Genomic DNA, 72,089 nt, shown 5'->3' with positions numbered 1-72,089 from the left:
ACTCGCAAGTATGTGGTGAATCCTTGACAACAAAGCATCGACTCCTATATGTATTGTAACTGTACCCAATCCCGACACCTTATGACCCCAATAGAGTCGGTAAAAGAGTCAAAGCACAGTACTAGCATATAGAGTCTCAATGATGTTTCAAGTAGTAAAGACTAATGGTGTACAACCAAAACCGCGGACTTTATCCACTCGATAAGTGATAACCACTTGGAAAGTCCAGATAGGGTAGTTCGATCATTCATCATATGAATATCCATTTGCATGCTTTGAACATCTCTATGTTTCTTACCAATGAAACGTGGTACTCTGCATCGCAAATGCTAGTCTCAAACTCGAGCGATCCTTATCCTTATTATCGGACGGCTCAATCGACTAGGAACAGTTCAGAATATACAGTGACGATAAGATGTGTTTCATGATAGACATCCCCATGTTCTACCACATCTTATATACACTATAGTATATTCAAGGTCTTTATCAAAACAACAATAGTATATCACAATATAACAATATGAAGAAAGATAAAGTCATTGCCATTAATAAAAGTGTAAATTATATTAAACAAAAGATTGTTTATACAAAGAATCATCAAAGCCCTTAGCCACAAGTTGGCTCACCGGGCACCCACTATTTCAATCTCCTACTTGCCCTAAAGCCAACTAGTCATACTACGTAGACCCATTGCTTCGCGATGTTTGTCAAATAATGGTCCTGGCAAGGGCTTAGTAAGTGGATCAGCGATATTGTCTGCAGAGGCCACTCTTTCGACAGTGATGTCTCCTCTTTCCACAATCTCCCGGATGATGTGGTATTTCCTCAGTACGTGTTTGGATCTTTGATGAGACCTTGGTTCCTTTGCCTGAAAAACGGCACCCATGTTGTCACAGTACACCGGGACTGGACCAACAACTTCCGGAATAACGCCCAACTCTTGGACGAAATTCCTCATCCAAACGGTCTCTTTAGCAGCAGCTGATGCTGCAATGTATTCTGCCTCAGTGGTGGAATCCGCTGTGGTGTCCTGCTTGGAACTCTTCCAAGAGACAGCACCTCCATTGAGCATGAACACAAATCCAGAGGTTGACTTCGAGTCATCCACGTCACTTTGGAAGCTAGAGTCGGTATAGCCTTCCAATTTTAGTTCTCTTCCTCCATATACCATGAACATATTCTTAGTCCTTCGTAAGTACTTAAGAATGTCATTCACGGCTTTCCAATGCATTTGACTGGGATTAGCTTGATATCTGCTCGTGACACTCAGAGCAAATGCTACATCCGGTCTGGTAGATATCATCCCATACATGATACTACCAATGGCTGACGCATATGGTACATGTGTCATTTTCTCTATCTCTTCATCAGTCTTGGGACACATAGACCTGGATAGAGAAAATCCATGACACAAGGGTAGATGTCCTCTCTTGGACCCATCCATTGAAAACCGTTTCAATATGGTGTCGATGTAGGTTGCTTGAGTGAGTCCTATCATTCTCTTAGATCTATCTCTATAGATCTGTATCCCTAGAATATAGGATGCCTCACCCAAATCCTTCATCGAGAATCTACCTGATAACCATATCTTTGTTGACTGCAACATCCCTACGTCATTCCCAATGAGTAGGATGTCATCAACATAAAGTACTAAGAATGTCACAGCATCCTTAACTACTTTCTTGTACACGCATGGTTCCTCCGGGTTCTTGATGAAACCAAAATCCTTTATTGTTTCATCAAATTTCTGGTTCCAACTTCTTGATGCTTGTTTTAGACCATAGATTGATCTCTGAAGCTTGCATACCTTATGCTCGCTTCCCATGGATGTGTATCCCTCAGGCTGCGTCATATAGATCTCTTCCTTAATGTTTCCATTAAGAAATGCAGTCTTCACATCCATTTGCCATATCTCATAGTCATACCAAGCAGCTATGGCAATAAGGATTCTTATGGACTTGAACATTGCAACTGGTGAAAAGGTTTCATCATAGTCAACTCCTTGTCTTTGAGTATAACCTTTCGCCACCAATCACGCCTTGTAGGTCAATATCTTACCATCAGGCCCAAGCTTTCTCTTGTAGATCCATTTACACCCTATTGGAATAATTCCATTGGGAGGATCTACTAAAGACCAAACTTGGTTTGTATGCATCGAATCTATTTCCGACTGCATAGCTTCAAGCCATAAATTCGAATCCGCATCAGAAATTGCTTCCTTAAAGTTTCTTGGATCACATCCAACATCGGGTTCATCTTGATCCCCTTCAAGAAGAAGACCATATCGAATAGGAGGTCTAGAAGTCCTCTCGGATCTTCTAGGTATAGGCGTGTCTATCAATGGTTCCTGAGGTGTAGGATCGTTATTTTGTATTTCGGGTTCTTCTCGAATTTCTTCGAGTTCCATCATCTCGCCTTTCTTATCCAATAAGAACTCCTTCTCCAAGAAGGTGGCATTCCTTGAAACAAACACCTTTGTTTCAGCAGGATGATAGAAATAATATCCGATTGAATTCTTCGGATACCCTACAAAATAACATAAGGTGGATCGACTATCCAACTTATCTCCCACTGTCTGCTTCACGTAAGCAGGACATCCCCAAATCCTCAAGTACGAATACTTAGGAGCTTTGCCATTCCATAACTCATATGGTGTTTTGTCCACTGCTTTGGTGTGGACGTTGTTCAACAACAACACCGCCGTTTCAAGTGCGTAGCCCCAAAACGAAGGTGGAAGCTCAGTGAAGCTCATCATGGATCGAACCATGTCCAACAAAGTTCGATTACGACGCTCCGATACACCATTCAGCTGTGGTGTCATAGGAGGAGTCCACTGAGAGAGAATCCCATTCTCTTTCAGATAGTCCAAAAACTCGGTACTTAAGTATTCTCCACCTCGATCCGATCGAAGTGCTTTAATACTTTTACCTAGCTTGTTTTCTACTTCAGCCTTGAATTCTTTGAACTTTTCAAATGCTTCAGACTTATATTTCATTAAATATAAATACCCATACCTAGAATAATCATCAGTAAAGGTAATGAAGTAGGTGTGGCCATATTGAGTACCAATTCTAAATGGACCACAAACGTCTGTATGGATCAAATCCAACAGATTTTGACTACGCTCAGGTTTTCCCTTAAAAGAAGATTTAGTCATTTTTCCTTTCAGGCAGGATTCACAAGTAGGTAGAGAGTTAATATCAGACATATCAAACATGCCTTCTCCCACTAGCTTGTTCATCCTCTTTGATGAAATATGACCTAGCCTAGCGTGCCAAAGGTCTGCCGGGTTTTGACTATCGATTTTCCTTTTGTTTGTTGTTTCCGGTTTATCAACATAATTTATTGGAACGTCTTTTAATTTTAAGTTATATAGATCGTTTTCAAGTTGTCCATTTCCAATCAAACATTCATTCTTGTAAATATTGCAAATCTTATTCACAAAATTGCAAGAATAACCATCTCTATCTAGCATAGAAACAGAAATAATGTTTTTAATAAAATCAGGAACAAATAAAACATCTCTCAAAAGTAACTTAAAACCGTTCTGCAAATTTAAATAAACATCTCCCACAGCTTTAGCTTCAACTCTGGAACTATTTCCGAGCCTCAGCTGGGTCTCACCCATTCTAAGCTTGCGACTTCTTGTCATCACCTGCAAATCATTGCAAATGTGAGATCCACATCCCGTATCCAATACCCAAGAAGTAGTATTAAGCGAAACATTTATTTCAATATAGAACATACCCTTCGCAGTTCGCAACTGCTATAGATATTCCTTGCAGTTACGCTTCCAATGACCGGGCTTCTTGCAGTAATGGCAAACATCCTTGGACTTTTCCATGTTTGAAGCCTTTGTCTTGTACTTCTTCTCGGGTTCGATTTTCTTGGGTGGGGCAGAACGTTTCTTACCCTTTGTACTTGGCCCCTTCTTAGCAGAAGAAGAGGAGCCCACCAAGAAAGCCGGTTTATCCTTCTTTAAAGTGGATTCATATGTTACAAGCATATTGACCATATCTTCAAGGGAGGCCTCTATCTTGTTCATATTGAAATTCACCACAAATCTGTCAAAAGAAGAAGGAAGAGATAGAAGTAGTAAGTCCACGTTGAGTTCATGCTCCAACACCAAATCAAGCGTTACCAACTTCTGTATGAGCCAAATCACTCGTACCCCATGATCACGGACCGAAGTCCCTTCACGCATGCGACACGTCATTAGCTCTTTTACAGTAGCGAACCTTTCAGCTCTCGATTGAGCCCCAAAAAGTTCCTTGGGTTGTACGTGAATGTCAGCAGCATTCACGGTATCCTCAAATCGCCTCTGGAGTTCATCACACATCGAGGCTTGCATATAGCATTTGGCCTTGATATCATGGTCCCACCATGTATCAAGTTTGGGTAACTCTTCTGGACTTATGTCAGCTGGTGCTTCCTTCGGAGGAGATTTTTCTAACACGTAGAGCATCTTCTCCGAATTCAAGACAATCTTCAACTTACGAAACCATTTCGTATAGTTTGCGCCAGTCAATTTATTTTGTTCGAGGATCGAGAAAAGTGGATTACGCTAATTCATATTTATGAAATACTGAAAAGAAACAGACAAATATCAGTGATTGTTTAATTAATTTACTAAGACATAAAATAGGCGAAATTTATTTTATGAATCTCACTCCCACTATTTTAACGATTTCACTACCCTCTAGTGAAAACGGGAAACTGTTTTCCTTAGTGAGAACATGGAGTCCAATTGACAAACTATGGTCCCGAATAATATCAGCCAACCATAATTTTCAAAAGGTAGAGCCCAATTGCTTTCAAAGCAACCTCCACGTTTTTACCTCATGTCCAATAAGGGCCCAATAATATGACGCCGTTTACTGTGACATGTCAAGATGACCCATCAATATTAAGTTGTGATGGACGATCGCCATGTGGATCCCCCAATAATATGAGCCGATCCCATGGGAGTTCCACCCAACTTACAACATGTGTCGATCCAATGTACAGCTTTCCGACGAACGGGCCCCACAATAATATGAGCCGGACCGTATCCGCGAGTAGCATCTCATACATTGATCGTTGATGGAAGGTAGGAACATTTAAACAATTTTAAATTTCCTTTATTTATCTTGATATCAATTTTAAATCATATTTAAAATGAGGGATTTTAATTTTGAAAATTTGTCTCAACATTTTAAAATTTTGTATGCTTGCCGGATTCACACAATTTAGTCTAAAACATGCATACAACAATAATATCATATATTATATAGGATGATCGATTCCATTTCTAATCGACCCGTGGTTGCCAATCACGAGTCTTAGTCCAATCTTAGGTAATATGCAGTATGCAATGCAATCCTATTACATTGAGCTTCCAATTTACATTTCTTCTGTCTTTATTGTCTGCTGGGCCCACCTCCATCTTCAAATCTTCATCTCCCACTAAGTCTAATGTATTTACAATAAATAACCATGACAAGTAGGGGATACATTTCAAGGGGTGGGAACGGGCCATAAACCAGGCCCACTTTTATTACATATGACAATTCATATTGGGCCATAAACCAGGCCCATTAATAAATCCAACAACAATAAAACAAATGTAAATTCCTAACATACACCTACAAAATTGGTCATGACAATCGATCATCCTTATCCAATAACATTTAATTCAAAATTAATTTATTGGATAACATGCAATGGCAATTTAAATTAAAAGGATAAAATCATATTCCATATATAAAATCTTATTTTACATACAACATCATATTTTATCTTTTTATCAAATAAAATCATATTTTACATATAAAATCCAATTTTATACATAAAATCATATTTTACTCAATATTTCCATAAGATCATATCTTATCATCAATTGTACCAAAAATAATTAATTTCATAAAATCTGATTAAACAGATAAAATATATAAATTTTCCAAAAATTCAAATTTATCCAAAAATCAATTTTAAAATTTTCGGACTCGAACAATTCGATCCGATGCCTCGTGGACCAATCAAAAACAATTTTCGATCGGACCAAAAATAGAATTTTAACATATTAAAATTTTAATTTTAAAAATTAAAAATTAATTTTTCCGCGGGCCGCCCAGGACGTTCCCGGGCTGCCCGCGCCCCAAAAGGGCTCGGGCCGGGCAGCCCGGCTACCCCTAGGGCAGCGCCGTGCGCCGCCCTGCGCAGCGCCCAACGCTGCCCCCCGGGCAGCGATCCAATCGCTGCCCGAGTTTTGCCCGGAAAAAAAAAAAATTATTTTAAAATATTTATTTTGTTTCAAAAACCGAGGCTTAAAAATTTTCGTACAATCGATTAATTTAATCGCTTGATCTGAGCAACCTGGCTCTGATACCACTGTTGGAGAACGACGATCAGATCAATCAGAATTGATACCCGGTGCAGCGGAAGTTTAAAATTTTATATGGAACGATTCCATAATGGGTATCAAAACTTTACGATTAAATTGCGTGTGTAAAAATTAAATAACAATTATAAATTTTTACCTCCAATCTCGAATCGAGATTATGGACACCAACAGATTTCTCTGCTCTTGTTGTATCTCCCTGGAACCGATGGACGAACTGTTCTTCAATCAGGTCCACGAACAGAGATTTAATCCCTCTGATAGATTGCACTAGAAAATCTATCAGAAGTTTCTACGAAGAGAATTAACGAATTTGATCCGTTAAACCAGACTGTAATTCAAAATTCACAGGCTGGATTTTTCCTGGGCAGAGGGGAAGGGGCGGCCACTGTTAGAGAGAAAACTAGGGTTTTTCAAAAATTGTGACCTGTTGTGTGTAATTTCTGTACTGCAATAACTTATTTATAATGTAGGCCGCTAACAGCTTAGGGCCCATTAGTCATAAGTTCAAGCCTAACAAGCAAAGCCCGCATGTTCAGAAATTAATATAAAATTTATCGTGACTCTGATTGATAAACCGATTTTACCAATGTTCACAGAAACCATTTCTGCATCTTCTAAAGTCAAGATAAATTTTCTGAATCCGAATTCAGTGATTTCCAAAAATGCTCATCCCTATGTCATTTTAGGAAATCTTACTCCTCTACTCTTAAATAAGAAGTTCAACTTCTTTGTTCATTAAATTTAACTCTTTAAATTTAACTATCTCAACGGGGATTAAAAATCCATTACTCTGTGTGACCCTCAATGGTTCAGGGATACAGCTAGCCGTGGGCTCACAACTCCTTGTGACTCGGAACAACAATTTCCGACTTGCCCATCGAATCATGGTAAGAGCGCCTAGAAACATCGCCCCATGATTCCCTAGGTATCACTGATAGTGCCTACAAGAACCAATAGATTTTGGTTAGCGTACAGTACGGTCCCTTCATCCATATATCCCGATCGAATCAACAACCATTGGTAAATCGAGAGTCGTTCGAGATTCGATAACTTTGCAATACATCTTGAAGATCAAATAGTGACATCGCATGTGCTACTAAGAAACCATTTCTTAAAACACATCATGTACTCTGGCCAGAGATTCGTCACACTAATATCTCCTCAAATCGCATAGGATATCCACACTCGCAAGTATGTGGTGAATCCTTGACAACAAAGCATCGACTCCTATATGTATTGTAACTGTACCCAATCCCGATACCTTATGACCCCAATAGAGTCGGTAAACGAGTCAAAGCACAGTACTAGCATATAGAGTCTCAATGATGTTTCAAGTAGTAAGGACTAATGGTGTACAGCCAAAACCGCGGACTTTATCCACTCGATAAGTGATAACCACTTGGAAAGTCCGGATAGGGTAGTTCGATCATTCATCATATGAATATCCATTTGCATGCTTCGAACATCTCTATGTTACTTACCAATGAAACGTGGTACTCTGCATCGCAAATGCTAGTCTCAAACTCGAGCGATCCTTATCCTTATTATCGGACGGCTCAATCGACTAGGAACAGTTTAGAATATACAGTGACGATAAGATGTGTTTCATGATAGACATCCCCATGTTCTACCACATCTTATATACACTATAGTATATTCAAGGTCTTTATCAAAACAACAATAGTATATCACAATATAACAATATGAAGAAAGATAAAGTCATTGCCATTAATAAAAGTGTAAATTATATTAAACAAAAGATTGTTTATACAAAGAGTCATCAAAGCCCTTAGCCACAAGTTGGCTCACCGGGCACCCACTCTTTCAAAACGGTCCCATAAACTCTATGCCCCATACTTCAAATACCTCGCACTCCATAATATTGTTTAAAGGCATTTCAGTGCGATTAGAGATGTTATCTGTGCGCTGACACCGATCACATGCAATAACATATGCACGAGCATCCCTAAAAACAGCAGGCCAATAAAAACCAGATTCTAATACCTTTGCCGTTGTTTTTGTCGGTCCAAAGTGACCGCCTACCTCTCGATCGTGGCAGTGGCTCAAGATTGGTTGCATCTCTTCTTCCGGCACACATCACCGTATCATGGAATCTGCACAGATCTTAAATAAAAATGGTTCCTCCCAAAAATAATATTTCACATCAGATAAAAATTACTTTCGTTGGTGAAATGTCAAATTTGGTGGAAGCGTGCCTGTCACAAGATAATTAGCAAAATTCGCATACCATGGGCAATCTTTTACTGAAAACAATTGTTCATCCGGAAACCAATCATCAATATCACCATCTTCTTTTTTCGTGTCCTCACTGACATACTCAAGCCTAGAAAGGTGATCTGCCACTACGTTCTCTACCCCCTTCTTATCTTTTATTTCCAGATCAAATTCTTGCAACAGTAATATCCACCTAATCAATCTAGGCTTAGCATCCTTTTTGGCAATTAAATATTTAAGTGTCGAGTGATCGGTGTACACAACAACTTTAGATAAAACAAGGTATGAGTGAAACTTATCAAACGCGAATACTATAACGAGTAATTCTTTTTCAGTTGTTGCATAATTCAATTGAGCTTCATTTAAAGTCTTACTCGCATAGTATATAGTATGGAATACCTTGTTTTTCCTCTGACCCAAAACAACACCTACAGCTGTGTTACTAGCATCGCACATTACCTCGAATGGAAGATCTCAATCAGGAGCTACCAACACAGGAGCTCTCACCTGTCGCTCCTTCAAAATCTCAAATGCCTGCACACAATTATAATTAAAGTCAAACGGTACATCTTTTATTAGTAAAGAGGATAGGGGCTTAGCAATTTTATAAAAATCTTTAATAAAACGCCGGTAAAGACCAGCATGCCCTAAGAAACTTCTCACTCCCTTAATAAATGTTGGTGGAGGTAGATTTTTTATGACTTCCACTTTTGCTTTATCCACCTCCATTCCTAGTTCAGAAATTTTGTGCCCAAGCACGATGCCTTCCTGTACCATAAAATGACACTTTTCTCAATTCAAAACAAAGTTAGTTTCCTCACATCGTAATAGCACCAAATGCAAAATTTTCAGACAATCATCAAAAGAAGATCCAAAAATAGAAAAGTCATCCATGAATATCTCTAGGAAATTCTCTGTCATGTCATAAAAAATAGTAGTCATACTGTAATGCCCCGATTTTATTATAATTGAGTTTAATCGAGATAATCAGAGTTTTCAGTATTTAAAAATCGTATTGATATTCGCAGGGGATCATTTTGCAAACTTGGATAAATAAAGGACTGAAATGCAAAAAGTGGGATTTTATATATTATCTTTGGCAAGTTGACTTTCAAGTCACTTCAACCCATCACCCTCACTCCCTCCTTCCCTCTCCCTTCACGTACCGAACAGGAAGCCATGGGAGACGCCATTTTGAGCTTCTTCTTCCTTTGATTCGCTCGATCCGACCGTTAGATTTTCATTCCGAGTTGAGATTCACGATCACCGGAATGAGGGCTTCATTTAGACGTAAGTTTTGCTAGTGGAGTTTTCGTACAATAACAGCTTCCAGGCGAGATTTGGAATGACACCTTTTGAAGCTTTGTACGGGAAGAAGTGCAGATCTCCGTTATTTTTGGATGAGATTTCAGAATCACCTGAATTGGGTCCAGATATGATTCGCGATATGGCAGATCAGGTGAAGTTGATCCGAGTCAGAATGAAGACAGCCCAAGATCGACAGGCCAAGTATGCGAATGTCAGACGTAGACCACTGTGTTTTGATCAGGGAGACCGTGTGTTTCTGAAGATTTCTCCATTCAAGGGCACTGTCAGATTCGGAAAGAGAGGAAAGTTGTCGCCGAGGTTCATTGGTCCGTATGAGATTCTGGAGAAGATAGGCGATCTTGCCTATAGGATTGCTCTTCCTCCGTCTCTTTCAGGTATCCACGACGTGTTTCATGTTTCAATGCTTCGTAAATATCATCCGGATCCATCCCACGTTCTTCAGCCGGATGAGGCCGAGTTGGATGAGACTCTGAGTTACTTTGAACAACCGATTCAGATTCTTGACAGAAAAGAGAAGCAGCTCAGAAACAAGTCGATTCCATTGGTGAAGATACAGTGGAGTTGTCACGGAGTTGAAGAAGAGACTTGGGAGACCGAATCTGATTTGAGGCAGCGATTTCCAGATTTATTCGATTGAGGTGAGTTCGTCTTCAGTTTGTTTCGTTCTTGTTCAGTCTGTGATCTGTCAGATTTCGAGGATGAAATCGAATCTTAGAGGGGGAGAATTGTAATGCCCTGATTTTATTATAATTGAGTTTAATCGAGATAATCAGAGTTTTCAGTATTTAAGAATCGTGTTGATATTCGCAGGGGATCATTTTGCAAACTTGGAGAAATAAAGGACTGAAATGCAAAAAGTGGGATTTTATATATTATCTTTGGCAAGTTGACTTTCAAGTCACTTCAACCCATCACCCTCACTCCCTCCTTCCCTCTCCCTTCACGTACCGAACAGGAAGTCATGGGAGATGCCATTTTGAGCTTCTTCTTCCTTCGATTCGCTCGATCCGACCGTTAGATTTTCATTCCATGTTGAGATTCACGATCACCGGAACGAGGGCTTCATTTAGACGTAAGTTTTGCTACGATCTCTTGAACTTCGATTTTGTTGAGTGGTCAGAATTTGATAATATTGGAGTATGTTATTCTTGAGCTAGCATAGATCGTGTATTCGAAGTTGGTTTGGAAAAAAAAACAAAGTTTGGATTTTATATGATTTCAGAGGTGAAATTCGAAATTGGTGATTTTGATTGAGGTTGGATTTGAGTTGTTTTGATGTATTGTGATGATGATTGAGTTATTGTGATTGTTGTTTGATGGTTTGTATTTTCGGATAGTCAGTTTATAGCCGTTATGCCGTCGAAATTGAGTTTGAGTTATCGGTTTTGGTTCGGTTTGAGTTGTATATCGAATTTGATTGATTTTGAATTTCGAGTTGATATTGAGTCCGTATTCGATGTTTTGACAGTTGATTGAGGATTTGGGAGTTGATCAAACTTGGAGACTTGTTTATTGATTGAAGAATTGAAGACGGTATATTATTGATTGTTGTATCGACTTTGAGTTTGTTATCCGAATAGACTATGATATCGAGTTATCTCTTGTTGACAGGAATCACTTGAAGTTTCGAGAAAAGGTAAAAGTTGACAATGAAACGAATGGGAACGAATACTCGAGATTGACTCATTCTCGAGTTCCCAAAAATCACATACTACATGTTTATTTGCTTGAGTGAATTTTATTGTTATTCTATTTTCACTTGCATTCCATATTGAGCCGATTTCTTGATTCGTTTTGAAATTAGACGATTTAGGGAGCTAATTTGAAGTGGCTTTGGATTTCGAGTTTTTCCAATTGTCAGAATACTTCTTATAGTTGCTCTGAAGTCTAGGGGTTGAGTTGAACAACATCCACCCCGAATGGGTGTGTCGGTGAGTTGTTGTGAAGACTTGGCCCCGGGATCCCAACCAAATAACGATGGATATTTCGATTATCTGATTTGATAGTCCAGAGTTTTTTAAGTCAAGCATTCATTCATTCTCATTTTGATTTGTTATTGATTATTACATTTCAATGTGAGGTGTTTATTTGATATTGCATGCCTGTTTCTTTTACTTAGAAATTGTATTTCTAACCGGTTTATCCAGCTGTTTTCTTTGTTTGTATGTGTACTTGGCAACAGGAGGATCAGGAGCTGGACCAAGTCGTTTGGGTTAGCTCGAGGTGTGATGATAGCAGTGAGACACCATGTATCTTAGGGTCGTACTATTTGGATTTGTACTATTTTGTTTAGTCGAACGAATCCCTACCGTCAAACTTGTATTGTTAAACATCGTTTTGTTGGTGTTTCAACTCCTTAGATCTCATGTATTTATGATGTTTGAACCTGGGTTGCTTGGATTTTGGATTCGAGTTCATAAAGATGTATTTTTATGCTTTGGTTTTCTGCAGCCGAGTTGACGGCGCGGGCGCGCCTTTGTTTTGCGAGGTCACGGCGCGGGCGCGCTGTTTCTTGCGAGGTCACGGCATGGGCGCTCTGATTATTGGCGCGGGCGCGCTGTCCTTTGCGAGACTCCGGCGCGGGCGCGCTGTTGTAAAAAAAAAAAAAATTGATTCGTTTTTACGCGGCTCTTTGTGTTTGATTTTGTTTAATTATTCGAGAATAGGAGATTAGAAAGGGGTCTCACACATACATCTTTGAAAAGTGGTGAGTGCATTACATAATCCAAACGACATCCGCCTATACGCAAAGGTACCATAAGGGCAAGTGAAAGTTGTTTTCTCTTGGTCCTCTGGTGCAATCATGATTTGATTATATCCCGAATACCTATCTAGAAAACAATTAAATTCATGACCCGAAAATCTCTCAAGCATTTGATCAATGAAGGGGAGGGGAAAATGGTCCTTATGGGTGGCGTCATTCAACTTCCTATAATCAATGCACACACGCCAACCCGTAACCGTTCTAGTGGGTATCAACTCATTTTTGTCATTTTTTATCACAGTTATACCACCTTTCTTAGGGATACACTGTATAGGACTCACCCATGCGCTGTCAAAAATAGGATAGATGATACCTGCGTACAAGAGTTTAATGGTTTCAGCTTTTACTACCTCTTGCATCTTCAGGTTCAGCCTCCGGTGAGGTTGAACAAAAGAAGTGTAATTATCCTCCATCAAAATTTTGTGCATGCAAATCGATGGATTGATTCCCTTAATGTCAGCCACCTTCTATGCGAACGCTCTCTTATGCTCCTTTAAGATGTGTACCAACTTTTCCTCCATCACACCTGTCAGACAAGAAGAAATAATAACCGGTAAATTATTATCATCACCCAAATAAACATATTTTAGATGTGAAGGTAAAGGTTTGAGTTCTAGAGTAGGTGGTGCATCTATGCTTGGTTGTTGAAGGACCAAATCCTTCCTATCTCCCAATTCTTCGAGTCTGAATCGCACTTGCTTCTTCAATGGAGGATTAGCAGTAAAATATGCCATGATATTTTTCCTCTCTTCATCAAAGTCATCCTCACATCCATCATTTATAAGTGCAGCTTCTCAGGGGTCTTTTAACTCATCCTGCACAAAATCATGAACAAGTGAATCCAATGCATCAATCCTAAAACAATCATGATTGTGCAGTGTGTGCTTTAGTGCATTAAAAACATCAAAAGTGATTTCCTCCTCTCCTACTCTCAATAACAACTTCCCTTTTTGCACGTCAATTAGGGCTTTTCAGGTTTCCAGAGAAGGTCTGCCCAAGATCAATGGCATATCCAGGTCCTCCTCCATGTCAAGCACCACAAAATCTACTGGGAAAATAAATTTGTCCACTTTAACCAGCACATCTTCAATTATTCCACGTGGATACTTTATGGATCTATCTGCCAGTTGCAAAAAAACTCTTGTAGGCTTTGGTTCTCCCATTCCAAGCTTCTTAAACACAGAGAATGGCATCAAGTTAATGCTGACACCCAAATCACAAAGAGCCTTATGAAATACCACATCACCAATCATGCAAGGGATAGAAAAACTCCCTGTATCATTCAATTTCGGAGGAATTTTGTTTTGCACTAATGAAGAACAATTTTCAGTTAAGTTTACCATGGCATGCTCCTCTATTTTCCTCTTGCTTGTTAAGATTTTCTTCAAAAATGTTGCATAACTAGGCATTTGCAATAATGCATCCGCAAAAGGTATAATAATATGTAACTTCTTAAACACTTCAAGAAATTTTGAAAATTGCGAATCAAGTTTCACTTTCTTCAGTGCTGCAGGAAACGGAGGTGGAATAACAATATTAGATTTTAATGTGGGTAATTGTGTAGAGTCAGATGACTTGGCTTTTTCTCACCCTCATTCTTTTTCTCTTCGTGCTCCAACGCCTTGGTTTCCGGTTTCATCCCACTTCGCAACTCTACGGCCTTTACTTGCTCCTTCGGATTATTCTGAGTGTCACTTGGCAAAGTTCCTGGCTCTCGATTTGACATCCTCTTTGCCAGCTGCCCTATTTGATTTTCCAAACCCCTTATAGTTGCGTCTTTGTTCTACATTCGAGTCTCAGTGGATGATATAAAATTTTGCATCATTTGCTCTAAACTGGACTTGTAGTGACCCTTACCTGGATCACCTACTAAACAGAACTTAGGCATGCAATTAACTTAATTAAACGGATATCAGAATAAAACTGCGGAAACCATAAACAATATACAATCCCAAGGCAAGGAATCTGTAAATAACCAAATATTATACAACCAGATCGAACAACTGTATCAATCTAATAACAACAGAAATAAAACCTAGGCGAAGCTCCAGCTGACCAACCATTGCCTAACCCCTCTTGGATCCACCCGCCTCATCCAATCGCAAACCTGCCCCATGGAATAGGGTGTCCAGAAACACAGAGTACGAGACGTGAGCGTAAAACGCTCAGTACGAGAGTATGAGTATACATGCATGCAAATTTAACTCCCTATAAACTCAAGGTCAAGAATCAGATAACAGAGACAGACCGGGCCCTGGTATGTAGCACTCTGTGCCGTCCCATACAATAATACCAGTGGATATGCTGGACCCAAATCGATGGAAGTCCAACCACTAACAGGATAGGGAAAAATCCTACTAACAGACATCTCGAAGGAGATAGCTCAGTATGCAAATGAATGCAGCATAAATCAATGACATATAAACCATGCAGTCACAAAATACATGCATACTCAGTCAGGATATCTCAAACAGTACTTTCGTATCTCAAATCAGTGCAAGCTCTACCAACTCTAGGTCCACGCCTATAGTCTGCTCTACACTGCCAAATGATACTACTATCATTATAGTGCTCTAAAAGCCTTAACTAAGATATTGCATACTCCTAAATATTTATAGGAAGCAAAAGCTATACCTTCGTCTGTCGTTAGCCCTTTGATGTCGATGCCTCCAGAACTTGGGCACAACTCCGCTACGACTATCGAACGCCTCGACGACTCCCGGGTCAAGCCTAGGAAGGCTAGAACAAATCGAATACGACTAGAGTAGAGAGGAAATCCGAAATTGGCAATTGAAAGTGAATTCTCGGCCTTCTATTTATAGACAACGATCCGAGCCTTCGATCCTCAATCGGAACTTCCGAACCTCGATCAGAACGTCCGATCCTGCCATCGGAGCTTCCGAAGATCCTGATCTGCCATGTGTCAAAATATCACTTGTTGACTTCGGATAGGGGTGATCGGAGCTTCCGATTGTGCCTTCGGAGCTTCCGATCCAGTTCGGAGCTTCCAAACTCACCTTCGGAGCTTCCGAACCCTTCCCAAGTAATTATGATTAATTCCTTAATCACTGATTTTGGTTACGGGCTACTACATTCTCCCCCACTTAAGATATTTTGTCCTCGAAATCAGATCTTAAGTACTGAATGTAATACAGAAATCAGAAACATTCTTTATTCGAACCAAACGTTTACAGAGTTTGCAACTGAATACAACTTAAGAATGAAATCAAAACAACTCAGGATGGTCTTCACGCATCCTGTCCGCAAGCTCCCAAGTAGCTTCCTCAGTCCCTCGGTGCTGCCACTGAACTAAAATGAGAGGAATGACTTTGTTCCGCAAAACCTTATCCTTATAATCAAGGATACGAATAGGTTTCTCAACATAGGTCAAATCCTTGCTTACCTGAACCTCAGACCGCTGCAGAATATGAGACTCATCCGCCACATATCGTCGTAACAGAGATACGTGGAACACGTCGTGAATACTGCAAAGATACGGTGGCAAATCTAGTCGATAAGAAAAATCGCCAATGCTCTCCAAGATCTCAAACAGACCGATAAACCTAGGAGACAACTTGCCCTTAAGGCCAAATCTGAGAATTTTGCGAAAAGGTGAAACTCTCATAAACACTTTATCCCCGACATTGAACTGCAAAGGCCTACGCTTGGTGTTAGCATAGCTGGCCTGACGATCCTGTGCAGTCTTAATCCGTTTCTTGATCTGATCAACAATGTCTACCGCCTACTGGATAAACTCTGGTCCCTCAGCCTGTCTCTCCCCCACTTCTTTCCAGAAGAGTGGAGTACGACAACGTCATCCGTACAACGCCTCAAAAGGTGTCATCCCAATACTAGTATGATAGTTGTTGTTGTACGCGAACTCGATCAATGGCAAATGATCCTGCCAGGCTGAACCAAAATTCATGACGCACGCTCTAAGCATATCCTCCAAAGTACGGATAATGCGCTCTTACTGACCATCAATCTCCGGATGATAGGCAGTACTCAAACTGAGAGTAGTACCCATCGCACGCTGAACACTCCCCCAGAATCTAGAAGTAAACCTGGGGTCCCGATCGCTGAAAATGCTCACAGGCACTCCATGAAGTCGAACGATCTCCTGAATGTACAACCGAGCCATACGATCCACATTGTACTCCCGGCTATAGGCAATGAAATGCGCTGACTTGGTGAGTCGGTCCACCACAACCCAGATAGCATCACAGTACCTCGGGGATACCGGCAAATGGGTCACAAAGTCCATTGTGATAAACTCTCATTTCCATTCAGGAATAGGCAGACTGTGAAGCAATCCTCCAGGTCGTCGGTGCTCTGCCTTGACCTGTTGACGCACAAAACATCTCGAAACAAACTGATAAACACTGTGTTTCATTCCCTTCCACCAGAAATAAGTACGTAGATCCTTGTACATCTTGTTGCTCCCAGGATGAATACTCAACTTAGTGTGATGCACCTGAGACAAAATCTCCTCTCGCAACTCTACATCCTGCGGAATCACAAGTCTACCAGACAAGTACAGAAAACCATCTGACTGATAGTGAAATCCAGACGAGCTACCCTCGTTAGCTAGACGAGCTAAACCTAGGGTCTTCGAATCAGACATCTGAGCATCTCGAATCCGTGAATACAAAGCTGGCTCAGATAATATCGCAAATATCTGGATACCCTGCATACCTTTCTTATGCTTGAAAGTATATCCTGAAGTAGAACAGTCACTGATCGCACTAGACATCGAACAAGTCTGAAGTGCGGATAGTCGCACCATGCGACTCAATGCATCAGCAGTGAGATTAGTAGCTCTCGGATGGTACTTAATCTTGCAATCATAGTCCTTAAGCAAGTCCATCCAACGTCTCTGCCTCATGTTCAACTCCGCTTGAGTGAACAAATACTTGAGACTCTTATGGTTGGTGAAGATCTCAAATTTCTCGCCATACAGATAATGACGCTAGATCTTCAAAGCGAACACAATGGCTGCTAACTCCAAATCATGGACTGTATAGTTGTCCTCGTGAAGTTTTAGCTGTCTAGAAGCGTATGCGATCACATTCACTTTCTGAGTCAGGACACAACCTAACCCCTGAAGAGAAGCATCAGTGTATACCACATACCCTCCAGATCCTGACGGTATTGCCAACACTGGCACAGAAGTCAACCACCGTCGAAGCTCACAGAAATTCTCCTCACACTCGGAGGACCACTCGAAATCCACACCCTTGCGGGTAAGCTGCGTAAAAGCTCGAGCTAACTGAGAGAAGTTCAGAATGAAGCGACGATAATATCCTGCTAGACCGAGAAAGCTACGGATCTCAGCAACCGTCGTCGAACGCGACCAATTAAGCACCGCCTCAATCTTGCTTGGATAAACAGAAATCCCCTCCCTGGATATGATATGGCCAAGAAAGACCACTCGATCCATCCAGAACTCACACTTGCTCAACTTGGCGTACAACTGCTCATCCCGAAGAGTCTGCAGTACCAACCGCAAGTGAGAAACATGCTCTTCCATATTACGCGAATACACCAAGATGTCGTCAATGAAGACCACGACAAACTTGTCCAAATACTCCCTGAAGACACGGTTCATCAAATCCATAAATAAAGCCGGCGCATTAGTCAAGCCAAATGGCATCACTAGAAACTCGTAATGCCCATAGCGAGTACGAAATGCAGTCTTGGCTACGTCCTGATCTCGGACTCTCAACTGATGATACCCAGATCTCAAGTCAATCTTGGAGTAAACTGAAGTGCCCTGCAGCTGATCAAACAAGTCATCAATACGAGGCAAAGGATACTTGTTCTTCACAGTGACTCGATTCAGCTGCCGATAGTCAATGCCTAGCCGCATAGACCCATCCTTCTTCTTTACAAAAAGAACAGGAGCTCCCCAAGGAGATACACTAGGACAAATGTACCCCTTGTCCAAATGATCCTGTAGCTGATTCTTCAACTCACGCATCTTTGACGGAGCCAGACGATACGGTGCTCGAGAAATAGGCAAAGTACCCGGCATCAACTCTATGCCAAACTCGACTTCCCTAACAGGAGGAAAACCCGGAATCTCATCAGGAAATACATTTGGAAATTTATCCACGACCGGAATGCTCTCTATCCCAACGCTCTCAGCGGACAAATCAACTGCATAGATAAGGTAGACTTCCTCGCCAGACTCTAGAGCTTGACATGCTCTCAAAGCTGATACGAAAGGCATCGGGGGTCGCGCTCCCTCACCATAGAAAAACCAGCTCTCACTCCCTTCCAGATGAAAGCGTACTAATCTCTGATAGCAGTCCACTGAGGCTCAATAGGTAGTCAACATATCTATTCCCAGAATGCAATCAAAGTCATCCATCACAAGAACCATGAGATTCGCAATCAAAATGTTACCTTCGAACTCTAAAGTGAAACCCATCACTAGGCGTTTGGCCAAAGCAGACTGACCCGTCGGAGTAGAAATAGACATCACTACGTCTAGTGCAATGCATGGTAACTTATGCCTCTTAACAAAACGTGCAGAAATGAAGGAATGAGATGCACCAGTGTCAATAAGTACAAGAGCAGGTATACCATAAAGCAGAAATGTACCTGCAATGACTTTCTCATTCTCCTCCACTGCCTGATCATGCCTCAAGGCAAACACCTGGCCAGAAGCTCGTGGCCACAAATGAGAACTCCCAGCAGGCTGTCCCTGCGACCTCTGCTGAATAGTGGCTTGAGAACCTTATCCTGAACCAGAACCAGAACCGCCTCCCCCAGATAGTCGACAATCCCTCTGGATATGACCAATCTCTCCACAACGATAAAAAGCTCCAGAAGCTCTACGGCACTTGTCGGATGGATGGTTCTTCCCACAGTGATCACACTTGTCCTTCTTTTCAAAACGGACAACACCAGCAGAGCCAAAGGAAGAAGAAGTAGATCCAGACTTCTTGAAAGATTGGGCACGGGGACCCAAAGAACTAGCAGGTCTCGACTGAGAGAAAGACCTGTTCCGTCGAAGACTGTCCTCCGCCTGGTGACAACGGCTCACCAAACCCTCGTAGGACATGTCGTCACCAACTGCCACACAGTCATGGATCTCAGGGTTAAGGCCCTGAAGGAAGAGATTATACTTCATCTCAGAGCTGTCAGCAATCTCGGAGCAATAGGATAGCAGATCAAAGAACTTCTGTTGATACTCATCAATAGACATGGCTCCCTGTCACAGACTCAGTAGTTCACCCGCCTTCGACTGACGGAGTGCAGGAGGAAAATACAGCTTCTGAAAAGCTGTGCGGAACTCGGCCCAGGTGGCCACTCCTCTCGCCGCAACAAAAGGTACAGAAGTAAACCTCCACCACCTGCGCGCACGTCCATCCAGAAGATAACCAAGGGTCTCCATCTTCTGCTCCTTGGTGCATTGGAAAGTCTGAAAAGTCATCTCCATGCGGTCTAACCAGTTCTCCGCATCCTCCGGAGACTCTCCTCCAACCAAGGGCTTAGGCCCCATGTGGAAGAATCGACGTACACTGAAACAGTCCTCATCACGATGACGATGGCGGCGTTCCCGACGAGGCTCCCGGTCGGCATCACCCCAACGCCCACCAATACTGCCATGAGAACTCTGGTCGTCACGATCTGCCATCTACAAAATTAACCTAACGGTTATATTATGTACAATCTAAATCCCAAGAATACTTTGCATGCTCTGATACCATAAATGTACTGACCCTTACCTAGATCACCTACTAAACAGAACTTAGGCATGCAATTAACTTAATTAAATGGATATCAAAATAAAACTGCGGAAACCATAAACAATATACAATCCCAAGGCAAGGAATCTGTAAATAACCAAATATTATACAACCAGATCGAACAACTGTATCAATCCAATAACAACAGAAATAAAACCTAGGCGAAGCTCCAGCTGACCAACCACTGCCTAGCCCCTCTTGGATCCACCCGCCTCATCCAATCGCAAACCTGCCCCATGGAATAGGGTTTTCAGAAACACAGAGTACGAGACATGAGCATAAAATGCTCAGTACGAGAGTATGAGTATACATGCATTCAAAGTTAACTCCCTATAAACTCGAGGTCAAGAATCAGATAACAGAGGCAGACCGGGCCCTGGTATGTAGCACGCTGTGTCATCGCTTCAGGAGGTGGCTCCCATACCATAATACCAGTGGATATGCCGGACCCAAATCGATGGAAGTCCAACCACTAACAGGATAGGGAAAAACCCTACTAACAGACATCTCGAAGGAGATAGCTCAGTATGCAAATGAATGCAGCATCAATCAATGACATATAAACCATGCAGTCACAAAATACATGCATACTCAGTCAGGATATCTCGAACAGTACTTTCGTACCTCAGATCAGTGCAAGCTCTACCAACTATAGGTCCATGCCTATAGTCTGCTCTACACTGCCAAATGATACTACAATCATTATAGTTCTCTAAAAGCCTTAACTAAGCTATTGCATAATCCTAAATATTTATAGGGAGCAAAAGCTATACCTTCGTCCGTCGTTAGCCCTTTGATGTCGATGCCTCCAGAACTTGGGCACAACTCCGCTACGACTATCGAACGCCTCGACGACTCCCGGGTCAAGCCTAGGAAGGCTAGAACAAATTGAATACCACTAGAGTAGAGAGGAAATCCGGAATTGGCAATTGAAAGTGAATTCTCGGCCTTCTATTTATAGACAACGATCGGAGCCTCCGATCCTCGATCGGAACTTCCGAACCACGATCGGAACGTCCGATCCTTCCATCGGAGCTTCCGAAGATCCTGATCTGCCACCTGTCAAAATATCACTTTTTGACTTCGGATAGGGGTGATCAGAGCTTCCGATCCTGATCGGAGCTTCCGATCCAACCACACTTCATGGATGACGTAATAACATCGGTGCCTCCGATCGCTCATCGGAGCTTTCGATCCTGATCGGAGCTTTCGATCGTGCCTTCGGAGCTTCCGATCCTGTTCGAAGCTTCCGAACTCACCTTCGGAGCTTCCGAACCCTTCCCAAGTAATTATGATTAATTCCTTAATCACTGATTTTGGTTACGGGCTACTACAGGACTTCTCCTCTTGAGGTTTCTTCACGTGATTTTGATTCTGATATGGCCTAGACTGATTGTTTTGACCACCCCAAGAAAAATTCGGATGTTTCCTCCACCCCGGATTATATGTATTTGAATACAGGTCAAACCTGGGCGATTTTTGCTTCCCACATGATTCACTGGTGCCTCATCCGGCACATAAAAAGGATTACCAGTTTGACAATCTTTAGTGAAATGCTCACCTTGGAACCTATCGTAGAACACCTCCTGAATGCGCATCGAAGAAGTTCCTAAGCTGAATCCATCAATATTCTTATTCATAGCCTCCAGTTGTGCTGTCATCGAAGTGAATGCATCCAGTTGATGAATTCCGGCTGATTTTCGCATCATGCTCCTCTCAGGTTGAGGTTGATAGCTACTAGAGGCCATTTCCTCAAACAGTTCATAACCATCTTCCGGCGATTTCCGCAAAAGATTCCCACCTGCAGCTGCATCTAACATAGTACGATTTGCAGATAGTAAACCATAATAGAAAGCTTGTACCACAATCCAATCAGGCAACTGATGATGTGGGCATTGCCTTAGCATATCTTTGTAGCGCTCCCATGCCTCATACAACGACTCTTGTTCCCCTTCAGCAAACATAATGATGTCGGTTCTCAGCTTCATGGACTTCGAGGGAGGAAAGTACTTAGTAAGGAACGCTTTAGCCAAATCTTCCCATGTTATGATGGAACCTGCAGGTAAACTATTCAACCATGATTTAGCTTTGTCTCTTAATGAAAAAGGAAATAAATGCAAACTATCCAAGAAGTTTTCAATATGAGCATTAGGATCATCAATGGTAGATCCACCGAATTGGACTGTGTTCTGGATCATCTGGATGATTGCAGGCTTTATCTCATACTGATTTGCTGTCACTGTTGGTCTAACGATACTCGATCGAACATCCTCAATAGTGGGTATGCCACAGTCCATCATGGATCTATACACAGCTGAATTATTAGCTTCGCCATCACTGTTATTGATGCGTGGTGGTTCGTTTTCTACCATCTCAGCTCGTTGTTGTCTTCGTCTCTTTCGAAAGGTTCTCTCGATTTCTGGATCAAAGGGTACAAGTTCTAAGCGCGAGGATGGTAGCATGCACCACTAGAAAATCCTGCAAAGGTAATATGGATAATTCATGAGAATATGAAGTGAAATTAAAGAAGATATCTAAGCAGAAAATTGTAAATCAAAAGTCCCCGGCAACGGTGCCAAAAACTTGATCGAGCTTTTTTTGCACTATGAATCTCAAAAAATAAATGTATCTCGCAAGCTCGAAATAATCGCAAGTGCACGTTGCAAATTATAATATAATATGTGAATATAAGTATTGTCCACAGGGACTAGTGCACAATTTCTACCTAAATACTAATCCTTACTTCACTTTTACGAAAAGTGAAATTTGTTTTTGTTAATTACTTAATGACAAGAGAATAAATAAACTCAAAAATAAATAAAAAAAAAAACAAGGATTGAATCAATCTTAGTAAATTAAATTCAAATGATGAAGAGAATGTTGAGATTATCGGTTCACCTTCCCCTAATCCACTCTGAAAATTTATTCCAACAACCAATTCACGTTTTTGACAAGATTTCCTAATTCATTAACATACTCTTTCAAGTTATGCTAAACTAATTCGATGCTATGAAATAATCAAATGTCTTTAATTATTTATCATAGATGATTGTATTCACGACTCGTGGAATCCCTTAGCTTTCAACCTACTCGACTATCACTATCAACATGTACCCAATCTCATATGTCTATATAAATTGTAGATCCATGAATCATGATATTTGTTCCTATCATGAAATTTTCTTTCGAAATAAAACACGATATAAAAATATTGAGAGAGTTAGCTATGCTCCAACAATGCAAAACAAATCAATAGCATAATTAAGCATTCATTGGAAGTCAAAAACCAATATTCATGAGTCGACAACCGGGGTCGGATCCCCTAAATCTCAACACAAGAGGTTTAGCTACACATAGAACTCATAACTAACATCAAAGTGTTTTCTTCAAAACAAAAATCAAAGAAAAGAATTTTTGAAGAAGAAGAAAAATTGCTTCACGATCGTTCTTTTCTCTTCTGCTCCGTCTCTCTGGTTCGTGATATTCCAGCCGCCAAGAGATGTGCCAAAAGATCCCCCAAAATCTAAAAATAAATCCTTATTTATCTCCAAGAGTCCTTGCTTTGCAACTTTCCTTTTTTTACTCAACGACCTGCACCATGGCCTAAGAGATGGAACGCTATGGCGCGAAAAGTTCTGTCTCGATTCTCAAATTTTTACCAGTTCTCGCTATGGCGCAGGTAACATCACGCCATAGCGTGAAAAGTTCTGTTTTCCCTTCCTCATAATCCTCGATTTACGCCATGGCGTTGGAAATGTGAAGCTATGGCGTGAAAATCTCTGCCTCCATCTTCTGAAATAACTCATTTCACGCCATAGCGTGAAAACTTCTGCCTCAAGCTTTTAACATAGCACTTTTCGAGCTCCGTTTTCCGTATTTTTCCTACAAAACATCTTAAATGCACGAGTACATACTATAAATCTTATAAACTCGAATTTTAGACGGAAACACGGAAAAATCACAAATAACATGCTCAATGGAACCCAAAATAATATAACTTAGCATGCATTTTTGGGTTCTATCACCTGTCACGAATCATATCTGGACCCAACTCAGGTGATTCTGAAATCTCATCCCAAAACAACGGAGATCTGCACTTCTTCCCGTACAATGCTTCAAAAGGTGTCATTCCAATACTCGCTTGGAAGTTGTTATTGTACGAAAACTCCACTAGAGGTAAGGAATCTTGCCAACTTGAGCCAAAATCAAGAACTACGGCTTGAAGCATATCTTCCAAAGTCTGGATCGTACGCTAGGACTGACCGTAGGTCCGTGGGTGATACGCTGTGCTCAAGTGCAAACGAGTACCGATGGCCTCTTGTAAACAGTTCCAAAAGTGAGAAGTGAATCTCGGATCTCTGTCTGATACTATCGACTTCGGCACGCCGTGCAATCTCACAACCTCCCTAACATACAACTTGGCCATCTGCATAAGAATGCATCCAAGACCACGGTGAGAAGCATCACAGTAAACAAAAAAACCTCTTGTACTTGATGGAATAGATAAGATCGGGGCGCTGGTCAACCTCTTCTTCAACTCAATAAAACTGGCTTCGCACTCCTCGGACCAAACAAACGGTGCATTCTTCTGGGTCAACTGGGTAATCGGCTTTGCAATGGAAGAGAAACCCTCGATAAATCGGCGATAATATCCCGCTAAACCCATAGAGCTTCGGATTTCTGGCACTGATATCGGTCTCGGCCAATTCATGTCTGCCTCGATCTTACTGGGGTCCATAGTAATTCCATCTCCCGATATAATGTGGCATAGAAAAAGCACTCGGTCTAACCAGAACTTGCACTTTGATAGCTTAGCATACAACTATTCGGCTCGCAAAATTTGCAATACAATCCTCAAATGCTCTGCATGATCTGAACGGTTCTTCGAATAGATCAGAATATCATCAATGAAGATAATAACAAACTCATCTAAATACCGCTGAAAGATACGATTCATCAGATCCATAAAAACTGCTGGAGCATTGGTCAAATTGAACGACATGACTAGAAACTCAAAATGCCCATATCTGGTTCTGAAGGCTGTCTTAGGCACATCCTCATCGCGAACTCTCAGCTGATGATACCCTGATCTCAGATCTATATTCGAATACACTGAAGAACCTTGCAGTTGATCAAAAAGGTCATCAATTGTAGGTAGAGGATACTTGTTCTTGACTGTCGGTTGATTCAACTAGCGGTAGTCGATGCAGAGTGGCATAGAACCGTCTTTCTTCTTCACAAAAAGCACTGGAGCACCCCAAGGCGATACGCTACGTCGTATGTATCCCTTGGCAATAAAATCTTCTAACCGCTCCTTCAACTCTTTCAATTCTAGCAGAGCCATTTGGTAAGGAGCTTTCGAAATAGGCTGAGTACCTGGTGCAAGTTCAATGCTAAATTCGATTTCTCGAATAGGCGGAAAACCAGGAATCTCGTCGGGAAATACATCAGGAAACTCGCTAACCACTGGTATCTCAGTCAACTCATGACTAGACCTCTGAACATCCACTGCATAAATCAGAAATCCTTCTGCTCCTCTCTGTAGCAAACGATACATGGATAACATAGAAATCAAAGGAATTATGGATCGGGAACCCTTACCGAAAAACTTCCAATCTTCTGCCATCTCAGGTCTGAATAGAACCACTTTCTGAAAGAAATCTACTGTCGCCCTATACTTGGTCAGAGCATCAATCTCGACAATACAGTCAAAATCAGATAGTCCAAGTACAATGCAGTTTATCTCAATCGAATTCCCCTCGGACTCTAACACAATTTCGGACCAATCTCACCGAAATAGTTTCTCCACCCAAAGACGAAGTAATATAAACAACATCCGATAAAGGCTCAGCAAATAAATCATGCATCACGACAAATATTTCAGAAATGAAACAGTGAGAAGCACCCCTATCAATCAAAACATATGCAGGATAACCAAAAATCGAACAGTTACCTGCTATCACATCATTCAAAGCTGCATTGGCCTAATCCTCTGTCAAAGCAAACACCCTTGCCTGCTGTTGAGGAGGTTGGTTCTGATTCTGATTACCTCCCTGACGAGACTACTACTGGGGCTGAAAAGAATGGACTGCAGAAGCGGATCTCTCGGGCTGAGCTGGCGGTCGAGAAGAACTTCCGCTCTGAGCTCTATCGAATCCCCGCTAAGGATAGACTCTAGAAAAGTGACCTTGCTGCTGGCAGATATTGCAACTATCAAACACGCCTCGACACTGATCACTTGGGTGAAGGCCTCAACACTTACTGCACGATGCTCCTGAAAACCTTGAACTCTGCCCAGAACTGAACAGTCTAGAGCCACTGGAACTCAATGAACTGCTCCCAGACTTCTTAAATTGCTTCCCTTTCGGTCTATACTGATCTCGCCTATTTCTAACACTGTTACCTCCCTCAAGCCTCTAAGACTGAATAGACTGCTTAGAAGGTTGGTACTGATACTAGGACTGCTTAGTCTGAAACTGAACATGCTGATTCTGAAAAGATCTCAGCTGCTGCTGAGGAGCTAACAGATTTCCTCGCTGCATCAAAAGTACAGCTTCGGCTCCTTTTGCCTGATCCATAGCATCTGCGAAGTTATTGGGTCTCCCGGTATTGACCAAATTTAAAATCTCAGGATTCAAGCCGTTGATGAAATGATCGGCCTTGGCTTCTTCGTTGTCTGCGATGTGAGGTGCGAACCTTAAGAGACTGTCAAATTTTCTCACATAATCCTCGATGCTCAAGTTCCCTTGCTTCAAATTCGCAAATTTCCTTTCGGTACGAGACAAGAAATAATCGCTTATAGAACTCAGTCTTGAACAAACTCCAAGTGACAACGGTGCCTCGATTCTCATTTGCTTTCTTGGTTGTAGTCCACCAATTCTTAGCAACACCCTGTAGCTGGTGAAAGACTAAACTGATTCTGCGGTAATCGGTATAGTCGAGGAAATCAAAGAGTTGATCAATGTCCTTTAGCCAACTTTCACAGTCAACGAAGTTCTCGGTACCCATCAAGGTAGGCGGTCGGAACGATCGAAATCTCTTCAATAAAGTTTCCATAGGGGTCGCGGTAGCATCAATCTGATCCACTCCAGTACTACCCCGATCATTCGAAGGAGTTACTACTGGCTGCGGATTCTCATTAGAAGAAGGAACCATGTGTGGTTGATTTCTTCAAACAGACCGTCAAGGTTCCATTTGATATCAAAGGGTTAGGACACAATATCTCAATCAATATCTCAATCTCATAACTTCGGTGTCAAAAACTCTGCTCTGAGTACTCATGAATCTCAAGGATATTCAAAAACCGATGATAGCACAAATACAATTATATATCACGTAATTCATGCTTTATAAATCAAATCACAATTCATGCAATTCAATTAATTCAAGAATCAATAAAGCATGCTCGCATGTATTTAAAATAATCATTTAAATAAATCAATCACATGCGAGAATTCAATTCATGCGGACTCGATCTACCCCGCTCACTCTAGCTCAATTCCAAAAATCTTATCTCTCTGATACCACTTAATGTGAGACTCCGTTTCTAATCTTCTATACTCGGGTTTTAAACAATCAAGCAAAAGAAAATCATTCCAAATTTGTTTTTTTTAAAGCTTTGCGCCCGCGCGAGCCATCGTCTCGCGCGCGCGTAGGCATCGCAGCCAGAGGCCTCGCGGGAGGCTCGCGCCCGCGCGAGGTGATGTGCTCGCGTGCGCGCGGGCAAAAAAGACCTGATCCCTCAGGGCTTGCTCGCACACGCGCGAGGTCAAGCCTCGCTCGCCCACAGACCATTCGGACAGAAAGTGCAGGATCTGGAAAAATCATTCCAAAAGCAACTCCAATCAATTAAAATCCATACACACAAACAAACCAACATTCAAACATACAATACTCTATTTTCTGCACGAAATACAACATAAAAAGTTCGACGATACAGTTCGTTCGACTAATCAAAATAATACAGGTTCAAAGGACACAACCCAACGACACGGTGTCTCACTTCTATCATTCTCACCCCGAGCTAACCCAGACGACTCGGTCTGACTTCTGATCCTCCTGTTGTCAAGTACACATACAAACAAAAACAACAGCCGGATAACCCAGTTAGAAATATACTTTATAAGTAAAAGAGATAGGCATACAATATAAATTAAACACCTCATATTGAAATGTATCAATCATCAATAAATCAAAAGAGGGTGGATGTATGCATGACTTCAAAACTCGGGATTATGAAATCAGATAATCGAAATATCAGTCGGTACTCGGTTGGGATCCCGGGGTCAAGTCATTACAAACAACCCACCTACACTCCCATTCGGGGTGGATGTCGAACAACTCAAACCCCTAGACTTCAGAGCAACTATAAAAAGTATTCTAGCACTTGGAAAAACTCGAAATCCAAAGCCACTTCAATATAGCTCCCTAAATCGTCTAATTTCAAAACGAATCGAATATTTGGCTCAATATGAATGCAAGTGTAAACAAAATAATCAATCAAGTTCACACCAACAAATAAACATGCAGTATTTGATTTTCGGTACTCGAGAATCAATCGAACTCGAGTATTCAACCCCATTCAATTCAATGTCGTCTTTTACCTTTTCAAGTTCGTCGGGGATTGAAATCTGAAAATGACAACGAACTTAATCAATATCGAATCAAATCAAAACAAACCATTACAAGAAGTTCAATACTATACCGTCTTCAAATCTCGAATCAGTTCAAACTCCCAAGTTCGTTCCAAAACCAAAACTCTTCAACTCAAATCTGAAAATGTAGAACATACGGATTTGCTATAAATTTATCAACTCAAACAAACCCGGAAATCAAACCGAAATAATAAAACCAATAATTCAAAACTCGATTTTGACGGCATAATGACTATAAACGGTCAAACCAAAAATTTGCAATCAACAATCATCATCCACACAATTCAAACAATATTCTAAACCAACCTAAACGACCAAATCCAACCAACATCAGAAAACCCATTTTGAAAATATGCTCTAAAAATCATATAAAATCCAAACTTCGTTCTTTTTTCCGAACCGACTTCGAATACACGGTCTATGCTAGCTCAAGAACAACAAACTCGAAAATCATCAAATTCTGACAACCCAACAAAAATCAAAGTTCATAGATCGTACCAAAACTTACGGCAAAATGACGCCCTCGCTGCGGTGATCGTGAATCTCAACTCAAAATGAAAAGATGACGGTCGGATCGTGCGAATCAGAGGAAGGAAAAGCTTGGAGAATCGTCCATGGCTTTCTCATTTTATGCGCACGGGAGAGAGGAGGAAGAGAGGATGATGAGTGATGGTGATGTAGAAAATAATAATATAAGTCAAGGCTTTGACTTTGCCCACCCCTCAATTGCAACTCGGTCCCTGAATTTTTAATTTAAATCGATTCAATCCCGACTCAATTAATCTCCATTAATTCAATTCTCATAATTTAATAAATTCCGCTAATCACAAAATAATTAATTTCAGGGCCTTACATTGCTCATGCTCGACTTATCCATGCATATGTTCCATTCATGTTTACTTCATTCTTTTAGAAATCAATTGTTTAAGTTAAGGGCACAAAGTATTTTACTACAAGATATTTTTAATCTATTTGTGCTTGTATTTATGTAGTACTTGTTATCCCCCCCCCCCCCCAATATTCTTGTTGAGTCTTTTAGACTCACTACACTTATTGTTTTCAGTTGAGGAGTATTTCATTGAGATCGAGGGGCAAGACTATCGAGTAGACTACGATGCGGGCACGACACATCCCTTCGACCTAAGCTAGTCTTCCGCAGAAGTTTTAATTTAACACTTTAAAGTCTTATATTTTTTGATTGAATAAATGTTATTATAAGGATTTATAGAATTATTTGTGGGCATGTAAATATGTAATAGCTTAATCTTTTGATGTTCGAAATTCCGAATCTTTTCTCTGGTTCTCGTTCCTTTCTCGTTCTAGTTTATTTAGTGTTGTTGTTTGCATTTTAAATTTATTGTCTGTGACAGGTGGTTTGTTATATAAATAGATAGGTCATGCCGAAAATTTTAAAAAAAATCCGTATTTTTATTTATTTTATTTTAAAGTAGAGTTAAGGTTGTTTCAGTGTGATAGTGGGATTAGCTTTTAGGCTAAATTTTATTCAATTAGGTTGTATATTATTTCTGATTTTTTCACCGATTGTATTCTGTCGAGACGATTAAGTTGTAATATTTAAGTCTGCAATTTATCTCTAATTTATTATTAATTTCATGCTTAATTAAACTTTAAATTTGATTAGTAGTGGATCCGGGTTGGATCACTACAGTCTACGTGAGTCAATTTGAAAGTCTCTAGAAGTTTTAAACTCGTATGTTTGATACACATAAAATCACAAGTCAAAAAACATTTTATTTATTTAAGTAAAAAAAAGAGTTTGAGTGATTATTCTTTGGAGTGATTTGTGAGAATTTGGGTGAGCATATTTTTATTAATATATTTTTTCTTGCAGGTACAATTTTTTAATAAGGATGGGATAATTTGAATCAAGTAATGTTCGAGATTCAATTAATGGAAGAATTGATGGGTTATTTTGCTAGGGTGATGAGGGACGAGTTAGAGCGAGTACATGAGAAGTTGAGTGAGTTGGAAGATGATTATGATGTTGGTAGAGATGATGAAATTTACAATGAGAATTAGAGGATAGAAAGAAGAATTATGAGTATAGAGACATGTTTATGAAATAGTAGGTGCCCGGTGAGCCAACTTGTGGCTAAGGGCTTTTATGACTCTATGTATAAACAATCTTTTGTTTAATATAATTTACACTTTTATAATGACATTTACTTTATCTTTTATCATATTATTATGTTGTGACATACTATAAGATGTTTAGATGAAGACCTTGAATATACTATAGTGTATGTAAGATGTGGTAGCACATGGGGATGACTATCATGAAACACATATTAAATTCACTGTATATTCTAAACAGTTCCTAGTCGATTGAGCCGTCCGTTAATAAGGATAAGGATCGCTCGAGATTGAGACTAGCGTTTGCGATGCTGAGTACCACGTTTCATTGGTATGGAACATAGAGATATTCAAAGCATGCAAATGGATATTCATATGATGAATGATCGAACTACCCTTTCCGGACTTTTCAAGTGGTTATCACTTATCGAGTGGATAAAGTCCGCGGTTTTGGTTGTACACCATTAGTCCTTACTACTTGAAACATCATTGAGACACTATATGCTAGTACTGTATTTTGACTCGTTTACCGACTCTATTGGGGTCATCAGGTGTCGGGATTGGGTACAGTTACGACACATATAGGAGTCGATGCTTTGTTGTCAAGGATTCACCACATACTTGCGAGTGTGGATATCCTATGCAATCTGAGGAGATATTAGTGTGACGAATCTCTGGCTAGAGTACATGATGTGTTTTAGGTTACTTGGTTTCCTAGTAGCACATGCGATGTCACTATTTGATCTTCAAGATGCATTGCATAGTTTGAAAGAGTAGGTGCCCGGTGAGCCAACTTGTGGCTAAGGGCTTTGATGACTCTTTGTATAAACAATCTTTTGTTTAATATAATTTACACTTTTATTTATGGCAATGACTTTATCTTTCTTCATATTGTTATATTGTGATATACTATTGTTGTTTTGATAAAGACCTTGAATATACTATAGTGTATGTAAGATGTGGTAGAACATGGGGATGTCTATCATAAAACACATCTTATAGTCGCTATATATTCTAAACTGCTCCTAGTCGATTGAGCCGTCCGATAATAAGGATAAGGATCGCTCGAGTTTGAGACTAGATTTGCGATGCAGAGTACCACGTTTCATTGGTAAGGAACATAGAGATGTTCGAAGCATGCAAATGGATATTCATATGATGAATGATCGAACTACCCTATCCGGACTTTCCAAGTGGTTATCACTTATCGAGTGGATAAAGTCCGCGGTTTTGGTTGTACACCATTAGTCCTTATTACTTGAAACATCATTGAGACTCTATATGCTAGTACTGTGCTTTGACTCGTTTACCGACTCTATTGGGGTCATCAGGTGTCGGGATTGGGTATAGTTACAACACATATAGGAGTCGATGCTTTGTTGTCAAGGATTCACCACATACTTGCGAGTGAGGATATCCTATGCGATCTGAGGAGATATTAGTGTGACGAATCTCTGGCCAGAGTACATGATGTGTTTTAAGAAATGGTTTCTTAGTAACACATGCGATGTCACTATTTGATCTTCAAGATGTATTGCATAGTTATCGAATCTCGAACGACTCTCGATATACCAATGGTTGTTGATTCGATCGGGATATATGGATGAAGGGACCGTACTGTACGCTAACCAAAATCTATTGGTTCTTGCAGGCACTATCAGTGATACCTAGGGAATCATGGGGCGATGTTGCTAGGCGCTCATACCATGATTCGATGGGCAAGTCGAAAATTTTTGTTCCGAGTCACAAGGAGTTGTGAGCCCACGGCTAGCTGTATCCCTGAACCATTGAGGGTCACACAGAGTAATGGATTTTTAATCCCCGTTGAGATATTTAAATTTAAAGAGTTAAATTTAATGAACAAAGAAGTTGGACTTCTTAATTATGAGTAGAAGAATAAGATTTCCTAAAATGACATAGGGATGGGCATTTTTGGAAATCACTGAATTCGGATTCAGAAAAATTTATCTTGACTTTAAAAGGTGCAAAAATGGTTTCTGTGCACATTGGTGAAATCAGTTTATCAATCGGAGTCATGATGAATTTTATATTAATTTCTGAACATGCGGGCTTTGCTTGTCGGGCTTGAACTTATGACTAATGGGTCCTAAGCTGTTAGTGGCCTACATTATAAATAAGTTATTGCAGTACAGAAATTACACACAACAGGTCACAAAATTTTCGAAAAACCCTAGTCTTTTTCCTCTGAAGTGGCCGCCCCCTTTTCCCCTCTGCTCGGTAAAATCCAGTCTGTGAATTTTGAATTACAGTCTGGTTTAACGGATCAAATTCGTTAATTCTCTTCGTAGAAAATTCTGATAGATTTTCTAGTGCAATCTATCAGAGGGATTAATTATCCGTTCGTGGACCTGATTGAAGAACAGTTCGTCCATCAGTTCCAGGGATATACAACAAGAGCAGAGCAATCTGTTGGTGTCCATAATCTCTCTTCGAGATTGGAGGTAAAAATTTATAATCGTTATTTAATTTTTACACGCACAATTTAATCTTTAAGTTTTGATACCCATTATGGAATCGTTCCATATAAAAATTTTAAACTTCCGCTGCACCGGGTATCAATTCTGATTAATCTGATCGCCGCGTTCTCCAACAGAGTTATCGAATCTCGAACGACTCTCGATTTACCAATGGTTGTTGATTCGATCGGGATATATGGATGAAGGGACCGTACTTTACGCTAACCAAAATCTATTGGTTCTTGCAGGCACTATCAGTGATACCTAGGGAATCATGGGGCGATGTTGCTAGGCGCTCTTACCATGATTCGATGGGCAAGTCGGAAATTGTTGTTCCGAGTCACAAGGAGTTGTGAGACCACGACTAGCTGTATCCCTGAACCATTGAGGGTCACACAAGTAATGGATTTCTAATCCCCATTGAGATAATTAAATTTAAAGAGTTAAATTTATTGAATAAAGAAGTGAGATTTCTTATTTAAAAGTAGAGGGAGTAAGATTTCCTAAAATGACATAGTGATGGACATTTTTGGAAACCACTGAATTCGGATTCAGAAAATTTATCTTGACTTTAAAAGATGCAGAAATGGTTTCTGTGCACATTGGTGAAATTGGTTTATCAATCTGAGTCACGATAAATTTTATATTAATTTCTGAACATGCGGGCTTTGATTGTCAGGCTTGAACTTATGACTAATGGGCCCTAAGCTGTTAGCAGCCCACATTATAAATAAGTTATTGCAGTACAGAAATTACACAACATAGGTCATAATTTCGAAAACCTAGAGAGCCTCCTCTCTTGAAATTAGGCCGACCCCTCCCCCTCTCTCACAGAGTTCGAAAATTCAGTCTGTGAATTTTTGAATTTGCAGACTGATTTAACAGATCATATCTGTTCTATCTCATCGTAGAAACTTCTGATAGACTTTCTAGTGCAGTCTATCAGAGGGATTAAACTTCTATTCGTGGACCTGATTGAAGAATTGTTCGTTCATCAGTTCCTGGGATATACAACAAGAGCAGTTTAATCTGTTGGTGTCCAAAATCTCGCTTCGAGATTTTAAGGTAAAATTTATATTGTTTAAATTTTATATTATCAATTTTAATCGTAGAAATTTGATACCCATATGGAATTTTTCCATATAAAATTTTAAAACTTCCGCTGCACCGGGTATCACTTTCTTTTTCGATCCGGAGAACGACCGTATTCCAACAGTGGTATCAAAGCCAGGATGTTCTCGAATTTTACGATTAAAATTTTATCGATTGTACAAAGCCTCGATTTTTCAGAAAAATAAAACGGAAAAGAAAAAAAAATTTCGGGGCTGCCCGCTGCCCGAAGGCAGCGAGCAGCGCCGCGTGCAGCTTGGAGCAGCCCAGCGGCTGGGCTGGACGAGTTCAGCCCAGCGACGGGCGGGCAGCCCGGGATTGTCCCGGGCTGCCCAAAAATTTTTTATTAAAAAAAAAAAATTAAAATTTTTAGTGAATTATGAATTTTAGCCCAAAATGGTTTTGGGCCCAGTTTTTGGCCCGATTAAAAATTGTTTCAGTTGGTTCACGAGGCAATGTGTCAAAATTGTTTGAGCCCAAAAATTTTTTATACTAAGAAAATTAATTTTTGGATAAATTTTGAATTTTGGAAATTTATAAATTTAATCCAATAAATTAAATCTTTAATTATTAATTTTAGTACAATTGATAATAAAATATGATTTTATGTATAAAATTGGATTTTATATGTAAAATATGATTTTATGGATAAACTAGATAAAATATGATTTTATATATAAAATAAGATTTTATGTATGAAATATGATTTTATCTATTTATATTTATTGTCATTGCATGATGTCCAATAAATTAATTTTTGAATTAAATATTATTGGATAAGGATGATCGATTGCCATGACCAATATTATAGGTGTATGTTAGGTTGTTTACATTTTGCTTTATTATTAATTGTTGGATTTTATTAATGGGCCTAGTTTATGGCCCAAATTTGATTTTATCATTTGTAATAAAAGTGGGTCTGGTTTATGGCCCGTTCCCACCCCTATAATGTATCCCTTTATTTGTCATAGTAATTTATTGTAAATTCACTAGAAATAGTGGGAGATTTTGAAGATGGAGGTGGGACCAGCAAGCAATGATAAAGACCGAAGAAATGTAAATTGGAAGCTTAATGTAATAGGATTGCATTGCATACTTGCATATTACTTAGGATTGGACTTAGACTCGTGATTGGCAACCACGGTTCGATTAGTAATGGAATCGATCATCCTAAAATAATATACGATATTATTGTTGTATGCATGTTTAGACTAAATTGTATGAATCCCGCAAGCATACAAATTTTAAATGATGAGACAAATTTTCAAAATTAAAAATTCCTCATTTTAAATATGATTTAAAATTGATATCAAGATAAATAAAGGAAATTTAAACATTGTTTAAATGTTCCTACCTTCCATCAACGATCAATTTATGAGATGCTACCCGCGGATACGGTCCGGCTCATATTATTGGGGGGCCCGTTCGTCGGAAAGCTGTACATTGGATCGACACATGTTGTAAGTTGGATGGAACTCCCATGGGATTGGCTCATATTATTGGGGATCCACATGGCGACCGTCCATCACAACTTAATATTGATGGGTCATCTTGACGTGTCACAATAAACGACATCATATTATTGGGCCCTTATTGGACATGAGGTAAAAACATGGAGGTTGCTTTGGAAGCAATTGGCCTCTACCATTTGAAAATTATGGTTTGCTGATATTATTCGGGACTATAGTTTGTCAATTGAACTCTATTTTCCCACTAAAGAAAATGTTTCTCGTTTTTCACTAGATGGTAGTGAAATCGTTAAAATAGTGGGAGTGAGATTCATAAAATAAATTTCGCCTTATTTTATGTCTTAGTAAATTAATTAAACAATCACTGATTATTGTATGTTTCTTTTCAGTATTTCATTATGATGAATTCGCGCAATCCACTATTCTATATTCTCGAACAAAACAAACTGACTGGCGCAAACTATACGGAATGGTTCCGTAAGTTGAAGATTGTCTTGACCTCGGAGAAGATGTTCTACGTGTTAGAAAAATCTCCTCCGAAGGAAGCACCAGCTGATATATGTCCGGAAGAGTTGGCCAAACTTGATAAATGGTGGGACCATGATATCAAGGCCAAATGCTATATGCAAGCTTCGATGTCTGATGAACTCCAGAGGCGATTTGAGGATACCGTGAATGCTGCTGACATTCACGTACAACTCAAGGAACTTTTTGGGGCTCAATCGAGAGCTGAAAGGTTCGCTACTGTAAAAGAGTTAATGACGTGTCGCATGCGTGAAGGGACTTCGGTCCGTGATCATGGGGTGCGCGTGATTTGGCTCATTCAGAAGTTGGTAATGCTTGAATTGGTATTGGAGCATGAACTCAATGTGGACCTATTACTTCTCTCTCTTCCTTCATCATTTGATGGTTTTGTGGTGAATTTAAATATGAACAAGATAGAGGCCTCCCTTGAAGAGATGGTCAATATGCTTGTAACTTATGAAGCCACTTTAAAGAAGGATAAACAGGTTCTCTTGGTGGGCTCCTCTTCTTCTGCTAAGAAGGGGCCAAGTACAAAGGGTAAGAAACGTTCTGCCCCATCCAAGAAAACCGGTCCCGAGAAGAAGAACAAGACAAAGGCATCAAACATGGAAAAATCCAAGGATGTTTGCCATCACTGCAAGAAACCCGGTCATTGGAAACGTAACTGCAAGGAATATCTTGAGCAGTTGCGAACTGCGAAGGGTATGTTTTATATTGAAATAAATGTTTCACTTAATACTACTTCTTGGGTATTGGATACCGGATGTGGATCTCACATTTGCAATGATTTGCAGGTGATGACAAGAAGACGCAAGCTTAGGATGGGTGAGACCCAGCTGAGGCTCGAAAATGGTTCTAGAGTTGAAGCCAAAGTTGTGGGAGACATTTATTTAATTTTGCAGAACGATTTTAAGTTACTTTTGAGAGATGTTTTATTTGTTCCAGACTTGATTAAAAACATTATTTCTGTTTCTATGCTTGATAGAGATGGTTTTTCTTGCAATTTTGTGAATGGGATTTGCAATATTTACAAAAATGAATGTTTGATTGGAAATGGACAACTTGAAAACGATCTATATAACTTAAAATTAAAAGACATTCCAATAAATTATGTTGATAAACCGGTAACAACGAACAAAAAAAAAATCGATAGTCAAAACCCGGCAAACCTTTGGCATGCTAGGCTAGGTCATATTTCCTCAAGGAGGATGAACAAGCTAGTGGGAGAGGGCATGTTTGATATGTCTGATATTAACTCTCTACCTACTTGTGAGTCCTGCCTGAAAGGAAAAATGACTAAATCTCCTTTCAAAGGAAAACTTGAGCGTAGTCAAAATCTATTGGATTTGATCAATACAGATGTTTGCGGACCATTTAGTATTGGTACAAAATTTGGTCACACCTACTTCATTACCTTTACTGATAATTATTCTAGGTATGAGTACTTATATTTGATGAAATATAAGTATGAATCATTTGAAAAGTTCAAAGAATTCAAGGCTGAAGTAGAAAACAAACTAGGTAAGAGTATTAAAGCACTTCGATCGGATCGAGGTGGAGAATACTTGATTACCGAGTTTTTGAGCTATCTAAAAGAGAATGGGATTCTCTCTCAGTGGACTCCTCCTATGACACCTCAGCTGAATGGAGTTTCGGAGCGTCGCAATCGAACATTGTTGGATATGGTTCTATCTATGATGAGCTTCACTGAGCTCCCACCTTCGTTTTGGGGCTATGCTCTTGAAACGGCGGTATTGTTGTTGAACAACGTCCACACTAAAGCAGTGAACAAAACACCATACGAGTTATGAAATGGCAAAGCTCCTAAGTATTCGTACTTGAGGATTTGGGGATGTCCTGCTTACGTGAAGCAGACAGTAGGAGATAAGTTGGATAGTCGATCCACCTTATGTTATTTTGTAGGGTATCCGAAGAATTCAATCGGATATTATTTCTATCATCCTACTGAAACAAAAGTGTTTGTTTCAAGGAATGCCACCTTCTTGGAGAAGGAGTTCTTATTGAATAAGAAAGGCAAGATGATGGAACTCGAAGAAATTCGAGAAGAACCCGAGATACAAAATAATGATCCTACGCCTCAGGAACCATTGATTGACACGCCTATTACTAGAAGATCCGAGAGGACTTCTAGGCCTCCTATTAGATATGGTTTTCTTCTTGAAGGGGATCAAAGTGAACCCGACATTGGATGTGATTCAAGAAACTTCAAGGAAGCAATTTCTGATGCGGATTTGAACTTATGGCTTGAAGCTATGCAGTCGGAAATAGATTCGATGCATACAAACCAAGTTTGGACTTTAGTAGATCCTCCCGATGGAATTGTTCCAATAGGGTGTAAATGGATCTATAAGAGAAAACTTGGGCCTGATGGAAAGGTACTGACCTACAAGGCACGATTGGTGGCAAAAGGTTATACTCAAAGACAAGGAGTTGACTATGATGAAACTTTTTCACCAGTCGCAATGTTCAAGTCCATAAGAATCCTTATTGCCATAGCAGCATGGTATGACTATGAGATATGGCAAATGGATGTGAAGACTGCATTTCTTAATGGAAACATTAAGGAAGAAATCTATATGATGCAGCCCGAGGGATTCACATCCATGGGAAGCAAGCATAAGGTATGCAAGCTTCAGAGATCGATATATGGTCTCAAACAAGCATCAAGAAGTTGGAACCAGAAATTTGATGAAACAATAAAGGATTTTGGTTTCATCAAGAACCCGGAGGAACCGTGCGTGTACAAGAAAGTAGTTAAGGATGCTGTGACATTCTTAGTACTTTATGTTGATGACATCTTACTCATTGGGAATGATGTAGGGATGTTGCAGTCAACAAAGATATGGTTATCAGGTAGATTCTCGATGAAGGATTTGGGTGAGGCGTCCTATATTCTAGGGATACAGATCTATAGAGATAGATCTAAGAGAATGATAGGACTTACTCAAGCTACCTACATCGACACTATATTGAAAAGGTTTTCAATGGATGAGTCCAAGAGAGGAAATCTACCTATGTGTCATGGAGTCTCTCTATCCAAGTCTATGTGTCCCAAGACTGACGAAGAGATAGAGAAAATGACACACATACCATATGCATCAGCCATAGGGAGTATCATGTATGGGATGATATCTACCAGACCGGATGTGGCATTTGCTCTGAGTGTCACGAGCAGATATCAAGCCAATCCCGGTCAAATGCATTGGAAAGCCGTGAAGGATATTCTTAAGTATTTGAGAAGAACTAAGAATGTATTCATGGTTTATGGAGGAAGAAAACTGAAATTGGAAGGCTATACCGACTCTAGCTTCCAAAGTGACGTGGATGACTCGAAGTCAACCTCTGGATTTGTGTTCATGCTCAATGGCGGTGCTGTCTCTTGGAAGAGTTCCAAGCAGGGCACCACAGCGGATTCCACCACTGAGGCAGAATACATTGCGGCATTAGCTGCTGCTAAAGAGGCCGTTTGGATGAGGAATTTCGTCCAAGAGTTGGGCGTTATTCCTGAAGCTGTTTGTCCAGTCCCGGTGTACTGTGACAACACGGGGGCTATTGCTCAGGCAAAGGAACCAAGGTCTCATCAAAGATTCAAACACGTACTGAGGAAATACCACATCATCCGGGAGATCGTGGAAAGAGGAGACATCATTGTCGAGAGAGTGGCCTCTGCAGACAATATCGCTGATCCACTTACTAAGCCCTTGCCAGGACCATTATTTGACAAACATCGCGAAGCAATGGGACTACGTAATATGACTAGTTGGCTTTAGGGCAAGTGGGAGATTGAAAGAGTGGGTGCCCGGTGAAGCAACTTGTGGCTAAGGGCTTTTATGACTCTATGTAAAAACAATCTTTTGTTTAATATAATTTACACTTTTATAATGGAATTTACTTTATTTTTTTCATATTATTATGTTGTGACATACTATAAGATGTTTAGATGAAGACCTTGAATATACTATAGTGTATGTAAGATGTGGTAGCACATGGGGATGACTATCATGAAACACATCTTAAAGTCACTGTATATTCTAAACAGTTCCTAGTCGATTGAGCCGTCCGTTAATAAGGATAAGGATCGCTCGAGATTGAGACTAGCGTTTGCGATGCCGAGTACTACGTTTCATTGGTATGGAACATAGAGATGTTCAAAGCATGCAAATGGATATTCATATGATGAATGATCGAACTACCCCATCCGGACTTTCCAAGTGGTTATCACTTATCGAGTGGATAAAGTCCGCGATTTTGGTTGTACACCATTAGTCCTTACTACTTGAAACATCATTGAGACTCTATATGCTAGTACAGTATTTTGACTCATTTACTGACTCTATTGGGGTCATCAGGTGTCAGGATTGGGTACAATTACGACACATATAGGAGTCGATGCTTTGTTGTCAAGGATTCACCACATACTTGCGAGTGTGGATATCCTATGCAATCTGAGGAGATATTAGTGTGACGAATCTATGGCCAGAGTACATGATGTGTTTTAGGTTACTTGGTTTCCTAGTAGCACATGCGATGTCACTATTTGATCTTCAAGATGCATTGCATAGTTATCGAATCTCGAACGACTCTCGATTTACCAATGGTTGTTGATTCGATCGGGATATATGGATGAAGGGACCTTACTGTACGCTAACCAAAATCTATTGGTTCTTGCAGGCACTATCAGTGATACCTAGGGAATCATGGGGCGATGTTTCTAGGCGCTCTTACCATGATTCGATGGGCAAGTCGGAAATTTTTGTTCCGAGTCACAAGGTGTTGTAAGCCCACGACTAGCTGTATCCCTGAACCATTGAGGGTCACACAAGTAATGGATTTCTAATCCCCGTTGAGATAATTAAATTTAAAGAGTTAAATTTAGTGAATAAAGAAGTGGGACTTCTTATTTAAAAGTAGTTTCCTAAAATGACATAGTGATGGACATTTTTGGAAACCACTGAATTCGGATTCAGAAAATTTATCTTAACTTTAAAAGATGCAGAAATCGTTTCCGTGCACATTGGTGAAATTGGTTTATGAATCTGAGTCACGATAAATTTTATATTAATTTCTGAACATGCAGGCTTTGCTTGTCAGGCTTGAACTTATGACTAATGGGCCCTAAGCTGTTACCAGCCCACATTATAAATAAGTTATTGCAGTACAGAAATTACACAACATAGGTCATAATTTCGAAAACCTAGAGAGCCTCCTCTCTTGAAATTCGGCCGACCCCTCCCCCTCTCTAACAGAGTTCGAAAATTCAGTCTGTGAATTTTTGAATTTGCAAACTGATTTAACAGATCATATCTGTTCTATCTCATCTTAGAAACTTCTGATAAACTTTCTAGTGCAGTCTATCAGAGGGATTAAACCTCTGTTCGTGGACCTGATTGAAGAATTGTTCGTTCATCAGTTTCTGGGATATACAACAAGAGCAGTTTAATCTGTTGGTGTCCATAATCTCGCTTCGAGATTTTAAGGTAAAATTTATATTGTTTAAATTTTATATTATCAATTTTAATCGTAGGAATTTGATACCCATATGGAATCGTTCCATATAAAATTTTAAAACTTTCGCTGCACCGGGTATCACTTTCTTTTTCGATCCGGAGAACGACCGTGTTCCAACAGTTTTGTAGAGACCCTTACCCGGATCACCTACTAAACAGAACTTATGCATGCAATTAACTTAATAAAACAGATATCAGAATAAAACTGCGGAATCCAAAAACATTATACAATCCCAAGAAAAGGAATCTGTAATTATCCAAAAATATACAACCAAATCGAATAGCTGTATAAACTCAAACAACAGTAATAAAGCCTAGACGAAGCTCCAACTGGCCAACCACTGACTAGCCCCTCCTGGATCCACCCTCCTCGTCCAATCGCAAACCTGCCCCATGGAATAGCGTGTCCAGAAAATACAGAGTACGAGACGTGAGCATAAAACGCTCAGTGCGAGAGTATGAGTAAACATGCATGCAAAGTGAACTCCCTATAGACGCGAGGTCAAGGATCAGATAACAGAGACAGACCGGGCCCTGGTATGTAGCACGCTGTGCCATCGCTTCAGGAGGTGGCTCCCATACCGAGATAACCGTGGAAACGCCGGACCCAAATCGATGGAAGTCCATCCACTAACAGGATAGGGTACAACCCTACTAACAGACATCTCGAAGGAGATACAGCAAGATGCAAATGAATGCAGCATAATATCATGGCATATAAATCATGCAGTCACATAATACATGCATACTCAGTCAGGATATCTCGAACAGTACTTTCGTACCTCAAATACCAGGTAGGCACTACCAGCTCTAAGTCCAAGCCTAAAGTCCGCCTACACAGCGAAATGATACTACTATCATTACAGTGCTCTAAAAGCCTTAACTAAGCTATTGCATACTCCTAAATATTTATAGGAAGCAAAAGCTATACCTTCGTCCGTCGTTAGCCCTTTGATGTCGATGCCTCCAGAACTTGGGCACAACTCCGCTACGACTATCGAACGCCTCTCCGACCTCCGGACCAAGCCTAAGAAGACTAGAACAGCTCGAATATGACTAGAAAATAGAGAGGAAATCCGGAATTGGCAAGGAGAAATGAAGTCTCGGCCTTCTATTTATAGACAACGATCGGAGCCTCCGATCCTCGATCGGAACGTCCGAACCTGGATCGGAACGTCCGATCCTGCCATCGGAGCTTCCGAAGATCCTGATCTGCCACGTGTCAAAATATCACTTGATGACTCCGGATAGGGGTGATCAGAGCCTCCGGTCCTGATCGGAGCTTCCGATCCAGCCACACGTCATGGATGACGTAATAACATCGGTGCCTCCGATCCCGATCGGAGCTTCCGATCGTCCCTTCGGAGCTTCCGATCCGTCCAATCCCCAATTTATTTAATTAGCATTAATCCTTTAATTACTCAATTAGGGCACGGGCTACTACAAGTTTAGACATGATGATGTTGGTCGTGGGGAAAGATATTGGAGAGATTATGTGGGTAGAATTAAGATGAACAAAATTCCGTCGTTCCATGGTGATTTGGATCCGGAGTTGTATTTCAAGTAGGAGAAAATGGTAGATTATTTATTTGATGGTCGTGATTTGTCTGAAGCTAAGAAGGTTAAGCTTGTCACAAACGAGTTTACCGACTATACTATCAGTTGGTGGAATAAATTGGTGTTGAATAGGAGAATATATGTAATGAGTCTTATAGACACGTGGGATGAGATGAAAAAAATTATGAGGAATTGTTTTTCTCCTAATCACTATGATAGGAGAAGTGATAGAAGTGGCTTGCATAGAGATTCCACATGGAGGTCGATTTTGAAAGAGGAAGTTGTGACTAGGCCGATGAGGAATGCAAGACGTGAAGTTCTCAAGCATGATTATCAAGGTAAATCTAAATTTTTTGATACTCGTACTTGTGATATTGTATGCAAATGGTGTAAAGAAGTTTAGCATGACTTGAAGCCAATGTCCAAGTGAGGTGAGGATAAAAGTAGTGGATTCTCAAGTAGAGGTTGAATCAAATGTTTTAGTGGATGATGATTCAAAAGATGAAGTTGAAAAAGTTGAGAATGATGATACTTCAATGATTAATGATGTGAATGTTGAAAAAGATGTGGTGGAAGATGAATCATTATTTGATGACGAAGCTTCCAATGTACATGTTGTGGAAGATAGTCCTGCTGATATTACTAGTGAGACTAGTAATGATTTATTTGAGGAACCATAAATTTCTCTTTTGCAATTGAGTCCAAAATATGTTCTTGAGGATCAATTGGAATTTGAAAAATTGAGTGATCTGGTTGAAAGAAAGAGTGAACAAAAAAGTGAGATTGAAAAAAGAAAAGGAAAAAGAAAAAATAAAGGCCGAAAAAAAGAGTGTACAAAAGAATGAGATGACCTCGAAGAGGAAAAAAGTAAGGAAAGAAAATGATTGGAAAGAGACCATTAAAAATAATATAATTGTCCAAAATAGTGAGATTGAAAATTTTGAAATTTTGTATAAACCCCTTAAAGTACTTTTGTACAAAGAGGTTTTATCTCATTGTCATGATATAGCCGGTACAATCCCGAGCATTGTTCTTTCTTCTTTGCAGGATATTGGAAATGTGTCGATGAGAAGGCAAAGAAGATCCAATGTTCAAATGATGCACGTGTTGGATCCATGTAAAGTTAAGGACACACAAGGTAAAGTTGATGATTTGGAAGTTGTTCTTTTTGGAAGGTATGATTTAACTTCAAATCTTAGATATTATTCCAATTCTAACTTCCAAAGGTATTATCTTAGTTCTAGGATGCATGGATTTAATACTTTGTTGAAGGATTTGAAAAAGTGTTATCTATGAAATATGCTTTGATTTCAAATCATGATCTTAAGTCTCTTGAATTTGGGCATATTAAAAAATTGGATGAGTTGGTCTATGTTGATGTGTATTTATGGTGCATGAGTTGTATAGGTAAAAGTCATATCTTCTAGAATGGTTAGTAATGATGTTTTGACTAGCTAATGTTCCTAGAACTTTCATGAGATTGTTGAGTCATGTTTTGCATTACATAGAGGTATATTTGTTGTGGTATTCTTTGATTATATCTTAGTATATATAAAAATTTTGGATGAACATGTTGATCTCACATAGAGATGGAACTTTGTATGAAAATTTAAAAGAGAGTGCATTGTGTACAAGACAACTTGTTTTACTTATCATTGGTGTAAGTTCTCAAGGAAGGAGAGTTGAAGATAAAAAGAGGATCAATTACTTACATGGTAAAGAAAACGTGGTAGTTGTTACACTATCATGAAGGTACATGTATCTAGCTATATTGGTCTTAAAGTTTTTGTGGGTTGAGAATGTTAAAGAATTGTATGCATTGGATAGTGGTTTTAAGTATGTGTTTGAGTTTTGTTTGAGTGGTCATAACGATAAATTTTATTTGAGCAATGTGTACTAGTTTAAAGAAAATAAATTTTTCTTTATAAATTCATCATTGGGGTGAGTTGCTTGTTGAGAGAGCATTTGTTTTGAGTTGAGGTGTTATTATGAGAGATCCAAAATAATGAATATGATGGATGAATATTTGTTGTGGTTACATATGAAGAGGTAAGTTGAGTGGAGTTGTGAGAAAGATATTGCATGTAGGCAAACAATGTTTATTTTACTATTTTATGATTTGATAAATTAATTCTTATTCCTAGAGCACAATGGGTATTCATATATATGATTTTTGTGTTGGGGTTAAATAGGTCTGAGAAAAAAAGGAATTTGAATTTTGTCATACAAAATGAAATGTTTATCATATTGTTGCATTCTAAAGATGTTAAGGTATTTATTTTTTGCATAAAGAATTTTGTGAATTTTGACCTTGTTGTGAGTGTGCAAGGCGCACGAGTTGATGAGGAGAATATAGGAGCAATCACTGAGTTTGGTTCATTGAAATTTTTGGATGACTAGGGTGTTGAAGTGTGAGACCTCGTTTCCAATCAACTAATATCAGACAACAAGCGATATGTAAACAAGAAACCAATAATTTTTTTTTTTTAAAAGGAGGCTCGCGCGCCCGCTATGACATCAGCGCGCCCGCGCCTAAGCCCCGCAAAAACCTACGCGCCCGCGCCTAAGGCAGCGCGCCCGTGCTTATGCTGCACAAAAACTAGCGCGCCCGCACTCTAAGTAAGACCGCCCGCGCCCATACCTCGCAAAGAGGCCGCGCGCCCGCACCGTCTCCTCGCCCAAAAAAGTTAAGGCACTGAAATAAACTCAATCAAAACCTAAACACTTGCATTAAAAGTATTAGACAAGCCAATAACAATACCAGAAAGGTTTAGGGAAGAGAAACATTCAATTCGATAGTACCTACATCGTTTCTTGCTTACAAAACAAATACGAGAAGTTCGAATGACTAAACATGTTCGCATAACATAACTAGGTTGACATGCTGATTCGACTTCTAAACGAGTCTCACTTCTATCTCTTGCTCTGGATGCTAACCAGGTCTATGCTGACTTGATCCTGCTCTTCCTGTTGCCAAGTACACATACAAAACAAAGCAACAGCCGGATAACCGGTGAGAATGATAATCCCAGTAAAAGCAACATATCAAGTAATACAACAATAAACATGCTTCCAAGACAACAACACAATCAATAACAACGTAATGAAATGCATGTATTTAAACCGGGATATCAAATCTGATAAACAAAGGATTGCTGCTGTGCTTTTGGGATCCCAAGGATGAGATCACATGACGACTCACCGACTCTCCCAATCAAGGTGGTGCCACGTATTCCACTCCTCTAGACTTTGAGCAACTATAATGATTATGCTAGCACTAGGCGCAACGACTACGTCCTAGGCCACTCGAATATAGCTCCCAAACGTCTAACAAAAGGGCTGTTCTGCCCATCGAAACAATAGTGCTGGCTCAATTTGAATGCATATGGGAACAAAAGGAACCTAGCCATATAATTCATTCAAATAATCAACAAAATACAGGTTCCATAAACTAGAACCAGTATCGATGCAATATGTGATTTTAAGGGAAACTCGAGAACCAACTGTCTCGAGTATGCTATCCCGCTACGATGACTGCTTTTACCTTTCAATGCCGTAGATCCAACTCCGGACAAGCTACAACAAAAGATTGTATCAACAACTATACAACCTAAACAACAACAACGGTTCAAGGTAAAACTCTTTACCGATATTCGTCCAACTCTTGACGATCAAAATGATGTTAACTCTGGCTTGACAAACTCCAAATGAATCTCTCCAGATGAAATACAAGATCAATAACCAAGATCAACTTACAATTCAAGTTCAACAACTTCAAAAACGGTTCAAATCTCTAAAACTCAAACCGACGGCATAACGGCTATAACTGAACAAACCGACAACGCAGACAGCAGTTCAATAGCGATATAACCTCATAATAATGCTAAGACAACCAAAACAAGGAAATCCCAAAAAATCTCAAAATCAATATTTTCGAAAATGGCTTCCAAAAAATCATAACAATTCCGAACGTCGCTCAAATTCAAAACCGACAGATAATAGACGATCAGAACTCTGTAGAGAACAACATACTCAAATCTAGAACGATTCTAACAACATCCAAAAACTAGAATGTATCTGATCGTAGAAAAACTTACGATATAACAGAGCTCTCACTGCAGTGATCGATAATCTGCCTTCAGAAATAATTTCTAACGGACGGATCGTGCTCGGACTGAAATCTAGAAGCTTGAAAAGGTGATGGGGCGCTTCAATGGAGGAGGATCCAGCTAAGGAAGGAGAAGGATTAAAGAGAAAAGTCAAAAGTTGATTAGAATCCACTATTTGCGTTTTAGTCCCTGAAATTTCCAAAATTTGAAAAAAGGACCCCGATCAAAATCAAGTCAGCTCGTAAACTCTGTAATATCCGATTAACTCAAATAAACTCATTTAAGATAAAAACGGGGCGTTACAATTCTCCCCCACTAAGAAGAGATTTCGTCCTCGAAATCAACAAGAACCACAATGTTGGAAAAAACTGGCGGTCAGATCAATCACGATTGATACCCGGTGCAGCGGAAGTTTAAAAATTTTATCATGGAACAATTCCATGGTGTGGGTATCAACCGTTTAACGATTAAATTATTGTGTGTGTAAAATTCAAATAACAATTAATTAAATTTTACCTTCAATCTCGCAACGAGATTACTGGACACCAACAGATTTTATCTGCTCTTGTTGTCTCTCCCTGGAACCGATGAACTCCTTCAATCAGGTCCACGAATGGGGTTTAAATCCCTCTGATAGATTGCACTAGAAAATCTATCAGAAGTTTTCTGCGAAGAGATTAAACGAATCTGATTCGTTATTCCTGACTGCGATTCAAAATCACAGACCGAAATTTCTCGGGCAGAGAAAAAAGGGGGACGGCCAAAAATTCTTTGAGAGAGAAGAGGGTTTCGATTTTCTGTCTCAAAAATTATGAGCTGTTCTGTATAATTTCTGTACTGAAATAACTTATTTATAATGCAGGCCACTAACACCTTAGGGCCCATTAGTCATAAGTTAGGGCCCGACAAGCAAAGCCCGCACGTTCAGAAATTAATATAAAATTCATCGTGACTCCGATTGATGAACCGATTTCACCAATGTGCACAAAAACCATTTCTGCACATTTTAAAGTCAAAATAAATTTTCCTGAATCCGAATTCAGTGGTTTCCAAAAATGTCCATCCCTATGTCATTTTAGGAAATCCTACTCCCTTACTCTTAATTAAGAAGTCCAACTCCTTAGTTCATTAAATTTAACTCTTTAAATTTAACTATCTCAACGGGGATTAAAACTCCATTACACTGTGTGACCCTCAATGGTTCAGGGATACAGCTAGCCGTGGGCTCACAACTCCTTGTGACTCGGAACAACACTTTCCGACTTGCCCAACGAATCATGGTAAAGCGCCTAGCAACATCGCCCCATGATTCCCTAGTATCACTGATAGTGCCTACAAGAACCAGTAGATTTTGGTTAGCGTACAGTACGGTCCCTTCATCCATATATCCCGATCGAATCAACAACCATTGGTATATCGAGAGTCGCTCAAGATTCGATAACTATGCAATACATCTTGAAGATCAAATTAGTGACATCGCATGTGCTACTAAGAAACCATTTCTTAAATCACATCAATTACTCTGGCCAGAGATTTATCACACTAATATCTCCTCAGATCGCATAGGATATCCACACTCGCAAGTATGTGGTGAATCCTTGACAACAATGCATTGACTCCTATATGTGTCGTAACTGTACCCAATCTCGACACCTGATGACCCCCATAGAGTCGGTAAACGAGTCAAAGCACAGCACTAGCATATAGAGTCTCCATGATGTTTCAAGTCGTAAGGACTAATGGTGTACAACCAAAACCGCGGACTTAATCCACTCGATAAGTGATAACCACTTGGAAAGTCCGGATAGGGTAGTTCGATTATTCATCCTATGAATATCCATTTGCATGCTTCGAACATCTCCATGTTCCCTACCAATGAAACGTGGTACTCCGCATCGCAAATGCTAGTCTCAAACTCGAGCGATCCTTATCCTTATTATCGGACGGCTCAATCGACTAGGAACGGTTTTTAGAATATACAGTGACTATAAGATGTATTTCATGATAGACATCTCCATGTTCTACCACATCTTACATACACTATAGTATATTCAAGGTCTTTATCAAAACAACAATAGTATATCACAATATAACAATATGAAGTAATATAAAGTCATTGCCATAAAAGTGTAAATAATATTAAACAAAAGATTGTTTATACAAAGAGTCATCAAAGCCCATAGCCACACATTTGGCTCACTGGGCACCCACTCTTACAATCTCCCACTTGCCCTATAGCCAACTAGTCATACTACGTAGACCCATTGCTTCGCGATGTTTGTCAAACAATGGTCCTGGCAAAGGCTTAGTAAGCGGATCAGCGATATTGTCTGCAGAGGCCACTCGTTCGACAATGATGTCTCCTCTTTCCACAATCTCCCGGATTATGTGGTATTTCCTCAGTACGTGTTTGGATCTTTGATGAGACCTTGGTTCCTTTGCTTGAGCAACGGCACCCGTGTTGTCACAGTACACCGGGACTGGACCAACAAATTCAGGAATGACGCCCAACTCTTGGACGAACTTCCTCATCCAAACGGCCTCTTTAGCAGCAGCTGATGCTGCAATGTATTCAGCCTCAGTGGTGGAATCCGCTGTGGTGTCCTGCTTGGAACTCTTCCAAGAGACAGCACCGCCATTGAGCATGAACACAAATCCAGAGGTTGACTTCGAGTCATCCACATCACTTTGGAAGCTAGAGTCGGTATAGCCTTCCAATTTGAGTTCTCGTCCTCCATAAACCATGAACATATTCTTAGTCCTTCGCAAGTACTTAAGAATGTCCTTCACGGCTTTCCAATGCATTTGACCAGGATTAGACTGATATCTGCTCGTGACACTCAGAGCAAATGCTACATCCGGTCTGGTAGATATCATCCCATACATGATACTACCTATAGCTGACGCATATGGTACATGTGTCATATTCTCTATCTCTTCATCAGTCTTGGGACACATAGACTTGGATAGAGAAACTCCATGACACATGGGTAGATGTCCTCTTTTGGACCCATCCATTGAAAACCGTTTCAATATGGTATCGATGTAGGTTGATTGAGTGAGTCCTATCATTCTCTTAGACCTATCTCTATAGTTCTGTATCCCAAGAATGTAGGATGCCTCTCCCAAATCCTTCATCGAAAATCTACCTGATAACCATATCTTTGTTGACTGCAACATCCCTACATCATTCCCAATGAGTAGGATGTCATCAACATAAAGTACTAAGAATGTCACCGCATCCTTAACTACTTTCTTGTACACGCAAGGTTCCTCCGGGTTCTTGATGAAACCAAAATCTTTTATTGTTTCATCAAATTTCTGGTTCCAACTTCTTGATGCTTGTTTTAGACCATAAATTGATCTCTGAAGCTTGCATACCTTATGCTCGCTTCCCATGGATGTGTACCCCTCAGGCTGCTTCATATAGATTTCCTCCTTAATGTCTCCATTAAGAAAAGCAGTCTTCACATCCATTTGCCATATCTCATACTCATACCATGCAGCTATGGCAATCAGGATTCTTATGGACTTGAACATTGCAACTGGTGAAAAGGTTTCATCATAGTCAACTCCTTGCCTTTGAGTATAACCTTTCGCCACCAATCGCGCCTTGTAGGTCAATACCTTACCATCAGGCCCAAGCTTTCTTTTGTAGATCCATTTACACCCTATCGGAACAATTCCATCGGGAGGATCTACTAAAGACCAAACTTGGTTTGTATGCATCGAATCCAATTCTGACTGCATAGCTTCAAGCCATAAATTCGAATCCGCATCAGAAATTGCTTCCTTGAAGTTTCTTGGATCACATCCAATGTCGGGTTCATCTTGATCCCCTTCAAGAAGAAGACCATATCGAACTGGAGGTCTAGAAGTCCTTTCGGATCTTCTAGGTGCAGGCGTGTCCAGCAATGGTTCCTGAGGTGTAGGATCGTTATTTTGTATTTCGGGTTCTTCTCGAACTTCTTCGAGTTCCATCATCTCGCCTTTCTTATCCAATAAGAATTCCTTCTCCAAGAAGGTGGCATTCCTAGAAACAAACACCTTTGTTTCAGCAGGATAATAGAAATAATATCCGATTGAATTCTTCGGATACCCTACAAAATAACATAAGCTGGATCGACTATCCAACTTATCTCCCACTGTCCGCTTCACGTAAGCAGGACATCCCCAAATCCTCAAGTACGAATACTTAGGAGCTTTGCCATTCCATAACTCGTATGGTGTTTTGTCCACTGCTTTAGTGTGGACGTTGTTCAACAACAATACGCCGTTTCAAGCGCATAGCCCCAAAACGAAGGTGGAAGCTCAGTGAAGCTCATCATAGATCGAACCATGTCCAACAAAGTTCGATTACGACGCTCCGATACACCATTAAGCTGTGGTGTCATAGGAGGAGTCCACTGAGAGAGAATCCCATTCTCTTTCAGATAGTCCAAAAACTCGGTACTCAAGTATTCTCCACCTCGATCCGATCGAAGTGCTTTAATACTTTTACCTAGCTTGTTTTCTACTTCAGCCCTGAATTCTTTGAACTTTTCAAATGCTTCAGACTTATATTTAATTAAATATAAATACCCATACCTTGAATAATCATCAGTAAAGGTAATGAAGTAGGTGTGGCCATGTTGAGTCCCTACTCTAAATGGACCACAAACATCTGTATGGATCAAATCCAACAGATTCTGACTACGCTCAGGTTTCCCCTTAAAAGGAGATTTAGTCATTTTTCCTTTTAGGCAGGATTCACAAGTAGGTAGAGAATTAATATCAGACATATCAAACATGCCCTCTCCCACTAGCTTGTTCATCCTCCTTGAGGAAATATGACCTAGCCTAGCATGCCAAAGGTTTGCCGGGTTTTGACTATCGATTTTCCTTTTGTTTGTTGTCGCCGGTTTATCAACATAATTCACTGGAACGTCTTTTAGTTTTAAGTTGTATAGATCGTTTTCAAGTTGTCCATTTCCAATTAAACATTCATTCTTGTAAATATTGCAAATCCCATTCACAAAATTGCAAGAATAACCATCTCTATCAAGCATAGAAATAGAAATAATGTTTTTAATTAAATCTGGCACAAATAAAACATCTCTTAACAATAATTTAAAACCGTTCTGCAAAGTCAAACAAACATCTCCAATGGCCGTAGCTTCAACTCTGGAACCATTCCCGATCCTCAGCTGGGTCTCACCCATTCTAAGCCTGCGACTTCTTGTCATCACCTGCAAATCATTGCAAATGTGAGATCCACATCCGGTATCCAATACCCAAGAAGTTGTATTAAGTGACATGTTTATTTCAATATAGAACATACCCTTTGCAGTTCCCAACTGCTCAAGATATTCCTTGCAGTTGCGCTTCCAATGACCCGGCTTCTTGCAGTAATGGCAAACATCCTTGGATTTTCCATTGTTTGAAGCCTTTGTCTTTTGCTTCTTCTCGGGCTCAACTTTCTTGGGTGGGGTAGAACGTTTCTTGCCCTTCATACTTGGCCCCTTCTTCGCAGAAGATGAGGAGCCCACCAAGAAAGCTGGCTTATCCTTCTTAAGTGTGGATTCATATGTTACGAGCATATTGACCATCTCTTCAAGGGTGGCCTCTATCTTGTTCATATTAAAATTTATCACAAATCCATCAAATGAAGAAGGAAGAGACAGAAGCAATAAATCCACATTGAGTTCATGCTCCAACACCAAATCTAGGGTCGCCAACTTCTGTATGAGCCAAATCACTCGTACCCCATGATCACGGACCGAAGTCCCTTCACGCATGCGGCACGTCATCAACTCCTTAACAGTAGCGAACCTTTCAGCCCTCGACTGAGCCCCAAAAAGTTCCTTGAGTTGCGCGTGAATGTCAGCAGCATTCACCGTGTCCTCAAATCGCCTCTGGAGTTCATCAGACATCGAGGCTTGCATATAGCATTTGGTCTTGATGTCATGGTCACACCATGCATCAAGTTTGGCCAATTCCTCCGGACTTATGTCAGCTGGTGCTTCCTTCGGAGGTGCTTTCTCTAACACGTAGAGCATTTTCTCCGAAGTTAAGACAATCTTCAACTTCCGGAACCATTCCGTATAGTTGGCGCCAGTCAACTTGTTTTGTTCGAGGATCGAGAATAATGGATTTCGCGAATTCATTGTATGAAATACTGAAAAGAAAAACAGACATATATCAATGATTGTTTAACAATTTACTAAGACATAAAATAGGCGAATTTAATTTTATGAATCTCACTCCCACTATTTTATCGATTTCACCACCCTCTAGTGAAAACGGGAAACTTTTTCCTTAGTGAGAACATGGAGTCCAATTGACAAACTTATGGTCCCGAATAATCAGCCAACCATAATTCTCAAAAGGTAGAGCCCAATTGCTTCCAAAGCAACCCCCATGTATTTACCTCATGTCCAATAAGGGCCCAATAATATGACGCCGTTTAAAGTGACATGTCAAGATGACCCATCAATATTAAGTTGTGATGGACGGTCGCCATGTGGATCCCCCAATAATATGAGCCGATCCCATGGGAGTTCCACCCAACTTACAACATTTGTCGATCCAATGTACAGCTTTCCGACGGACGGGCCCCCCCAATAATATGAGCCGGACCATATCCGCGGGTAGCATCACATACATTGACCGTTGATGGAAGGTGGGAACATTTAAACAAATTTAAATTTCCTTTATTTATCTTGATATAAATTTTAAATCATATTTAAAATGAGGGATTTTATTTATAAAAATATTTGTCTCATCATATTTAATTTATTGCATGCATTGCCGGATTCACGCAATTTATGTCTAAACATGCATACAATCATAATATCACATATTATATAGGATGATCGATTCCATTTCTAATTAACCCGTGGTTGCCAATCACGGGTCTTAGTCCAATCCTAGGTAATATGCAGTATGCAAATGCAATCCTATTACATATGCTTCCAATTTACATTTCTTCAGTCTTCATTGTCTGCTGGGCCCACCATCTTCAAATCTTGATCTCCCACTAAATCTAATGTATTTACAATAAATAACAATGACAAGTAGGGGATACATTTTTAGGGGTTGGGAACGGGCTATAAACCAAGCCCACTTTTATTACATATGACATTCATATCGGGCCATAAACCAGGCCCATTAATAAAACCAACAACAATAAAAACAAAATGTAAATTCCTAACATACACCTACAAAATTGGTCATGGCAATCGATCATCCTTATCCAATAACATTTAATTCAAAATTAATTTATTGGATAACATGCTGTGGCAATTCAAATTTAAACAAGATAAAATCATATTTTATATATAAAATCTCATTTCACATATAAAATCATATTTTATCTCTATATCAAATAAAATCATATTTTATCTATAAAATCCAATTTTACAAATAAAATCATATTTTACTTAATATATCATAAGATCATATCTTATCATCAATTGTACCAAAATAATTGATTTCAAAATTCAATTTACGGATAAAATATTAAAATTTTCCAAAAATTCAAATTTATCCAAAATCAATTTTAAAATTTACGGACTCGAACAATTCGATCCGAAATCTCGTGAACCAATCAAAAACAATTTTTGACCGGACCAAAAATAAAATTTTAAATATTAAAATTAATTTTTAAATAAAAATATAATTTTTCCCGCGGGTGCACATTTTAAAGTCAAAATAAATTTTAAATCCTACTCCCTTACTCTTAATTAAGAAGTCCAACTCCTTAGTTCATTAAATAACTCTTTAAATTTAACTATCTCAACGCTCACAACTCCTTGTGACTAACAACACTTTCCGACTTGCCCAACGAATCATGGTAAAGCGCCTAGCAACATCGCCCCATGATTCCCTAGGTATCACTGATAGTGCCTACAAGAACCAGTAGATTTTGGTTAGCGTACAGTACGGTCCCTTCATCCATATATTGGTATATCGAGAGTCGCTCAAGATTCGATAACTATGCAATACATCTTGAAGATCAAATTAGTGACATCGCATGTGCTACTAAGAAACCATTTCTTAAATCACATCAATTACTCTGGCCAGAGATTTATCACACTAATATCTCCTCAGATCATAGGATATCCACACTCGCAAGTATGTGGTGAATCCTTGACAACAATGCATTGACTCCTATATGTGTCGTAACTGTACCCAATCTCGACACCTGATGACCCCCATAGAGTCGGTAAACGAGTCAAAGCACAACACTAGCATATAGAGTCTCCATGATGTTTCAAGTCGTAAGAACTAATGGTGTACAACCAAAACCGCGGACTTAATCCACTCGATAAGTGATAACCACTTGGAAAGTCCGGATAGGGTAGTTCGATTATTCATCCTATGAATATCCATTTGCATGCTTCGAACATCTCCATGTTCCCTACCAATGAAACGTGGTACTCCGCATCGCAAATGCTAGTCTCAAACTCGAGCGATCCTTATCCTTATTATCGGACGGCTCAATCGACTAGGAACGGTTTTTAGAATATACAGTGACTATAAGATGTATTTCATGATAGACATCTCCATGTTCTACCACATCTTACATACACTATAGTATATTCAAGGTCTTTATCAAAACAACAATAGTATATCACAATATAACAATATGAAGTAATATAAAGTCATTGCCATAAAAGTGTAAATAATATTAAACAAAAGATTGTTTATACAAAGAGTCATCAAAGCCCATAGCCACACAGTTGGCTCACTGGGCACCCACTCTTACACACAACTTATAAGATAGAATAAAGAACTAAAGACAGTAAGAAGAACTCACGTCATCCGAATAACTCCGGAAATCGTTGTCTCATGTCAGATTCTGTCTCCCAAGTCGCTTCCTCGACGCCGTGACGGCTCCACTGCTCTTTCACCAATGGAATCGACTTGGTTCTGAGTTGTTTCTCTTTCCGATCAAGGCTCTGAATCGGTCGCTCAAAGTAGCTCAGAGTCTCGTCTAACTCAGCTTTGTCAGGCTGAAGAACATGAGAAGGATCTGGATGATACTTTCGCAGCATAGAGACGTGAAAAACGTCGTGAATACCAGATAAATATGGAGGAAGTGCAAGTGTGTAGGCAAGATCTCATATCTTCTCGAGAATCTCGTACGGCCCGATGAATCTCGGAGATAACTTCCCTCTCTTACCGAATCTTACAGTGCCTCTGAAAGGTAAAATCTTCAGAAAGACTCGGTCTCTCTGATCAAAACTCAGAGGTCTACGCCTGACATTCGCATACTTCGCCTGTCTATCTTGAGCTGACTTCATTCTGGTCTAAATGATCTTAACCTGCTCTGCCATATCTCTAAGCATCTCCGGTCCCAAATCTGGTGACTCGAACAATTCATCCCAAAAAAACGGAGATCGGCACTTCTTACCATACAAAGCCTCAAAAGGCGCCATACCGATACTCGCTTGGAAGCTGTTGTTGTAAGAAAACTCGACAAGAGGCAAAGAATCCTGCCAACTAGTGCCAAAGTCTAGAACTACCGCTCGCAGCATATCCTCTAACGTCTGGATAGTCCGCTCTGACTGTCCATCGGTCTGAGGATGATAGGTTGTACTCAGATGCAATCAAGTACCAAGTGCCCCCTGAAGACCGTGCCAAAAGTGAGAAGTGAATCTAGGATCTCTGTCTAAAACGATCGACTTCGGCACACCATGCAATCTCACAACATTGCTAACATACAACTCAGCCATCTGATCAAGACGATACGTCATCCTGTACAGAATAAAACACGCAGACTTCGTCAATCGGTCGATCACTACCCAAATAGCATCGCATCCTCGAATGGATCGTGGTAGCTTCGTGACGAAATCCATGGAAATGTGATCCCACTTCCATTCAGGAACAGATAGACTGTGCAACAGACCTCCTGGTCGCTTCCGTTCTGCTTTTACTTGCTGATAGTTCAAACACCGAGATACAAACCTCGCAACATCGCTCTTCATTCTCTTCCACCAGAACTGGTTCTTTAGGTCGTTGTACATCTTACGACCTCCAGGATGAATACTAAACCGACTGCAATGAGCCTCTCGGAGAATACGCTGTCTCAATTCCAAAATATCAGGCACAACAATACGGTTATTCACATACAGTACATCATCTCTAACCTGGAATTCAGACTGATGCCCAGATCTGAATTTCTCTACTGAAACCTGAATGCTTGGCTCAGACTTCTGTGCTTCTCTGATTGTAACAAACAACTCCGGTTCGGCTTGAATAGCAAACACTCTGATAGTCTCTCTATCTGTTTCAAACTCTAAACCAGAAGTGCAACAATCATCGATCAACTGAGAAACACCAATAGTAGAAAGAGATAAAGAACATAGCTTTCGGCTTAAGGCATCTGCAACTGCATTCGACTTTCCCGGATAGTACTTGATTTCGCAGTCGAAATCCTTCAACAAGTCTAACCATCTTCTCTGTCTCATATTCAGCTCTGCCTGTGAAAACAAGTACTTAAGGCTCTTATGATCAGAAAAAATCTCGAAAGACTCACCATAAAGATAGTGACGCCAGATCTTCAGAGCAAAGACGATCGCAGCTAGTTCAAGATCATGAACCGGATAACGAGTCTCGTGCGGTTTCAGCTGCCTCGATGCATACGCTATCACATGCTTATGCTGCATAAGAACACAACCCAAGCCTCGGTTAGAAGCATCACAATAGACTGTGAAACCTCCAGTACCATTCGGAATAGAAATAATTGGAGCACTGTCAGTCTCCTCTTCAGATCAACAAAGTTAGCCTCACAATCTGGAGTCCAAACAAAAGGCGCATTCTTCTGAGTCAGCTGGGTAATTGGCTTGGCAATAGACAAGAAACCCTCGATGAAACGACGGTAATAACCAGCTAAACCCATGAAGCTTCGGATCTCCGGCACTGAAGTAGGTCTAGGCCAATTCATAACCGCTTCAATCTTGCTGGGATCGACAGATCCCATCTTCGGAAATAATATGACCGAGAAAGACAACTCGATCTAACCATAATTCACACTTAGACAGCTTGGCAAACAACTGATCAACTCGCAAAATCTGCAGTACGGTCCTCAAGTGCTCTGCATGGTCAGTACGGTTCTTCGAGTAGATAAGAATATCATCGATAAAGATAATGATGAACTCATCTAAATAACGCTAAAAGATACGGTTCATCAAACCCATAAAAAACGCTGGAGCGTTAGTCAAACCGAACGGCATGACTATAAACTCAAAATGACCATACCTCGTTCTGAATGCGGTTTTAGGAACATCTTCCTCTCACACTCTCAACTGGTGATAACCTGACCTCAGATCAATCTTAGAGTAGACAGAAGAACCCTGCACTTGATCAAAAAGGTCATCTATTTGGGGTAAAGGATACATGTTCTTAACTGTAGCCTGATTCAATTGGCGGTAGTCGATACAGAGCCGCATAGAACCATCCTTCTTTCGAACAAAAAGCACAGGAGCACCCCAAGGCGATACACTAGGTCTGATGTATCCCTTGGCAATCAAATCCTCAAGCTGCTCCTTCAACTCTCTCAATTCAATAAGTGCCATACGATAAGGAGCTTTTGAAATAGGTTGAGTACCTGGCACTAAGTCAATACTGAATTCGATTTCTCGAATAGGTGGAAAACCAGGAACCTCTTCCGGGAACACATCAGCAAATTCTCTAACCACCGGTAAATCTATCAAAGCTGGGCTAGATTTCAGTACATCAACTGCATACACCAAAAATCCTTCTGCACCTTTCTGTAGTAAACGAGTCATAGATAACACTGAAATCAAAGGAATTCTAGATCGAGAACCCTTACCATAGAATTTCCACTCGTCGGCCATTTCAGGTCTGAACCTGACAACTTTCAGAAAGAAATCGACGGTTGCCCTGTACTTGGTTAAAGCATCTATACCGACAATACAATCAAAATCTAAAAATCCAAGTACAATACAGTCGAATTCTAACATATTTCCTTCAAAACACAGTTCACAGTTCCTGACTAATCTGACAGAAACAATTCCTCCACCCAAAGGTGAAGTAACAGCTACTACTGTAGGCAACAACTCAGTAGGCAAAGCATGCAATAACACAAATTTCTCAGAGATAAAGGAATGGGAAGCACCTGTATCTATCAAGACATGAGCAGAATAACCAAAAATCGAACAGTTACCTGCTATAACATCGTCAGGTGCTGCCTGAGCCTGATCCTCTGTCAAAGCAAAGACTCGTGCCTACTGTCTCGGAGGCTGGTTCGCACTAGAGTTACCTCCCTGTCTGTTCTGCTGCTGAGGCTGGAAAGAGTGCACTACAGAAGACTTCCTCTCGAGTTGAGCTGCAGGTCGAGATGAACTTCCGCTCTGAGCTCTATCCCTGTTACGCTGAGGGCACACCTTAGAGAAGTGTCCCGGTTGCTGACAGGTGTTACAATTACCGAAGACTCCCACACACTGATCCGGTGAGTGTCTTCCCCCACACTTGCTGCAGTACATGGCTGAAGATCCAGAACTCTGTCCTGAACCGAATTGCTTCGAACCACTGGAACTAGAAGAACTGTTCCCCTGCCTCTTGAACTGTTTACCTCTTGCTTTGTACTGATCTTTTCTTTTCCCCCCCCATGTTTCCACCTTCATACCTTTGCTGCTGGTTCTGATGCTGCGGTGGCTGATTTTGATACTGAGATGGTGGGTTCTGATACTGCCTCTATTGCTGAGGTGCTACCTGGTTACCTCTTTGCCTCCACAAGCCTGCTTCTGCTCCCTTTGCATGATTCATGGAATCCTCAAAGTTGTTAGGCCTGTTGGTGTTTACCAATGTGAAGACGTCGAGGTTCAAACTATTGATGAACTGATCTGCCTTAGCTTCTTCATCTCCGACAATTAGCGGTGCAAAACGCAACAGACTATCGAACTTAGCCACGTACACTTCAATGTTCAGATTCCCTTGCCTCAGGTTGGCAAACTCTGCTCCCTTATCTTTGCGATACGAGATAGGGAAAAACCGCTTATAAAATTCATATTTAAAAAGAGTCCAAGTAACTTCCGTACCTCTACTCTCCATTGCTTTCTTTGTCATGATCCACCAGCTCTTATCAACCCCACGTAGCTGATGAATGACTAACCTGATTCTGCGGTCATCTGTGTAATCAATGGAATCGAACAGCTGATCAATATCATCCAACCAACTCTCGCAGTCAACTAGATTATCTGAACCCATCAATAACGGCGGATTGAACGACTGAAACCTCTTCAGCAAGGTTTCCATAGGCGTTGCTGAAGCATCCAACTGATCAACTTCAGTGCTAGCTTGCTCAGTCGCAGGGATAACTGGCGGTTTGTTTATGTTTATCACTCGACGAGGACCCATCTGATAATCAAAGGTTAGAACACGAGATATCTCAATCGCTACAATCAGTGCCCTTACAACCGCTTGGAATACCGGATACCAGTCGATAACAGAAACAGTTATATCTCAAGTAGATCATGCTTTATAAATTAAATCACATAACCATGTAATTCAATAATTCTCAATAATAAAGCATGCTCGCATGGAATTAAGTACACAGTTAAAATAATTTAAACACATGCGAGGAGCCAATACACGCAGACTCGATCTACCCGCTCACTCTAGTTCGACCAAGAATCTTAACTCTCTGATACCACTTAATGTGAGACCTCGTTTCTAATCAACTAATATCAGACACCAAGCGATATGTAAACAAGAACCCAATAATATTTTTTTTAAAAAAAAGGAGGCTCGCGCGCCCGCGCTGACATCAGCGCGCCCGCGCCTAAGCCCCGCAAAAACCAGCGCGCCCGCGCCTAAGGCAACGTGCTCGCGCTTATGCTGCGCAAAAACTAGCGTGCCCGCGCTCTAATTAAGAGTGCCCGCGCCCATACCTCGCAAAGAGGCCGCGCGCCCGCGCCAACAACTGCGCGCCCGTGCCGTCCCCTCGCCCAAAAAAGTTAAGGCACTGAAATAAACTCAATCAAAACCTAAACACTTGCATTAAAAGTATTAGACAAGCCAATAACAATACCAGAAAGGTTTAGGGAAGAGAAACATTCAATTCGATAGTACCTACATCGTTTCTTGCTTACAAAACAAATACAAGAAGTTCGAATGACTAAACATGTTCGCATAACATAACTAGGTTGATATGCTGATTCGACTTCTAAACGAGTCTCACTTCTATCTCTTGCTCTGGACGCTAACCAGGTCTATGCTAACTTGATCCTGCCCTTCCTGTTGCCAAGTACACATACAAAACAAAGCAATAGCCAGATAACCGGTGAGAATGATAATCCCAGTAAAAGCAACATATCAAGTAATACAACAATAAACATGCTTCCAAGACAACAACACAATCAATAAAAACGTAATGAAATGCATGTCTTTAAATCGGGATATCAAATCTGATAAACAAAGGATTGCTGCTGTGCTTTTGGGATCCCGAGGATGAGATCACGTGACGACTCACCGACTCTCCCAATCGAGGTGGTGCCACGTATCCCACTCCTCTAGAATTTGAGCAACTATAATGAGTATTCTAGCACTAGGCGCAACGAATACGTCCTAGGCCACTCGAATATAGCTCCCAAACGTCTAACAAAAGGGATATTCTGCCCATCGAAACAATAGTGTTGGCTCAATATGAATGCATATGGGAACAAAAGGAACCTAGACATATAATTCATTCAAATAATCAACAAAATATAGGTTCCATAAACTAGAACCAGTATCGATGCAATATGTGATTTTAAGGGAAACTCGAGAACCAACTGTCCCGAGTATGCTATCCAGCTACGATGACTACTTTTACCTTTCAATGCCGTAGATCCAACTCCGGACAAGCTACAACAAAAGATTGTATCAACAACTATACAACCTAAACAACAACAACGGTTCAAGGTAAAACTCTTTACTATCTTCGTCCAACTCTTGACGATCAAAATGTTGTTAACTCTGGCTTGAAAAACTCAAAACGAATCTGTCCAGATGAAATACAAGATCAATAACCAAGATCAACTTACAATTCAAGTTCAACAACTTCAAAAACGGTTCAAATCTCCAAAACTCAAACCGACAGCATAACGGCTATAACTGAACAAACCAACAATGCAGACAGCAGTTCAATAGCGATATAACCTCATAACAATGCTAAGACAACCAAAACAAGGCAATCCCAACAAATCTCAAAATCAATATTTTCGAAAATGGCTTCCAAAAAATCATAACAATTCCGAACGTCGCTCAAATTCAAAACCGACAGATAATAGACGATCAGAACTCTGTAGAGAACAACATACTCGAATCTAGAACGATTCTAACAACATCCAAAAACTAGAATGTATATGTAGAAAAACTTACGATATAACAGAACTCTCACTGCAGTGATCGATAATCTGCCTTCAGAAATAATTTCTAACGGACGGATCGAGCTCAGACTGAAATCTAGAAGCTTGAAAAGGTGATGGGGCGCTTCAATGGAGGAGGAGCCGGCTAAGGAAGGAGAAGGATTAAAGAGAAAAGTCAAAAGTTGAGTAGATAATATATAATATCCACTATTTACGTTTTAGTCCCTGAAATTTCCAAAATTTTCAAAAAGGACCCCGATCAAAATCAAGTCGGCTCGTGAACTCTATAATCTCCGATTAACTCAAATAAACTCATTTAAGATAAAAACGGGGTGTTACATGAAGCTTGCAAGGAGAAAATACGAGGTAAGTATATTTTCAATAAAATTTTTAGTGTTAATAATTTCTTGTTGTTTGGTGTAGGTAACGGAAAATATTTGAGGAAAAATCTTTTTGAAGAAGGGAAGTATATATGATCATGGATAGTGATGCGATCATGGATGGCTCGCATGATGATTAAATTACCAAGCATGTTAGGGATCCGTTGGAGCTTCCACAAGGACCAATGACGAGGTGTCGAAGCAAGCAATTCAAGGATGCATTCCAAGGAATGTTTATGTAGTGACCCGCACCATGATCACCTACTAATCAAAAGATTAAGCATGCAATTAAAAAATAATCTAAAATCAGAGTAACTGCGGAATAAAGATTATACAAGATAAGAAAAACCAAGTGGTCAACCCTGCTAACCAGCTTTGGTCACCATCTACAGAAATCAACCGGAAGTTAGCCTAACATTTTCAGTACGAGAGTATGATTATACACTATTATATTTGCATGAATGCAAATGAACTGGGTACCAAGACACTCAGGTCAAGAAAAAAGCTCAAAGATCGGGCCTAGGGTATATAGCACGTTGCGCCGTTGCCTCAGGATATGACTCATATACCCAGTGGATAATGGTGATCTGATACTCACAGTGACCTGACACAAGACTTACGTATCCAACCATCCATAAACTCGTAGGGTGAGCACCCTGCTACAGGATACCTCTAAGGTATAGGCTCAATATGCTCATTATTGCAACATACAGTCGTGACATGCTGTATATAAAGGAAAATAAAACATTCAATCAAATAACTCATGCAAACACATAATACATGCATACTCAATCTGGATATCTCGAATAATACTTCCGTATCTTTACTAAGGCAGATCCTAGAAGCTCCCCTCTAGGTCCAAGCCTACCATGAAGCACTACAATACATAAATACCATGTATTATCTAGCATGCCACACATCACATATCATGCTCTAAAAGTCTTAATTAAACTATAGTACTCTCTAATTCATAAAAGGATACAGAATCATACATTCGTCCGTCGTCAGCCCGCTGATGTCGCATGCCCCAGAGCTTGGGCATAGCCTAGCTACGAGCCCTGGACACCTCGCCAGAGCTCCACCGCCTGGCTGCTACTACGGACACTGTCCATTATATAAAAACTACTACCTACTCTAACTCTTAAAATAAGAGTATACCAAAGCTCTTGAAATTGAGCTAACATGGGCCAAGAAGAGGTGTGGAACGAGTGAAAATGAGGCAAACCCGACCCCTATATATAAGCCTAGATCGGACGCTCCGATCCCATGATCCGACGCATTGATCTTGCATGTCTGGCCACGTGGCATGATCTTGTTGACAACTGTCCCGCCAACACATCAAACGGTCCGATCCTGGATCAAACATTCCGACCTCCACCACATGTCAGCTCCAACTTGACACCTCATTGGTTAGGTTCGAACGCTCCATTTGTGTATCGGACGCTCCGATCCTGCCCAAGCTCAATTTGCAATTTAGTCCCTTAAAATTCATTAATTAAATCTAAACATGATTATCAAATTAATCTTTTAAAATGGAACCGGAATACTACAGTTTGCAAGTGTGGTACTGAGATAATAAGGATTTGGGATTCATGGGAATCAAGTTGGAGGATATTTTAAAATGATTCGAGTGCATGAAGATCAAGAAAGACATGATATGCTCGAAACCGCCCGAAATCAGCTCTCGGAGAGCCTGGACCCAGGCATGGACCTGGTCCAGACCAAGGCCCAGGGTCCGTGACACATCCGTGTGGTGCACGGGCCCTGGCACTAACCATGCACGGGGTTCGTGCACTAGGAGTACATCTTCGTCAAATATTTTTTTTGATCGCCATGGGCACACGGACCTGTGTCCGGACCCTTATCCAGGGTCCGTGCACATACATACAATGTGGCGTGTTTGTGTATTTTTTGGTGGATTTTATTATTTTGTGATATTTTTTCTATTTTTGATTTTTTGAGAGCCATTGAGAAACTATCTTTTCACATATTTTGCGTTATCTTTTTACCTTTGTTGTAATATAAATTCATTATTCAATAAACAAAATTATTTAGATTATTGATTTTATCAAACCAAAATTCTCTCTAGAATTTTATTGAAACTTTTGTTTTTCCAAAAATCAAACTTGTCAATGTTTAACAACTTTGTGGCATTTGTAGATTGTTCTTCATCGTGAATTGTCAAAGACAAGTTCTTTGAAGGTTCCTTTGAATCACAATTATTTTATGGTGTTTATTTATTGCTAGTTTAAGGTAAACTCTAAGTGAATATCAAAACTTACTTGTGTCAAAAGATTGGGACAACACTTTTGAATCTTTTTTTATTGAATTGAGGGCACAATATTATTTATAATCATGTTTTCTATTCATGCCATTAAGAATTCATCAATCGGACATGGGGTTTTGAGATAACCTTTCCACTAGTTTGGACTACACAATTTTTCAGTGTATCGTGAAGTTTTCAGTCAATAGATGATTGACAGGAGAATGATTTGAACACCAGTTTCGATACTATGATAGAGGTGTGTTGGGATGGAACTAGATTATGTTTTAAGTTCAATGTTAAGTACTACTGTAGTTCATTAAGGAATCAGATCTTGTGTGTTTTAAAAGGGCATAGGGATTGTCGGAGGTGTATTCGAAAGGGAATTTTTGGATATTAGAAACTGAACTTTCTTGTGGTTTAGATCAAGGATCGATCCCTGGTTTTTGGGATTTTGGTTGAGGTACATTCTCAAGGTTAGCCAAGACCTGATTTCGAGGACAAAATCTCTCAAGGTTGGGAGAATGTAGTAACCCGATTTAAAAAAAAAATCAATTAACTACATAAACATTTTAAAATAGTCAAAAACTTATTAAGGAATTCTCGGATGAGATTAATAAGTAGAAAATCTGATTTGGGACATTTGGAAATGGTTTGGCGGGTCCTAAGCGTTCGAGCAGTTCGGAAGGTCCGAACTCGAATAAGGTGGAGATCAAAAGTTCCGATCCCTTCGGAAGAAAGAGTGGAGTTCGGTGGTTTCGATCCCCTAGTTCGAAAGTTTCGAACGGTTTTCGGCAGCCGAGTTGTCCAATCAAAGACACTTGGTTGGTGGAGGACTATCGGAAGCATGATCGGAAACTCTGAAGGGATATCGGAATCTCCGAGCGAGTTTGGTAGTTCCGATCGTCGCCTATATATACGGGTGTCGAGACCTCAATTCAATTCGCTCATCCCTCTCTTCTCTCTCTTATCCCTAGGTGATTCTAGTGGGCTTTTAGGTCAATTTAGGCATTGTTTAGGAGGTAGGACGATAGCGAGATGCTACCGAGATCATAGCGAAGTTGTGCCTATGTTTTGAGGTCATCGCTAACAAAGGGCTAACGATGGATGCAGGTATATTACTAGAATCTGATTAGCTTCTGCGAGTAGCTATTAGTCTAGTTAAGAATTTTAGAGAACTACAAGTGATATAGTGATTATATGCTTATAGGCTTGGACTTGAGTACCTGGTTGTCTAGGTTGCTTGAGTCGCATGATTTGAGGTACGGACGTACTATCTGAGATAATCTGGTTGAGTGTGATTATTATATGATTGCATGTTTTATGTGACATTGATTATATGTGCATGTTTTATGTGGCATTGATTATATGTGCATTTATTATGTCACGGATATTATGATTCATGCATTGGTACGTTGAGCCTGTAATATTTTTATAACTAGTAGAGCGGTCTCTCAGCCCCGTTATATTTTGTGGATGCATACCATAGTTTTGGATCCGGATATGTCCACGGTTTTATGTTATGGGAGTGCCTCCTGATGTGACGACCCAGCGTACTACATGCCATGACTCCTTTGACTGAGAATTGATCTATCTATGATAGGTTCCCGGTACTTATTCATATGCATTTGCATTTATTGCATGTGTATACTCATATATCTATATTGTGCATTGTTATCTCACGTCCGTGTATTTTATTGGACAACCCATTCGACGGGGCTGTTGCAGGTTTTCCAGGTTCGGGGACCAGTGAGTAGTTGACAACTGGAGAGTTGGGAACTCAGTTGGTTCCAACAGTGTAAGTTAGGCTTCACCCTTTTGTAGTGGATTTTCTATTGGGTTGTATTATTCCGAGTTTCAGTTATTTACCGGTTGTATTCTAACGGGTTATTATTGCTTTCAGTTTTCGCAGTTCCCTCTGATTATTGTTATTTAAATTTTAATTGCATGCTTAAACTTTGGTTACTTAATGATTTCGGGACGGGTCACTTTAAAAGTTGTACTTATTTAAGTGCTATTTTGAACCAATAGATTTTGTATCCAAACTAGCCCTAAATTCAATAAATTTAATATAAAATGTTCTTATATTAAATATAAAAAAAATTTAATATGAAAATTAAATAAAATTAAATAAACAAAAAAAATAGTATGATAATAAAAACAATTATAATATATCTACTGTATATGCGAGTGATACGAACCTGTTCAATTTTATATTTTTCTCATAATAATGTAATTATTTCAAAACAATTATCCTATTAAAATAAAAAATTAAATTTTGTTTGATCACAAAAAATACTATTTCAAATTTAGTTTAAATGAAATTATATGTTTATTAATATTTATAATTTTTTTATTAGATTAACTAGTATATTTCTCATAATATCATCATTTTTTTAAAATTAAAATTTCTGTTATATGTATAAGTATATATGCATAGAGGAAAAAATAACCACCGTATAAAAAACAAAAAATAAATTTTTTTGATCAAAATAAAAAAATATTTTATTTTTTTAAAATTTAATGTTCTTTTATTTATATTTTAAAATTTTTAAATTAGATATTCTATCATTCATAATATAAATATTTTTATTTTTCTATGTAATATATATATATATATATATATTTATGATAACCTTACTAAAAGAAAAAATTAATTTTTTTATTACAAAAATATTATTTTAAATTTTGTTTTAATTCAATCGTAATTTTATCTATATCTTAAATAGTCTATGTAGTGACCCGTATCCAGAATTAACGATTAATGCGTAATTAATCGTGTAATCATGTTTAGGTTAAGTAAAACATGATTAAGAAAATTTAAAATGGGTTAACGGAGTTCAGAAATGGATTCAGGACACTCAAAAATGGTGGGTAAGGTTCGGAAGGTTCGGACGATCCGAACATGGACGGAGCCAGACTTCGAAGGCTCTGAAGACTTTGGATGATCCAAACTATAGCCCAGGCAGCTGTACCAAATTAATATGTCATTGGTGACGTCATCCGGACAGGGTTCGAACGACCCAAAGGGTGAGATCGGACCATCCGAACAGTGTTCGGGACAGGTGCATGGTTGCATGCGATTGGATTGACACGTGGCGGAGATCGGAAGATCCGACGAGACGATCGGACGCTCCGAAGGCTAGATCGGACGACCCGAAATCCTCTCCTTCGCCCACGTGACTCTATTTTAGGGCTTTGGGTACTCTTATTTTAGAGTTGGAGTAGGGAATATATTATAGTATTGTCAGACAGTGTCTGACATAGTAGCGGAGCAGTGCTCGTGTAGTGGAGCCGTGCTCGAGGCTGTGGCGCTGCAGCAGGGGTGTGCCCCTAGTTGCGGGATAGTCGCCATCAGTGGGCTGACGACGGACGCAAATATAGCTATGGTCTCCTTAAATTATTTAGGAGTATACAATAGCTTAGTTAAGGCTTTTAGAGCTTAATTAATGATGCATGGGTATTTGCTTTGTAGAGTTGATAATAGGCTTGAAACCTAGAGTGGGACTGCTAGGAATGCCTGTAGAAAGGTATGTAAGTACTGACTGAGATAGCCAGCGGGTTTTGCATGCTTATATGTTGCATTTGTGTGTCATATTATTATGCAACATGTGCATATCATATTGTGCCTGTCCATATTTTGAGATGAGCCATGTAGGGTCGCTCAGCCCTGTTTGGACGGTTGATGTCTAGTGCTTTCCTACCGACGGGTATGGGCTGGTACTAGCATCTAGGGGACACGGTCCACATCCGTTAGGAATGAGCAGTGTACGAAGGGTTTGCTCCCCAGGTTGTACCACTCATGTCCTAGGCGTCATTACTGAGCAGTTGTATACAGTTATCCCAGATATGAATACCCTGTCATTTGCATGCATTATATTTGTATGTTTTACCCGTGCTTTCGTATTGAGCTTAGAGCTCACGTCCAGTCTTTTCTATGTATCTGGACACCCCATTCGACGGGGCAGGTATAGGTACAGGATTGAGCACCATGAGCTTGGAGTAGCCAGTGACTAGTGAAGACAGCAAGATTAGTTTTAGGTTTTGCCTTTAGGCTTATTCATTCGATTGGGTTGTATAATCGAATTTGTTTAACCGGTTGCATTCTGCCGGTCTGCTTTTATTTAAGTCTTTCGCAGTGATTTACTTTAATGCATGCTTAATTATGCTCTTAACTCTGATTATGTAGTGGATCCGGGTTGGGTCGCTACATTTATTGGTATTAGAGCGCATGCATGCAAGAGACTTGGGATATAGTATTAAGACTTTGGGTTATCCTTATAGGATTGATGAGACCTTGGAAGAGGTGTGTTGAAGAACGCGGCGATCAGATCAATCAGGATTGATACCCGGTGCAGCGAAAGTTTAAAAATTTTATATGGAACGATTCCATGATGGGTATCAAAACCTTACGATTAAATTGTGTGTGTAAAAATTAAATAACGATTATAAATTTTTACCTCCAATCTCGAATCGAGATTTTGGACACCAACAGATTGCTCTGCTCTTGTTGTATATCCCTGGAACTGATGGACGAACTGTTCTTCAATCAGGTCCACGAACGGATATTTAATCCCTCTGATAGATTGCACTAGAAAATCTATCAGAAGTTTCTACGAAGAGATTAACGAATTTGATCCGTTAAACCAGACTGTAATTCAAAATTTACAGACTGGATTTTACCGAGCAGAGGGGAAAAGGGGGCGGCCACTTCAGAGGAAAAATACTAGGGTTTTTCGAAAATTTTGTGACCTGTTGTATCTAATTTCTGTACTGCAATAAATTATTTATAATGTAGGCCGCTAACAGCTTAGGGCCCATTAGTCATAAGTTCAAGCCCGACAAGCAAAGCCCGCATGTTCAGAAATTAATATAAAATTCATCATGACTCCGATTGATAAACCGATTTCACCAATGTGCACAGAAACTATTTCTGCACCTTTTAAAGTCAAGATAAATTTTTCTGAATCCGAATTCAGTGGTTTCCAAAAATGCCCATCCCTATGTCATTTTAGGAAATCTTACTCCTCTACTCATAATTAAGAAGTCCAACTTCTTTGTTCATTAAATTTAACTCTTTAAATTTAACTATCTCAACGGGGATTAAAAATCCATTACTCTGTGTGACCCTCAATGGTTCAGGGATACAGCTAGCCGTGGGCTCACAACTCCTTGTGACTCGGAACAACAATTTCCGACTTGCCCATCGAATCATGGTAAGAGCGTCTAGCAACATCTCCCCATGATTTCCTAGGTATCACTGATAGTGCCTGCAAGAACCAATAGATTTTGGTTAGCGTACAGTACGGTCCCTTCATCCATATATCCCAATCGAATCAACAACCATTGGTATATCGAGAGTCGTTCGAGATTCGATAACTATGCAATACATCTTGAAGATCAAATAGTGACATCGCATGTGTTACTAAGAAACCATTTCTTAAAACACATCATGTACTCTGGCCAGAGATTCGTCATACTAATATCTCCTCAGATCGCATAGGATATCCACACTCGCAATTATGTGGTGAATCCTTGACAACAAAGCATTGACTCCTATATGTGTTGTAACTGTACCCAATCCCGACACCTGATGACCCCAATAGAGTCGGTAAACGAGTCAAAGCACAGTACTAGCATATAGAGTCTCAATGATGTTTCAAGTAGTAACGACTAATGGTGTACAACCAAAACCGCGGACTTTATCCACTCGATAAGTGATAACCAATTGGATAGTCCGGATAGGGTAGTTCGATCATTCATCATATGAATATCCATTTGCATGCTTCGAACATCTCTATGTTCCTTACCAATGAAACGTGGTACTCTGCATCGCAAATGTGTTGGAGAACGCGGTGATCAGATCAATCAGGATTGATACCCGGTGCAGCGAAAGTTTAAAAATTTTATATGGATTGATTACATAGTGGGTATCAAAACCTTACGATTAAATTGTGTGTGTAAAAATTAAATAACAATTATAAATTTTTACCTCCAATCTCGAATCGAGATTATGGACACCAACAGATTGCTCTGCTCTTGTTGTATATCCCTGGAACTGATGGACGAACTGTTCTTCAATCAGGTCCACGAACAGAGA

The 72,089-nt window shown here is 39.9% G+C and overlaps 1 protein-coding gene and 1 non-coding gene across 2 annotated transcripts; one reads left to right on the top strand and one right to left on the bottom strand.

Moving 5' to 3' along the window:
* Positions 1–13,681: 13,681 nt before the first annotated feature.
* LOC140889280 (uncharacterized) lies at positions 13,682–22,839 on the bottom strand. Its single transcript, XM_073296994.1, has 3 exons — positions 21,936–22,839; positions 14,301–14,453; positions 13,682–14,217 (listed from the first exon to the last, which is right to left on the bottom strand). Exons 1-3 carry the CDS (start codon positions 22,837–22,839, stop codon positions 13,682–13,684), a joined length of 1,593 nt encoding a protein of 530 aa, XP_073153095.1.
* On the top strand, positions 22,346–22,452 carry LOC140894111 (small nucleolar RNA R71). The gene has a single exon (XR_012153661.1). It is a non-coding gene; the product is annotated as a small nucleolar RNA R71 (small nucleolar RNA).
* Positions 22,840–72,089: the final 49,250 nt, after the last annotated feature.

Source organism: Henckelia pumila, chromosome 3 (assembly GCF_033568475.1).
Source record: "Henckelia pumila isolate YLH828 chromosome 3, ASM3356847v2, whole genome shotgun sequence".
Classification (NCBI taxonomy): Eukaryota; Viridiplantae; Streptophyta; class Magnoliopsida; order Lamiales; family Gesneriaceae; genus Henckelia; species Henckelia pumila.
Note: the sequence above shows the minus strand (reverse complement) of the source record. Positions and strands in the feature narration are given on the sequence as shown.

Coding starts and splice junctions, on each gene's coding strand:
- LOC140889280 (XM_073296994.1), bottom strand. CDS start 22,839: ATGGTAGAAAACGAACCACCACGCATCAATAACAGTGATGGCGAAGCT. Junction 14,454..21,935: donor GGGAAGCAAAAATCGCCCAG/GTTTGACCTGTA, acceptor AAAATCAAATAG/GGCAGCTGGCAAAGAGGATG. Junction 14,218..14,300: donor CGAAGAGAAAAAGAATGAGG/GTGAGAAAAAGC, acceptor CGTTTCCTGCAG/CACTGAAGAAAGTGAAACTT.